This window comes from Somniosus microcephalus, chromosome 13 (assembly GCF_052327205.1).
Source record: "Somniosus microcephalus isolate GS21.2 chromosome 13, FLI_Smic_1.0, whole genome shotgun sequence".
Taxonomy (NCBI): domain Eukaryota; kingdom Metazoa; phylum Chordata; class Chondrichthyes; order Squaliformes; family Somniosidae; genus Somniosus; species Somniosus microcephalus.
In genome coordinates this window covers 42,742,994-42,815,082 of record NC_140999.1, presented here as the reverse complement: position 1 = coordinate 42,815,082, position 72,089 = coordinate 42,742,994, and the positions used below count along the sequence as shown (strand labels likewise).

The 72,089-nt window shown below is 47.7% G+C and overlaps 1 protein-coding gene across 1 annotated transcript; it reads left to right on the top strand.

Annotated features, from left to right (window-relative positions):
* The first annotated feature begins 14,711 nt into the window (after positions 1–14,711).
* cnn2 (calponin 2) lies at positions 14,712–59,596 on the top strand. The gene is made up of 7 exons (XM_086004833.1): positions 14,712–15,066; positions 47,891–48,012; positions 53,070–53,136; positions 53,557–53,694; positions 55,376–55,492; positions 56,008–56,154; positions 57,553–59,596. The coding sequence occupies exons 1-7, from the start codon at positions 15,004–15,006 to the stop codon at positions 57,814–57,816; spliced, it is 918 nt and encodes a 305-aa protein (XP_085860959.1). The 5' UTR covers positions 14,712–15,003; the 3' UTR covers positions 57,817–59,596.
* Positions 59,597–72,089: the final 12,493 nt, after the last annotated feature.

The window sequence follows — 72,089 nt, the reverse complement described above, 5'->3', positions numbered from 1 at the left end:
GCTCCCAACACGTGGGCCTCACCATCAGCTCCCGACACGTGGGCCTCACCATCAGCTCCCGGCACGTGGGCCTCACCATCAGCTCCTGGCACGTGGGACTCACCATCAGCTCCCGCCACGTGGGCCTCACCATCAGCTCCTGACACGTGGGACTTACCATCAGCTCCCGGCACGTGGGCCTCACCATCAGCTCCTGGCATGCGGGACATTAGTGAACGGCAGGACCAACAGTGTATCTCCTTAACCAATGAGATTAAAGGATTGAGAAATAAACAGCGGAATGACTGAGAAGGAGGGTATATTAGAGTCAAATCAGGTACAGAAAAAGAGGGAAAGAAAGATTGGATTAAGCGAGAGAGAGAGAAAAGAGACAGAAAGGAAAAGTGAGAAAAGAAATTTAAAGATTTAAAATCTCCAAAAACAATTCACTATTTGAAGGGATGACACTCCACAGTTTAAATTGTTCATTTTCTGGGCCAGAGAGGTTAATTGGCAGTCATTAACACTTATCATGTCTTAAAGGGTACTTATGCTATTACATACTAGACTTAACTTTGTGTGCCGAGTTTAATGGCCAATTAATGTGTAAATCCAGCAAGTTCTTAAAAATAACGGGGAGACTAAGGGCGAGAAGCTGTTTGTGCGAAGCAAACAGTGGAGCGGCATAAATCGACCAGCACGTTTTGGAGATTCACAACTCACGGGGTATCTCTTGTTCCCCTGAACTTGCTGGCTGATTTTCACATTAATAACGGGTGTGCGTCGTTCACATGCCGTTATTTTTTCAGTAAGTTCCGGCCCCGTACGTAGCTTAGCACGGACCAAGAACTGAATCTGGGACCTACTTGCCTGTTCAGCTCAGGCCATACTTGGGCCGCAAATTTACCCAGCAAGCCACGGGTGACACTTTGACCACTTCCTGCTGTGTCTCGTCAAGTGGAGCTGTGAGTTATTAAAAAAGAACTTGGGTTTTCAATGGGTTCTTATCAGCAGGAAAGCAAATAATAGACCTGAATCCAGAATCAACAGGATTTGGCAGAAGGTATGACTTGAACTCTTGAGTTTCACTTTGACTCTTTGCAGAACTGTGGTGTAACGAGGCTGCAATCAGCGAGAAATGATTCGGTGTAGTCTTACCTCAGTGCTAGTCCTAACCACAAGTGCAGAGCAACAGCCTCCACTTTATAGTCAGAGGACCTTTCTGCCCCCTGCCCAATTGCCAGTGCAATCCAAGAGAAACCACAATTCAACACGTTTTCACAGACAGCGACACAGTGCAGTGAGCAGTACTAACTTCTGTTATTTCTGTAGTTTGAGGTTGAAATTCTTATGGTGAGCACACACTGATTACAGCCAGTCTGTGCCTCATGGTGCCAACAGGTCTGTGTGCAATCGGACTGTCACCCGCAGTGCAAGACACTACCTGTTCTCCCCAGAGTTTTAACCCATTTGACAACGAGCTTGGCAGACACAGGACAATAAAGGACATCAGCAATTCTGGCAGGAGGCTCTGCCCCCACAGCCCCGACAGTGTGAACACTACAGACCGAGGAGGGACTGAGTGTTCCTCTTATATTGTCTTTAAAATCATCAGCCATCTTCAATCCCCACCACACCCTCGCCTCAGCCTGTCTCTGCATCCTCCTCCAGCCCTCCCACACTTCAGCCCTCTGACTCTGACCTCTTGTGCACGCCCACCCCTCCCTTCGCCCCACCATTGGTGCCGTAACCTTCAGTCCCACTATCTGGAACTCCCTCCCTTAACCCCTCCACTGGTGCCCTCTCACTACTTTTAACACCTTTCTTAAAACCCATCTTTCTGACCAAACTTTCGGTTACCTCTCCGAAATCCACTGCCTTGGCACAATATCCATTCCTTTTTAGTTTTTCCTCTGTAAAATGTCCTGGGATGTTTTTGTTATGGGCGCTACATAAATTCATCTTGTTCTTGTCATTGCACAAACTTTTCTGTGCTGGGCACTCCTTGCACACATGCTTTGATTTAAAAAAGTGTCCTCCCCTCTTCCTTTCTGGAGTTGCTGTAGTTCCTTTGGTGCTTCCCTCCACCGCCTCCCCCCCCCCACCCCCGTGCCTCACCCATTCGTCATGTGTCAGCCTAGTCAATGGGCTATTCAACTATGGGGAGCTTCACAGCCAAGCCTGATGCTCTCCTCCCCTGATGCCCACACACATGCACTTTGCCTACAAGGCAAGTGACTGCCTTTGAAAATTAATGTGAAGCACTTTGAGAGCTGTTTCTGGGAGATGTGATAAAGCGTGAGATAAATGCCAAGTCTGTCTTCTTTTAATTTTTCAGCAGGGGTCTGAAAATAGATAGCGACCAGGACCTGGAGTCCTGTCTAATTTTGTTGCCCTATCCCTAGCCCGGGGAATTGCGGCCAATTGTATCATCCAGCCTCCCCTCTCCTGGTATCAGATAACTCGGCACAGAATGCGGTTCGGTACCACAGCAAGCGGTGCGTTTACTCATGGGTGATACTCCATTCTTTTCTCGGGGGGGGGGGGGGAGTAGAGAGAGAAGAAAGGACCAAACAAATACAATCAAAATAAAATGACCGGAGGACAAAAATAATCTTGGGAGAACCGAGAAACAAAAAGAAACTAAAATGTGCACATTTTGTGAACTGAAGCTTGCTGGTGTTAAAAATATACAGATCAAAGATTCACCTTGAGCCAGAGTTTAGAAAGAGAGAGCTCAATACAACCAAGGTAGACTAATAAATACGATAGCAAAATACTGCAGATGTTGGAAATCCGAAATAACAACAGAGAATGCTGGAAAAACTCAGCAGGTCAGGCAACATCCGTGGAGAGAAATTTGAGTTGACGTTTCGGGTGGAACCCTTCTTCAAAACTGGAAAGAAAATAAAATAGATCGAAGGCAGGGCTGCGATTGGACAAAAGAAGTGAAAGAAACAAAAGAAGTAAAAGAGACAATAAAAGGTATTAGAAGCTAGACGAGATGGTAATAGGCTGAGATTAGGTGTAAAGTGTACTGGCAGGGCAAGAGATAGCTGTCAGGTGTGAGAGAGAAACAAAAGGAAAGGGGGGGGGGAAAGGAGTGGAAAAATTACAAGAAAAAATGTAATAGGGGCCGAGGTTATGATCTGAAATTGTTGAACTCGATATTGAGTCCGGAAGGCTGCAGAGTGCCTAATCTTCCGATTATAACCTCGATCCCTATTACATTTTTTCTTGTAATTTTTCCTCTCCTTCCCCCCCCCCCCTTTCCTTTTGTTTCTCTCTCACACCTGGCAGCTATCTCTTGCCCTGCCAGTACACTTTACACCTAATCTCAGCCTATTACCATCTCGTCTAGCTTCTAATACCTTTTATTGTCTTTTTTACTTCTTTTGTTTCTTTCACTTCTTTTGTCCGATCGCAGCCCTGCCTTCGATCTATTTTCTTTTCTTTCCAGTTTTGAAGAAGGGTTCCACCCGAAACGTCAACTCAAATTTCTCTCCACGGATGTTGCCTGACCTGCTGAGTTTTTCCAGCATTCTCTTAAATACCCTGCACAGGATTCATTTTCAGTGCAGTAACTCACTACCAAAAAATATATCCAAATTGGGTATTTTACCTGGGAATTAAGTTGTGACAAAAAAAATGATTTCTGTCAGGACACTGCCGGGAAACCAGGAAAGAGCTTCAGTCTCATCCAAACCAAACACACTATCAGGAATTGGCCATACTGCCCAGAAGCATGTTGCTTCTGGTAAGTCACTGAGTACAAGAAGGGCTGGCGTCTCCTTGGGTTATTCAGGCTACGGACAATGTATTTACAGAATAAGCAGCTTAACAGGTACATTGGGAGAGGCAGTCAGCGCTCCCGATGGCTCAATATGTAATGCACCGCCATACTCAGCCATACAGACCTGGAAGGACTGAGTCTGGATCTCAGCCAGGATTAATAGTAGGGGCAAGTGATCTCCGCTCTCCCGGCTAGGAGAGGAAAATTCCGACAGGGTTCCCACTCCTGATCACTATCCAGGGAGCCCAGCTGGAAAGCCTGCCTGTGGAAGCTAAGGGCGCGGATGATATTGAGCTCGGTTGAGATGCATCTCACAGTCGAATAGCTGGCACTTGAATAATAGCCATTCTGGTGTGGGACTGGAAGGCGACTGGCATCCATGGAAGAGCCTTCAAGTGAGGAACGCAGGAACGTGAGGGGAAGAAAAGAGGGCTGCCAGAGCTGGGACCTGACAGGACTAGAAGAGCCGCAGTCCACAATATGGCTGGTGCATAAGACGCTGGCTGCAGAAAAGTGCAGATAGGAATCTCAGTGAAATACCAAGGTCATTGTCCGTAATTGCAGCAGCCTCTCCCTCCTGCTCATGTTGCCGGATTCTATAAATGGAGCGCTGAATGGGTGCGATGGGGATATTATTTGTCACTGTGCAGAGGCTCTGATCCCCGAGGCTCGGAGCAAGCCTCTTGCAATGTCACTTTGAGGGCTAGCCGGTAGAGCCCGAAATAGCAGCTGAACAACCCGTTGAATTTACCTGAAAGTGGGTTGGACATCTGATGGGTCAAGTCCTGCTGCTTAACAATCAGCAGGCAACTGCAAACTTGACGAAGGAGCCAGTCAAAAAGAGAAAACCGACTTTTTTTTTTTAAAAAAGCTTGTTAGCTCCCGCAATCGCTTATTGAATAACTTCAATGTCTGGGGTGTTAACGACCATACACAAACACACACTCACACACAAACACACATAAACACAAACACACACACAAACACACACTCATACACAAACACACATAAACACAAACACACACACAAACACACACTCATACACAAACACACATAAACACACACACAAACACACACAAACATACAAACACACATAAACATACACAAACACACACTCATACACAAACACACATAAACACACACACAAACACACACTCATACACAAACACACATAAACACACACACAAACACAAACACACACAAACATACAAACACACATAAACATACACAAACACACACTCATACACAAACACACATAAACACAAACACACACACACACAAACACACATGAACATACACAAACACACACTCACGCACACACATAAACATACACAAACACACACTCACGCACACACATAAACGTCTTTTCTTCTTCTTAGGCAGTCCCTCGGAACCGAGGATGACTTGCTTCCACACTAAAAATGAGTTCTCAGGTGACTGATGAGTCCAATGTGGGACCTACAGTCTCTGTCACAGGTGGGGCAGACGGTTGTTGAAGGGGCGGGTGGGTGGGGTGCTTGGGTTGACGTGCGCTCCTTGCGTTTTGCTTCTGCTTGCTCCCAGCGAAGAAACTCGAGGTGTTCGGCGCCTTCCCGGTTGCTTCTCTCCTACTTTGTATGGTCTTGGGCCAGGGATTCCCAGGTGTCAGTGGGGATGTTGCACTTTTTCAAGGAGGCTTTGAGGGTGTCCTTGAAGCATTTCCTCTGCCCACCTGGGGCTCTCTTGCCGGGTCGGAGGTCCAAGTAGAGTGCTTGTTTTGGGATCTCGTATCGGGCATGCGGACGATGTGGCCCGTCCATCAGAGCATGGTCAAAGCTTTGATGCTGGGGAATGTTGGCCTGAGCGAGAACAGTGACGTTGGTGTGCCTATCCTGCCAATGGATTTGCAGGATCTTGCGGAGGCAGCGTTGGTGGTACCTCTCCAGTGTTTTGAGGTGCCTGCTGTACATGGTCCATGTCTCTGAAGCATACAGGAGGGCAGTTATCACTACTGCTCTGTAGACCATGAGCTTGGTGCTGGGTTTGAGGTCCTGGTCTTCAAACACTCTCTTCCTCAGGCGACCGAAGGCTGCACTGGCACACTGAAGGCAGTGTTGGACTTCGTCATCGATGTCTGCCCTTGTTGACAGTAGGCTCCCGAGATATGGAAAGTGGTCCACGTTGTCCAAGGCCTTGTCAAGGGTTTTGATAATCAGGGAGCAGTACTGCGTGGTGGGGGCAGGTTGGTAGAGGACCTTTGTCTTACGGATGTTTAGTGTAAGACCCATGCTCTCATATGCTTCGGTGAAGGTGTTGACGATGGTTTGGAGTTTGGCCTCAGAGTGTGCACAGACGCAAGCTTCATCTGCATACTGTAATTCGATGACAGAGGATGGGACGACCTTGGATCTGGACTGGAGGCAATGGAGGTTGAACAGTTTCCCATTTGTTCTGTAGATTAGCTCCACTCCGGTGGGGAGCTTACTGAGGGTGAGATGGAGCATTGTAGCCAGGAAGATCAAGAAGAGCGTTGGTGCAATGATACAGCCTTGCTTGACCCCGGTCCATATGTGAATTGGGTCTGTGGTGGATCCGTTGGTCAGGATCACGGCTTGCATGTCGTCGTGAAGCAGGTGAAGGATGGTGACAAACTTTTGAGGGCAGACGAATTTGAGGAGGACACTCCTTAATCCCTCATGGTTGACGGTGAGGTCAAAGAAGGCCATGTACAGCGGTTGGTGCTGTTCCCTGCATTTCACTTGTCGTTGACGCGCGGTGAAGATCATGTCCACTGTGCCCCTTAGTGGGCGGAATCTGCATTGCGACTCTGGGAGGAGCTCTTCAGCTACTGGGAGAAGGCGATTGAGGAGGATTCTTGCGATGACTTTCCCTGTGGCAGACAGCAGGGAGACTCCTCTGTAATTACCGCAATCGGACTTGAACATAAACATACACACACACACACACAAACACATATAAGCACAAACACACACACACACACACGCACAAACAGACACAAACACACACTCACACACACTCACACAAACATACACAAACACACACATATACACAAATACACACATACTCACACACAAACGTACACTCACACATAAACATACATACACACACATATACACAAACACACACGCACACCATCAACATTCCCACTAAGTTGCGCGGGAGGTCCCACGTAGGCCACTCACCAGCTGTTCTGCTGGAAAAGATACCGCGCAGCAAATTTAAAAGGACCACGCACCAAAAATAAAAATTAGCGGGAGTATTGCACACTAGGTCCCATCCCCAATCTGTGCTGAGTTAGCTGATTTCAGTATTTGGGCTACAACTGGCCTCACTGCCCCGGGTTAGGGAGGGGGGAAACTTCTCTGCTGCATGCACGAAAGCCAGGCAAGGACAGGATCAAGCATAGTCACAATGCCCCACACAGTTGAATAGCCAGCTGCCACTCACTGTCTAGGCTCACACATGAAAAATGGGCATGTAGGAGAGACACTGAGTCAGCAGCTTCAGGAGGGGAGGTGAGGAAATTACCAGCTACTCTGCATAAGATGGTGCAACCTGCCACACACCAATAGGATTTCAGTGAGAGAGATGTGTCTCGTGTTACCCAGCAGCTGATGTTTCCAGCGTGTACTGTGCATCCTTCTGTTACTCGGGATGTCAGCACTTGTTGCCACATATGCACAGCAGATGGTCACTGTTCCTCTGCCAGAGGACGTGCCATCCTCCCACTGGCATTTACAGTCAAGCAACCACAATCCCACAAGCAGGCTCCAGCAGTGTGTTGTAATGTTGTTTTCATAGTCATTCCATTAACTGTCATTCAGCCTTTAATCCCCTCATTTTTAACATTTTTGACTGGGGAGTTTTTCAGTACGGTCCCTCTTTATATTTTCTGTATTTTTTATCCTGTTTCTACATTCGCCCATCCTGACACTGGAACTGACAGAGTGGCTGCAGAAGCTGTTTCCAGGGTACGGCCTGTGCTCGATGTAATCAGTCCTTGTGCTGGGAGACACTGCACCCTCCACTTGACACCTCCTTGCTCAGCATGGCTCCTATCAGGAACTGAGCACAATAATGTAGTGTGTGTGCCTGGCTATTGTTGTGTGTGTTTGTGTGTCTCTGTCTTTCTCTATATGTTTGTTTATGTCTCAGTATGAATGAGTGTGTGTGTCTGTCCAGTGTGTACCTATCTATGTGTCTGTGTTTATGTGTGCGTGTGTGTGCTGCGTCTGCTCTGTGTTTGTGTCTGTTCTGTGTGTGTTTATGTCTGCTCTGTGTTTATGTCTGCTCTGTGTGTGTTTATGTCTGCTCTGTGTTTATGTCTGTTCTGTGTGTGTTTATGTCTGCTCTGTGTTTGTCTGCTGTGTGTGTGATTGTGTCTGCTCTGTGTTTGTGTCTGTTCTGTGTGTGTTTATGTCTGTTCTGTGTTTGTGTCTGTTCTGTGTGTGTTTATGTCTGCTCTGTGTGTGTTTATATCTGCTCTGTGTTTATGTCTGCTCTGTGTTTATGTCTGTTCTGTGTGTGTTTATGTCTGTTCTGTGTGTGTTTATGTCTGCTCTGTGTGTGTTTATGTCTGCTCTGTGTGTGTTTATGTCTGCTCTGTGTTTATGTCTGTTCTGTGTGTGTTTATGTCTGCTCTGTGTTTGTGTCTGTTCTGTGTGTGTTTATGTCTGTTCTGTGTGTGTTTATGTCTGCTCTGTGTTTGTGTCTGTTCTGTGTGTGTTTATGTCTGCTCTGTGTTTATGTCTGCTCTGTGTGTTTGAGTCTGTTATGTGTGTCTTTTAACAGACTGACTACACAGAGACATCAAGTTTCTGAAGTTGAACATTTTAAGGTTTGTCTATCGCCCATTCATAGTCGATAAACGCAACGAGACCTAATCTCTGCTTTTCTGCACTAACTGCACAACTGATTTAAATCCATTCCCCCTGGAGAAAAACATGTCAATTACCCGTATATCAGCTCAACAGGATCTAACTATCTCAGAACATTCTTAATGCAACATTGCCAATAGGTTGGGCATTACAAACGGGCCTCAAACCTGCATGTTACCGTGAGTCACTGCATTAATGCACTATCCCACCCAGGCTGAGCTCCCTCTGTCAATCTGTTGAGAAATTTCCTTGGCAGCCCCCACTGAGACACTGAGCTGAAACATACTTCATCCTCATCCTCACTAGTTCCATACACTTTGCAGGGAGTGGATGAAAATGGTAGAGAAAGGAAATAACTGGGAAGATCCAGTTTGTAGTAGTTGGGGGAGCTGACCCAGAGGCGGAGCTACCAGCTGATAATGCTGAAGGGATGCAGCTCAGTTTTTTGTTCCTGCACCTGCTGCAGGACTGGCCTCTCTAGGTCAGTCAAAAAAAAGAACCATTACCAGATTGCATCGATAATAAGTTCAACCTCTCGGGTCAAGAGAACAGGATGTGGGAACGGAGCTCCGACACGGCAAGAGAGCCCCAGGTGGGCAGAGGAAACACTTCAAGGACACCCTCAAAGCCTCCTTGAAAAAGTGCAGCATCCCCACTGACACCTGGGAATCCCTGGCCCAAGACCGCACAAAGTGGAGGAGAAGCATCCGGGAAGGCGCCGAACAACTCGAGTCTCTTCGCCGGGAGCAAGCAGAAGCCAAGCGCAAACAGCGGAAGGAGCGCACGTCAACCCAAGCACCCCACCCACCTGCCCTTTCAACCACCGTCTGCCCCATCTGTGACAGAGACTGTAGGTCCCGCATTGGACTCATCAGTCACCTGAGAACTCATTTCTAGTGTGGAAGCAAGTCATCCTCAGTTCCGAGGGACTGCCTAAGAAGAAGAAGATTGGAAGGTGTCGCTGGGTCTCACGATAGGCTGGGTACCACAGCGTCACACCCCACTGACTATGATAGAATAGAAAGAGGATCAATACAGGTGAGCAATAAGGAATCAATGTTCACCCTCTCTTAGATACTCTTTGCCTGATCCAATAATTATTTTTAAAGACAAACTCACATTGATCCAACACCTTATCACATTTCCTGGAAATGTCTCAAAGTAATTTACAACAACAATAACTTGCATTTATATAGCGTCTTTAACATAGTCAATCTTCCCAAGGCATTTCACAGGAGCAATGAATTACTCTGAAATGCAGTGAGGGTTGATAAGTAGTCAAGTACAACAGCCATATTGTGTACAGCAAGATCCCACAAAAAAGATGCTCGTGGGATCGTCAGCCCCTTTGCCACTGAAATCCTTATACAAACCTGCCACCTCTATACTAAATTCTTACCAATTCCTAATCGGGCCTTCATCCAGTCCTCTATTCACTGCTCTATTACAAGACTATTTATTCTGGGTGAAGATGGAGCGATACAGGTCTGGGAGGAGACTCTGGGTCACGTGGAGAGGAGCAGGAGGCAAGGAGGAAGAGAAACTCCTCAGGGAAGAGAGACTCCTCAGAGAAGAAAGACTCCTCAGGGAAGAGAGACTCCTCAGTGAAGAAAGACTCCTCAGGGAAAAGAGACTCCTCAGGAAAGGTAGTTCCAAGGTGGTCTGGCCCACTTTAGGCAGCGCCAGTGACTCAGAGTAATTGTGTCACAGTCATTAACCATTTAACTAACACCTACCTTCTCCACGACACCTACTGGGCAGCAAGGAAAAACACAGCCCCCCACCCTCCCCTACAGAATGATACCAACCCCTACGAGCGGATATGCACTTGGAGTGCCATAACCTACAAGGCTACGGACCAAGAACTGGAAAGTGGGATTAGGGTGGATAGCTCTTTTTTAGCTGGCACAGACACAATGAGCCGAATGGCCTCCTTCTGTGCCGTAAATGTCTATGATTCTATGAGTGATAAGTGTTCCATAATAATTGCACCACCCTTTGCGACCCTTTATTTCTCAATCATCATTGGTCCTCTTTTTATTGAACCAAATTAACTGTAAATTAACTGAAAATTAACAGAACTTTAAATAAAACTTATCAAATTAAATTATAATTACATTGCCCGGGGTGATGATGCACTCCAGTCCACCGCGGCGCCCACCGGTATCGGAAAGCCTCAAGTGTGCCGGCGGACACCGTGTGCTCCCTCTCCAGGGCCACCCAGGCGCGAACATAGCCACGGAAGATAGGCAGGCAATCGGGCCGGACGACCCCCTCAACCGCCCGCTGCCTGGACCTATTAATGGCCACTTTGGCCAGGCCCAGGAGCAGTCCTACGAGGAGGTCCTCCAACCTGCCTGCTCCCCTCCGCACTGGGTAACTGAAGATCAGGAGCGTGGGACTGAAGTGCAGCCAAAAATCAAGGAGCAGCCCCTTCAAGTAATGGAACAGGGGCTGCAATCTCTCACATTGAATATAAACATGGAACACGGACTCTTCTAGGCCGCAAAAAAGACAGGCGGCCTGGAAGTCTGTGAACCTACTTAACATTTTATTGCACGGGCTGCTCCATGCAACACCCTCCAGGCCAACTCCCCAATAGAAAAGGGGAGGACTCCCACATAGAGAGCCACTCTTTGTGATCCTGAAGCACACAGAGCAGGAAAGTCCCAACTTGTGCTGAGTTAGTTGATCGCAGCCTGGGTATCTACAATTCACAGAAATCACAGAAACCCCACAGTGCAGATAGAGGCCATTTCGGCCCATCGAGCCTGCACCGACACATATCCCACCCGATCCCCGTAACCCCTACACCAACACATATCCCACCCTATCCCCGTAACCCCACGTATTTAATCCCCCTAACACTAAGGGTCAATTTATCATAGCCAATCAACCTAACCCACACATCTTTGGACTGTGGGAGGAAACCGGAGCACCTGGAGGAAACCCACGCAAACACAGGGAGAATGTGCAAACTCCACACAGACAGTCGCCCGAGGCCGGATTCGAACCCGGGTCCCTGGCGCTGTGAGGCAACAGTGCTAACCACTATGCCACCGTGCTGCCCTACTGCCCCTGGGTTAGGGAGGGAAAAAGTGCCACTCCTGATTCCCGCTGGAAAGCGCGTGGGCTTTAGGAGAGAACAGGATTGGGTTTGCAAGTGACGCCCCCCCCCACCCCCCCACAACTGCAAATCTGGCCGACACTCACTGCCTAGACTCATGCATAAAGAATGGCCAACTGAGTGAGGTACTGGAGGACAGTCAACACCAGTGGAGCCGGTACCCCCACGGGTTAGCGCTCTCGGGAGAGCGGGGGAAAACATTGAGACAATCTTCTCACAATCTCCATATTATTTAAAATTAAATAACTACTTGGCAGTGATTCAAAGCTGTAATTTCATCCTGAGATTCAAATAGTGATTATAAACCCTCTGAGCTTTGTCATCAAACAGCCTCAGAAAGTATCTCAGGCTCCGCCTTGTAATCAGTCCCAGGTATCCATTATCCACTGCAGAATTTCTAAACCAGCGGTATCTCTGTGCTGTGACTGAACTTGTCACTGTGAATCACTTGCCATAACTCGCTCACCTGAGCTCAGTTGATTGCTGGGCAGATCCATAGCATCATAGAATGAAACAGCACAGAAGGAGGCCATTTGGCCCATCGTGCCTGTGCCGGCTCTTTGGTAGAGCTGTCCCATTAGTCAAACTCCCTGCTCTTTCCCCATAGCCCTGTAATTGTTTTTCCTTTCAAGTATTTATCAAATTCCCTTTTGAAAGTCACCATTGAATCTGCTTCCACTGCCCTTTCAGGCAGCGCATTCCAGATCACATTCCATCTGGTGACACTTGAGTGCACTCAAATGAGCACTGGAAATATCGTGTGCCTTTAATAACATCATTTACATATGAGCAATCTTTCTTTCCCAGTATTCAGTGCCTGAGCCAGCACAACATCTCCTGACAGTGCTGCTATGGGGAGTGGGTCCTCTCACAGGGAAGGCCCTTCTGATTGAGTCACCAGTTTCCTTTACACGTTATCTGTCACGTAATCTTCCCTGCCAGAGTGCTTTTACTTTTAATTGTGTCCCCCAGTTTTTCCCCCACCTCTCCTGATGGTGCTGGCTCTCCTTTGTGGGGTACAGTTCTCTGGGTGCTGGCTGCCCTGTCCAAAAGACCATTCTTCATGTTTGAGCCCAGACCATGAGTATCGGCAGGCTATTCCACTGTGAAAAGCATCACAGCTGAGCTTGATCGCATCTTCAGCTGATTTCCACATGCATATTTCTAGCGGGACCAGTCACAAGTGGGAACCCTGGCTGATATAACCTCGCTAGCCCATGGTACTGAGGCCAATTGTATCATCCCTACCACCGGCCTGCCAAGAATAGTTAACGCTGCACAGACCAGGGATTGAACCTGGGGCCTATCCTGGTCTATATCACACTGGGCACCTGAACATTGGGGTGCTGCAATTGACCTCAACACCATTGGGTTACAACAACAACAACGACGTGTATTTATATAGCACCTTTAACGTAGTAAAACATCCCAAGGCGCTTCGCAGGAGTGTTATAAGACAAAAACAAATTTGGCCCTGAGCCACATAAGGAGAAATTTGGGCAGGTGACCAAAAGCTTGGTCAAAGAGGTAGGTTTTAAGGAGCATCTTAAAGAAGGAAAGAGAGGTAAAGAGGTTTAAGCAGGGAATTCCAGAGCTTAGGGCCTAGGCAGCAGAAGGCCCGGCCACCAATGCTTGAGTGATTATAATCAGGGATGCTGAAGAGGGCAGAATTGGAGGAGCGCAGATATCTCGGGGGGTGGTGGGGTTGTGGGGCTGAAGGAGATTACAGAGATAGAAAGGGGGCGAGGCCATGGAGGGATTTGAAAACAAGGATGAGAATTTTGAATCGAGGCGCTGCTTAACCGGGAGCCAATGTAGGTCAGCGAGCACAGGGGTGATGGGTGAGCGGCACTTAGTGAAGGGAAATATCAGCCAGGGGTCTTGCTCCCAATTACTATCCCTTTTTAAAAAATGTATTCATTCACGAGATGTGGGCATTGCTGGCGAGGCCAGCATTTATTGCCCATCCCTAATTGTCCTTGATAAGGTGGTGGTGAGCCGCCGCCTTGAACTGCTGCAGTCCATTGCAGCTGTTTTTTTGATAGGACAGAGTGGCTTGCTGGTTAAGTCAACCACATTGCTGTAAGTCTGGAGGCACATATAGGCCAGACCGGGTAAGGACTGCAGGTTTCCTACCCTAAAGGACATTAGTGAACCAGATGGGTTTTTACAACAATCCAGTAGGTTCGTGGTCACTATTACTGATACCAGCTTTTTATTCCAGATTTATTTAATTAACTGAATTTAAATTCCGCAACTGCCGTGGTGGGATTTGATCTCTTCTCACTGCTGGAAAGTGTGTGTGTACTGGATTATGACATGCTCAGGATCAGATATGACAGCCCTGTGGGTGAATAGCCTCCCAATACTCTCTGTCTGGGATCTACAGATGAAGAATGGTCACATGGGCAAAGTAGCTGTGTTACAGCAATGTTATAAATACTTCTGTACTCAGACAGGTATTGTCCGCGAAAAATGCAAGTTTTTTGTCCTCGAATTATGACGATATTGAATTTCAGAATTTGCAGCACAGGAAGAGGTCATTCAGCCCCTTGCATCCGTACCGGGGCACACTCTTCAGCTACAGCTATCTAAAAAAGAAACGACTCTAATTCCATCCCCCGCCTTTTTCCTAAATCCCTTCTTCTTCAGTACAGATCCGATTCCCTTTGAGATGATGTCAGGGTCTCCGGCTCAATAGCCCAGTGTGGTACAGCATTCCTTAGTCTAATCACCCTCAGTGTTAAAAAAATTAACTTCCCCTTTAGTTTCCTGCTTGAAACGTCAACCTCTTGTTGACAGTCCTGTGTATTCTGTTTTTACTCCAGATTTTCAGGTAATAAGTTTTTTTTAAACCTCCACCTGAGCTGGACCAACTCCTTTGCTTCGCTGCATCCTTTACTTTTCTGTATAATCCCGCGCGGTATGTTTTGGGTCTTTGTGAAGGTGATGTGAGTGCTTGACGTCAGTTTCCTGCAGCTTTCTCAGTGAATGAACCGAAGATTTCGAGCTGGAGGAGGGGAGAGCAGTGCCGCCCAGCCTGGAATTTGTCAAGTTTCGGCCCATATTTGGGCATATAGGCTGAGCGGGCGGGGGAAGAGAAACTCGAAGTGAAATTCACTCGCTGTGGAAACTGATCAAAAGCGACGCAGAAACTTCACCGCTTTCTGCAGTTTTTTAGGGGAAAAGAAACTGCGCACAGCCTGCGTTAGAGAGTCTCGACCAGCATGGGCAGCAAGCAGTTTAACGTCGGACCCTCGTACGGTTTAACAGCAGAAGTGAAAAATAAAGTAAGTTCAACTTTAATTTGGCATTTTAAAGAGTCTCAGGAATAGGTTTATTGCTGTTTTTGGAACCCGACCTCAGCCAACTTTGTAACTGTGGGTTCAGCGTCGCTTCTTGTTACTACAAGATGACTGATGCCTTGTTTTTTCTGACTTTTTTTGTACTAGCTCTGGGCGTTGTCCCGGTTGCTGCAATATTTTTCTGTATCTTCTACTTCCATCTGTCTCTCTAGTTCTGTTAATTCTCTCTCTGTGCCTGGACCAATGTACCTCCCGCTCCAGCACGAAGAGTTGGGAATCTTTATCCCAGATCTGGTGGGCGGTGACTTTTTAAAAAAAAAGTAAAAGTTGATTTCCCATATGCTTTTGCTTTAAAGCGGTGCTGGTGCACCTTAATGCAAGAAGGGAGCCTTGATCTCACCTTTAACATCTTTGCTTGCTACGTGCTTTCACTGTTCTTTATGTCAGAGGTGGACGGTGACCCGGGGTGAATGTCTTTTTTTTGGTGTGGGGAGGGTTGGGGTTTCTCCTTTTTTATTCAGGCTTGTTTCTGGGATCCACGAGGTGATTGGGCAACTGATGCAAGGGACACCTCTGTCCCCCGGGGTCTGTGCTGCCCCTGAATTAAGTGTTAAACTTCTCTGTGTCGGTGTCCTTGCAATTGATGTGAAAAGAGAATTAGATTTTCCTTTTGGTATGCAACCTGTAACTCATTTCTCAAGCAGTGAGGGAAAACTCCAAATGTTTTAAAAGTTTGTATAGCCTTGTGCTGGACTAGCTCAGTAGTTGGGGGGGGGCAACATTAATCTGTGATCCTTGGGCTAGCCCCAATTTGTGCACAGCAAGCTCCCACAAACAGCCCTGAGATAAATGACCAGATAATCTGTTTTTAGTGATGTTGGTTGAGGGATAAATAATGGCCAGGAGATCGGGACAATGCCCCTGCTCTTCTTCGAAATAGTGCCACCTGAGATGGTAGACGGGGCCTCGGTTTAACGTCTCATCCGAAAGACTGCACCTTCAACAATGCAGCACCCCCTCAGCACGGCACTGGGCTGCCAGCTTAGATTATGTGCTGGAGTGGGACTTGAACCCACAACCCTCTGACGTTCTACGTGCTACTACTGAGTGATGCCTTCAGCCTGACAAAGCTCATTGTCTAGGCTCACACAGGAAGAATGGCCACTTGGGTGAGATATGGGAGAGGGAGGGGCAGATAATGGTTGATGTCTGGGGAACCTGTAGCCCAGTAAGAATCAACACCTCATTGAGAAGAGGAAGAACATTGGGGGAGAGAGATGTAAAAATGTATGCTGTCCAGGACTGTGAGCTACTCCAGGGGTAGCAGTGAAGGTTGTAAAATTCCCCCCCCTCCCCTTTTATATTTCCATTGTGTAATGAGGTGAATTAATGGTGAGCTGAACAAGCAACTGAATCTTTGCTGTTTACAGCTGAGAAACATAAGTGAAGGGCCCAGGTCCACAGCATAGGACCCCACCAAGAGTGAGGAGCAGGACAGAAAGTGAGATTAAATCAGGAAATCTCTTCTCTCTTAGGCAGTCCCTCAGAACCGAGGATGACTTGCTTCCACATTAAAAATGAGTTTGCAGGTGACTGATGAGTCCAATGCGTGACCTACAGTCTCTGTCACAGGTGGGGCAGACGGTGGTTGAAGGGGTGGGGTGCTTGGGTTGACGTGCGCTCCTTGCGCTTGGCTTCCGCTTGCTCCCGGCGAAGAGACTCGAGGTGTTCGGCGCCTTCCCGGATGCTTCTCCTCCACTTTGTGCGGTCTTGGGCCAGGGATTCCCAGGTGTCGGTGGGGATGTTACACTTTTTCAAGGAGGTTTTGAGGGTGTCCTTGAAGCGTTTCCTCTGCCCACCTGGGGCTCTCTTGCCGTGCCGGAGCTTCGAATAGAGCGCTTGTTTTGGGAGTCTCGTATCGGGCATGCGGACAATGTGATCCGTCCATCGGAGCTGACTGAGCGTGGTCAGAGCTTCGATGCTGGGGATGTTGGCCTGAGCAAGAACACTGACGGTGCGCCTATCCTGCCAATGAAATGGTGGTCAATTGATGCTAGATTTTATGTTTTAAACGTCTGTAGATTGTAGGAGGAAGGGGAGAGTGGGGGAAAAGAGTACTGTTTTGAGATCTTGGGAAAGATGGTGCAATGAGTCTTAGTTTCATCATGATGAGGGTGTAGGGAGGGAGGAATGTGTAAGATGAGGAACTTATCTTGGGGGGAAATGACAAGGGGAAGGTCAGAGGAGCACCGACCATTGTAGTTTTGATACATAATAGATGATGGTGACCGGCAAATGCTCATTCCTCATCAACCAACCAGACTATAAGCTTTCCCTGTAGCCGTACTAATCTTTTTTAATCAAGGCCAAAAAGTCACCTTAACATTGAAACCACCTTGGTGTTTTATGCATCAAACCTGTCGGAAGTGGATGCAAGTTGTGTCCTTTCCCCTCCCCCACAAGTTCCCCCACATGAACAATTTTACACATTTCACCCCTGTACATGTGTAAATTTCATGGCCAACAGCCCACTCCTCTTTTTCTTTCCACCTAAAAAAAAATCTATGCTTGTGTATCACTTGACACGCTGCAGTTGAAAAAACAGTGATTCTGAGGTGTGAGAATTCTCGCCCTCCCTTTATATTTACATAACTAATTTAAGAAGTGGTGTGCTGGGGCGGTGCTGTGCTGGTGCTGTGGTGTGTGTTGCTTTGGGATCTGCCCTCTTTATATTGCAATGGAAAAACAATTGTGTGTAGACCAACCTGCATGCACAGAGTTTCTGATTCTGGCTGCAGACCTTCCCCGGTGGATCTGTAAAGACAAGTGATTGGGGAAACTCTCACTGGATTTGAATGGTGCTGGTGGTGGACGGTGATTGGGGAGTGGTGGTGTGCAAGCACTTGGTCTGTATGAGTAGCTGGGCCTGCCAGTGACCAGACAGTGGGGGTGAAATTAAACACAATTGCGGGGACACAAAACAGGCGATATCACATTGGTCGCTCGTTATAGGCTCCGCCTGATATTCAGTTCCATTGACTTCAATAGGCTGAATATCGGGTGTGTCATACAACAGGCGACAAACGCAATCTGTTTTGTGTCCCGCCTACATCCAATTTCAACCCCAGTGGCTTCTGACAACAGTGGCAGTGTTTGCTTAGCTGCAGTTTGCCTTGCAGCACTGGTGGCAAAGTGTGGGGCGGGGCTGTCACTGGCTGTGGTGTGCGGCCAGGTAAATGTAGCCGAAATGCGTTGCAGCCTTCGCAAAGAGCATGATCCTCATCACAAGAGTGTTCAACCAGGGTTGCCAACATTTCTGACAACATTTGTACTGAAATACACCTCTTGCCTGGTATCCACAGTGACTTCAAATGTACCCAGCTTATAGAAACATAGAAGATAGGAGTAGGCCATTCGGCCCTTTGAGCCTGCTCCGCCATTCAATGAGATCATGGCTGATCATCCAAATTCAGTACCCTGTCCCTGCCTTCTCCCCATATCCCTTGATCCCTTTAGCCTCAAGAAATATATCCAACTCTTTCTTGAATATATTTAATGAACTGGCCTCCACTGCCCTCTGTGGCAGAGAATTCCACAGGTTCACCACTCTCTGGGTGAAGAAATTCCTCCTCATTTCAGTCCTAAATGGCTTACCCCTTATCCTTAGACTATGACCCCTGGTTCTGGACTCCCCGGCCATCAGAAACATCCTTCCTGCATCCAGTCTGTCCAGGCATGACAGAATTTTATAGGTTTCGATGAGATCCCCTCTCAATCTCCTAAACTCCAGTGAGTATAAGCCCAATCGACACAATCTCTCCTCATACGTCATTCCTGCCATCCCAGGTATCAGCCTGGTGAATCTTCGCTGCACTCCCTCCATGGCAAGAACGTCCTTCCTCAGGTAAGGCGACCAAAACTGCACACAATACTCAAAGTGTGGTCTCACCAAGGCCCTGTACAACTGTAGCAAGACATCCTTGTTCCTGTACTCAAACCCTCTTGCTACGAAGGCCAACATACCATTTGCCGCCTTAACCGCTTGCTGCACCTGCATGCTTACCTTCAGCGACTGGTGCACAAGAACACCCAGGTCTCTTTGCACTTCCCCTTCTCCCAATCTATTGCCATTCAAATAATAATCTGCCTTCCTGTTTTTGCCACCAAAGTGGATAACCTCACATTTATCCACATTATAGTGCATTTGCCATGTTTCTGCCCAATCACCCAACCTGTCCAAATCGTACTGGAGTTTCACGACATCCTCCTCACAGCTTACCCTCCCACCCAGCTTTGTGTCGTCTGCAAATTTGGAGATATTACATCCGATTCCCTCGTCCAGATCATTAATATATATTGTGAACAGCTGGGGTCCTAGGACCGATCCTTGCGGTACCCCACTAGTCACTGCCTGCCACTCGGAAAACGACCCGTTTATTCCAACTCTTTGCTTTCTGTCCGCTAACCAGTTCTCTATCCAAGTCAATACCTTGCCCCCAATCCCATGTGCCTTAATTTTGCACGCTAATCTCTTATGTGGGACCTTATCGAAAGCCTTCTGAAAGTCCAAATACACCACATCCACTGGTTCGCCCTTATCTATTTTACCAGTTACATCCTCAAAAAATTCCAGTAGATTAGTCAAGCATGATTTACCTTTTGTAAATCCATGTTGACTTTGTCCGATCCTGTCACTGCTTTCCAAGTGCTCTGCTATTACATCTTTTATAATAGACTCTAGCATTTTCCACACTACCAATGTCAGGCTTACCGGTCTATAATTCCCTGCTTTTTCTCTACCACCTTTTTTGAATAGTGGGGTAATATTAGCTACCCTCCAATCCATGGGTACCGTTCCAGAGTCTATTGAGTTCTGGAAGATGACCAGCAATGCATCTACTATTTCTAGGGCCACTTCCTTAAGTACCCTGGGATGTAGATTATCAGGCCCTGGGGATTTATTGGCCTTCAGTCCCATCAATTTTCCTAACACCATTTCCCTACAAATACTGATTTCTTTCAGTTCCACCCTTTCATCAGACCCTATGTTCCCCGGCATCTCTGGGAGGTTATTTGTGTCCTCCTTTGTGAAGACAGAACCAAAGTATGAATTTAGTTGATCTTCCATTTCTTTGTTCCCCATTATAAATTCCCCTGATTCTGACTGCAAGGGACCTATGCTTGACTTCACCAATCTTTTTCTCTTCACATATCTATAAAAGCTTTTACAGTCAGTTTTTATGTTCCCTGCCAGTTTACTCTCATATTCTATTTTCCCTTTCTTAATTAATCCCTTTGTCCTCCTTTGTTGAATCCTAAACTGCTCCCAATCCTCAGGATTATTGCTTTTTCTGGCCAATTTATATGTCCTCTACTTGGATCTTATGCTATCCCTAATTTCCCTTGTTAGCCACGGTTGACCTACTGCTGGAGGACCCTTCTCCAAAAGCTCCCACCCAGCATTGGGAAAGTTCCTGAGGCAGTGAGCTCCAGATTCCATGGCACTGGAGGCAGCAGACAAGCAACCAGCAGTTTGAAAGTTGCAATCTCAAAGTGTTTTTTTGGTTGCTTGACCTCCGCTGAGGATTTGCAGTGGAGAAACTAGATCTGTGGGCCTCCCAAGTAGTCTGAGCACAGCTAGAGACTAGACTGGAGGTAAGGCAGTTTGTATTTTATTAAAAAGAAGATTGTGGTCATCAAGGTGAGGAATGTTTATTCTGGAAAGGGAGTTCTTCCTATTTTAAACATCCACAGTGTCAGCATCAAGCACTCCCAGGACTGGTTTTTCCAGATTTTATTTCCCTAATTGACCTTGGCTTTGTATCTTTTTTTTGCCTCTCCCAGAAGATTCCGTGGCTGCTGGTTGGCAGGGGCTGTCTGATCATAATGACTCCGGCATCACGTGTGGAGCATGCTTAATGGACCAGATGGTCTTTTTCTGCCTGTCACTTTCGTCTGTTGGTGTAGCATAGCTGGGTGCGGAGTAAAGCTCTTTCTAGCCCAACAATGTGCCTCCGTGCCAAACTCTGAAGTGCAGACTCTTCTGCACCAGTGTGACGTGTTTCCATTTCCCACACCAGCCACCCTGTTCCATTTCTTGAGTGAGATTGCTAAGTGGTGCTGAATTAGCTGCGGCTTTGTACTGTGTGCCTTTACCCACTAGAAACTGGGTTGATATGTTTTTATTAAATATCTGTTTAATAGAGGGATCTCGCAATCTAGTATACTGTATTCGCTGCTCACGATGCGGTCTCCTCTACATTGGGGAGACCAAACGCAGATTGGGTGACCGCTTTGCGGAACACCTCCGTTCAGTCCGTAAGGGTGACCCCGAGCTTCCGGTTGCCTGTCATTTTAATTCACCGCTCCATTCCCACTCGGACCTCGCCGTCCTTGGCCTCTTGTATTGTTCCACGGAAGCTCAACGTAAACTCGAGGAACAGCACCTCATCTTCCGATTAGGCACTCTGCAGCCTTCCGGACTCAATATCGAGTTCAACAATTTCAGATCATAAGCTCGGCCCCCATTTCATTTTCTCTTGTAATTGTTCCACTCCTTTCCGCCGCCCCCCCCCTTTCCTTTTGTTTCTCTCTCACACCTGGCAGCTATCCTTTTGCCCTGCCAGTACACTTTACACCTAATCTCAGCCTATTACCATCTCGTCTAGCTTCTAATCTCTTTTACTTCTTTTGTTTCTTTTATTCTTTTGTCCGATCGCAGCCCTGCCTTCGATCCAGTTTCTTTTCTTTCCAGTTTTGAAGAAGGGTTCGACCCGAAACGTCAACTGAAATTTCTCTCCACGGATGTTGCCTGACCTGCTGAGTTTTTCCAGCATTTTCTGTTGTTATTTCAAAATCATGAATCGTTTTGATAGAGTGGATGGGGGAAAAACTTTGTTTCCATTGGCAGGAAAGTCAGTAACCATGGAACACAGATTTAAGGTAACTGCCAGCAGAACCAGTGGGGAGATGAGAGCTTTTTTTACTCAGCGAGTTGTTGTGATCAGGAATGCGCTGCCTGAAAGTGGAAGCAGATTCAATAGTAACTTTCAGAAGGGAATTAGATATAAACTTGAAAATAATTTTTTTTCGCAGCTATGGGGAAAGAGCAGGGGAGTGGGACTAATTGGATAGCTTTCAAAGAGCTGGCACAGGCACGATGGGCTGAATGGCCTCCTTTTGTGCTGTGTGGTTCGATGATACTCCCCAAACTAATTTCACACAGCCAGCAGACAGAGGATTCATCTCCTTCAGTCTGGGCTAAATTTGAACCCAGGTGCCAGCAAAAGACCAGTGTCTTAACCCACTGTCGCACCCAGTTCCACGGCAGAGTCACTTTAACTGGGGCCAGCCAACCTCGTGTATCTCTAATGGTGGTGTTAGTGCCAGAAACAGCACTGAGAGGAAAATACATAAGTGTTGTCAGACTGTAGCCTACAAGCAGCCTGCCTGACGTCCAATCTGAATTGAGTGACCCTAATCATTATCCAGATCGGCCCTGGCACTCAACTGATGCATGTTTTTGACTGTCTGGTGATCACAGGCTGTTTCTTCATATTGGGAATGATCGTATGAATGGAGTGACTGCTATTACATAAGAATTACATCGGATCTACACCACAGAAAAGAATTACATCGGATCTACACCACAGAAACAGGCAATTTCGCCCAACTGGTCAATGCCGGTGCTCATGCTCCACACCAACCTCCTCCCACTTCACAGCCTGTTCCTGTTCTCACCCAACATCCACTGGATAACAATCAGGAAAGTGAGCCCTGACTACTTATTCTCCGCCCCTAATCTAACCCAGATCTGCTTACTCAGCAAAGACCAGGTAGCTTCCTGATCTGCATGGCTCATTGTGACACCAGCATTGACCACAGTTACGGTAAGGCAGGGGCTGGGAAATTGACAAAGCTGAGCTTGTTTAGATAAACCTGTCATATCCCCATTTTCAGGTCCCCCAAGATCTCAGAAGCAAGGTGATTTATCTCAAATTTCTCCCAGCTAAAAAAAAATGAGCTTGTGCCGTTTCCTCAGTAGGTCAGTCACTGCGCTTTATTCATTTTATGACCGCCCCACCGACAGGTGCTGTGTTTCCTGTTGGTTTATTTTCTCTGGCCTCCATACAGAGGGATGTTGGTGATTATCGTTACCAACTGCGTGCTTTCCCTGAGGGTGGGCGGTATTTCCAGCCCGTTATTTGTGCGGGATCTGACAGAACATCTGGTTTCAGACACGGCTGATCTTGCCCATTAATGGAGTGAGTTCAGCAGTCTCCAGATCAACTGTACTCCCAGCCCCCTCTGCACAAACACTGGACAGAGTTAGAAAAGAGCAGCGGTCACTGCTCTCCATAATGAAACTGCATTCAGAGGAGCGCCTCGGGTTCCTGCTTGATGGCATGAAATAAAAACAGAAAATGCTGGAGGCACTCAGCAGGTCTGGCAGCATCTGTGGAGAGAGAAACCAAGTTAACGTTTCAGGTCGATTGCTCCTGTGAGATGGCTGTGTGTCCAGTGGTCAGTTTGATTGGCGGGAGTGGTTCTTGTGGTTCCCGGTAACGGCTCGGATATGGATATCGGGGATTTGCTCGATTACCAGCCTGACAGAGGTGCCAATCATACTTGTGATATAAAATTAAAAGCAACAACAACTTGTATTTATATAGCGCCTTTAACATAGTAAAACATCCCAAGGCGCTGCACGGGAGTGTTATAAGACAAAAATTTTGACACCAAGCCACATAAGGAGAAATTAGGGCAGGTGACCAAAAGCTTGGTCAAAGAGGTAGGTTTTAAGGAACGTCTTAAAGGAGGAAAGAGAGGTAGCGAGGCGGAGAGATTTAGGCAGGGAATTCCAGAGCTTGGGGCCACCAATGGTTGAGTGATTATAATCAGGGATGCTCAAGAGGGCAGAATTAGAGGAGCGCAGATATCTCGGGGTGGGGGGGGGGGAGTGGTTTGTGGGACTGAAGGAGATTACAGGGATTGGGAGGGGCGAGGCCATGGAGGGATTTGAAAACCAAGATGAGAATTTTGAAATTGAGGCGCTGCTTAACCGGGAGCTCATGTAGGTCAGCGAGCACAGGGGTGATGGGTGAACAGGACTTGGTGCAAGTTAGGACACGGGCAGCCGAGTTTTGGATGACCTCAAGTTTACGTAGGGTAGAATGTGGGAGGACAGCCAGGAGTGCATCACATAAATGTGGTTCTGCCAGGAGAGAAATTACTGTGAAGAAAGTGGCATTACAGTTAATGAGGAGGGAGCGGGCATGAAGAAAATCCTAGATTTAATGGGAGATGATTAGGCTCAAGCTTTGGACCAAAGCACCTGATATTTGAGAAGATGGTCTATAAAAACCAGGAGCTGTGCTTCAAATTCAGAGATTCCGGAGAAGTTCTTGGAGTCCGAGTTGGATTTATACAGCATTATACAGGAGACACATGCGATTGCCAACATGCCAGATCTGCATCACTTGCTGGTTGGCCGTTTCAGCCATAAATCGGTGATATATCAGTGCTGGGCTTGCAGCCAGTGGATATCGACACTCTGTATGAGAGTGAAGAAGGAGCAGGTTCTCTTGTAGGTGCTTTGTTGGAAAGTCAAGTGATGGCACTGCTGGTTCAGAACCTGCAACGATTGGAAGAGTTTGTGAAAGAAGGTGCAGGTGATTTTCACAACACATAGGCTATTGTGGAGAACTTGGCTGAATTTCACCCAGACATGCATTGGAGCAACTCGGCAGGGCTCTTCTCATGTGGCTAGCAAAGAGAATGAGGCCAAGTGTCATAGTTTGGAATTCTTTGGCCATTCTTCCATGAAAAAGACTTGGACGTAAGCGATTTTTAATATTTATTTGGGGCAGAAGCATATATTTCTACCTTGAGCAAGAACCCACCCTTATTGTACATGTGTTCTTAATTTTTACTAACGGTGGGCGAACTGATTGTCCCGACTGACTTTCATCGTATCTGATGTTCTGTCTTTTGTTTACCGTGGAATAAAGCAGTTTACAAACTGAACCAAATGACTCCTTGCCTGGTGTTAACTCGGCCCGTCCTTGGAGAGGTTAAAGTGGTACACATGCTCAAGACACGAGATGTGATCCACATCACTAAGGCGTGTTACTGTTACACTCCCAGCTCCCACTACTAATAGATATATGGCAAGGAGGACAAGATCCATGGAAAAGCAAGCCATCAGATAATGGCCCAGGGAACGACTGAACCCCACTCAATGCCTGCAGGAAACCTCAATTCGTACCAAGATATGTTTCTATTGCCGCCAAATTTGACTGATTTTAGTTGTTAGCTTTGGCAGCTGAGTTACTGGGGATTTTAATTATTCTCTCTGCCTATTTCAGTGGTTACTGGAGTAGTTCCAGACATTGGTTAGCTATTCCTTTCACGTAGCTTAATATTAATTCTGTGTCTCCTGCTGCACCTCCTACAGGTGAAGGAATTCTCACCTAACCATCTGAAAACGGAAAGCCTAGAAATAAATGAGTCTTTTTAAAGTAAAAAAAAAATTGGATTGAATTTGAGCCTATGGCTAGATGATGAGTTGATGTTGGGTCACAGAGATAGAACCAGCCAAGACCACCTGTTTATTGAGTAAGGAGCTTACACACATCCCTGGTTAACACACACACACACAAACACTATGAGAAGCTGTGCACTGAAGGTGCAAAGGGTCACCGATTCATGGGGTTTGAAGATTGAGCAGGAAGCGCAGCCAATAATATCTGGGCTGAGTGTTCAAACTGAGCGCAAATGGGTGTCTTTGATGGTGCGTGGCGGTGGGTCGAGGGGTCAGGGTGCGTGGCGGTGGGTCGAGGGGTCAGGGTGCACGGCGGTGGGTCGAGGGGTCAGGGTGCGCGGCGGTGGGTCGAGGGGTCAGGGTGCGCGGCGGTGGGTCGAGGGGTCAGGGTGGGTCGAGGCGTCGGTGCGCGGCGGTGGGTCGAGGGGGTCAGGGTGCGCGGCGGGGGGTCGGGGTGCGCGGCAGGGGGTCAGGGTGCGCGGCGGTGGGTCGGGGGGTCAGGGTGCGCGGCGCTGGGTCGGGGGGTCAGGGTGCGCGGCGGTGGGTCGAGGGGTCCGGGTGCGCGGCGGTGGGTCGAGGGGTCAGTGCGCGGCGGTGGGTCGAGGGGTCAGGGTGCGCGGCGGTGGGTCGAGGGGTCAGGGTGCGCGGCGGTGGGTCGAGGGGTCAGGGTGCGCGGCGGTGGGTCGAGGGGTCAGGGTGCGCGGCGGTGGGTCGAGGGGTCAGGGTGCGCGGCGGTGGGTCGAGGGGTCAGGGTGCGCGAGGGGTCAGGGTGCGCAGCGGGTCGAGGGGTCCGGGTGCATGAGGGGTCGGTGCGCGACCGGTCTCTGAGCTGAGCAGGACAGAGTGATTCCCAGAGAATGAATGGTGTTGTTCCATGGGACTCCACTCCCAGTTTATACCGGGAGGCGAATTCCACAGCAATTGCCAAAACTGTTACTTTAAAGCTGCAATTCGCTATTTGAGTACACTCGTGGGACAGATCCCATTAAATGAGTGCCTATTTCAAGTCTTTACGTGGCTTGTCTAGGGGGGGCCTAGTTCAGTGAATCATCACCGGCCAAGGGAGGGCTGCGGGTACTCGGATGTTAGGGAGGACTGGGTCGAGCTTGAGATCATGAATTCGTGAATACAAGCAGCCGCACAGGACTTGCCAAGCGTGGAAACCGCCACCGAGGTAGAAGCGAATCTGAGTTATTATCGTGAAGTTGAGGTTAGTCTCCCTTTAATCATTGCATGATATGCTCACAGCTTTATTACAATAGACACACAATATTATAACAAATATAACATCATAAAGATAATAAATAGACAACCAACCAAGAACAACCACAACAATTTAACATTCACACCAGTGTGTGGTATCCGACCTGGTTTCCATACCCACAAACTGGGGCTCTGGTATTGCAATATCGGACAATTTCCAGATAGCATTGTCTTTCTAGAAGTGCTTCTCCTCAATGTCCATTTTGACTTCTCCAACTTGGAAAATCTCTTTGCGGTCCCTGGTTCCTCGGAATTGGCGGTGACGTTTCCTGTCCAGGGTAACCCGAATTGATTGACCGCTGTTGAGCACTCAGTCAATCTTTCACATCTTCCTCTCGCCAGGTCCTGGCCTTGAGTGGCAGAGTCTCGTGTTGTCAGCCCTGCAGGAATTGGTCTGACGGAGGAATTTTGTCTGGCCCTCATCCCAGTTTGAATACCCACAGGGTGTCAAAACAACATTTTCTTTAGTTTGTTTTTCCCCTTCCTGCGGAAAGTATTGTCGCCGCAGATCATACTACTTTGAGTTATTCAGCCAGTTGTTTAGCCAACATTGACATGTTGTTGCCTGGCGGTACCACGTGGAGGTACGACTCACTGTGACTTAGAACTCAAAAGATGGCCACAGCTACTTTGTAACTAGGTCTCAAGATTAAGAAGGATTAACTTAAGAGTTTGAGGCCAACCCTTCTCACAAGCCCAGCGAAACTCTTTAGAGCTTAAGAGAGTGTGCGTTTCTAAGCTACTACTTTCCCCGATGGACAAGGCAAGTCCACACGGGCTGGTGAGTACAAAGCTGCATCACTGCCCCACACAGGTGGAGTAAGTCACTGAGACCAGCAGTGACCAGAGAAGATGGTTGGAGACAGGCTCTCCAATTGGGGTTTCTGATCAATTTAGAGACTGAATGCAGGCAGTGTGACTTGAATGGCTCCTTTGTATTATACAAGTACCTCTGCGTTAGGATACCCCAGGAGCCTGTCTTCCAAGTCCACCCTGTTTTGTGGTGGGAGTAGGGTTGCCAACTCTAGTTGGGTATATTCCTGGCGGTTTCATCCCATGACCTCCCACCTCCACCAGCCTTGCCCAGTCAAACAGCTTTTTCCACTGCTCTCCAATATTTTTATAATAACTAAAAGTATTAAAATAAAATGAAAAAAGCGCACAATTTTTTAATGCCCCTACGATTTTTCTCCAGGGTTGCTCGCATCAGTGTCCAGGAGATTAATCTTTAATTCCTAGACACTCCGGGACAATCCTGGAGGGTCAGAAACCCTATGTGGGGGAATTCAGAGACCAGAAGTAATGTGCAGTTGTACAATAGTCACAAACTCCAGCTGCAAAACCTTTCTCCGTGTCCATGGACAGCCCGTATAAGTCGACCATGATGGTGCAAAGCCAAGATGCCAGACATGGTGGGATTGACGCCTGCAGTGGCTCTTTACCATTGCTGCACTGGTAACCAGTGAAGCCCCCCCCCCCCCCCCCCCCCCCCCCCCCCCCAGGATCAATGTAGTGCCTGTGGTGGGGGGTCTGGGTGTTTGCTTTGCGGGCTCACCTCTGACAGTGTACTTTTGACCAAAGACCAGTGGTCCCAACAATGTCGATGGTTGGCTACTAGTTCCTGTTTGTGGTTGTAAGTGTCAGATTCCTGCTTTCTGTGCGTCCGTGTGCGGTATTCACCATTGTTAGTCATTTAGTGAAGTCCTGTTTAGCCTTTGAATGGCACTTTCAGACCAAGGACCATCTCCTGGTTTCCGTCAGTTTAATTTCCCTTCAAATGTTCTCAGGGAAGTGACCGAAGTAGTTCAGGTTCCTGGTCTGTGCTGAGTTAGCTGTTCTCAAGTAGGTTGGCAGTAAGGAAGTTACATTGGCCTTGGTAACTCTGCATTAAGGAAGGGGAAAATCAGCCTGAGTTCCTGCTTCAGATCATTATCCAGTGTCCCCGGTGGAAAATGTCTGTTGGGCAAGGGCAGGGCCAGTCTCCATTATGGTGCCCCTCACGGTTGAGTACCCTGTTGATGCTCTCAATTGTCATTTGGGTGGGGTACCAGAGGGTGGCCAATACTCATTGAATCTGTACCCCAGCGAGAGGCAGCATCTTCAGGAGAGGAAGAGAAAAAATTGGAAGAATCTGGGAAGGGTAAAAGAGATTATTTTTACTTTTGCACTACAGATTTTTAAAATTTTTTTTAAAGTCAATTCTTAGCTCCTGTTTCTTTCCACACAAATATTTGTGGGAATTTCCCGCAGAATTCTGGAAATCTCTTTTAATCTTGTACCTAGGATCGGTTAGGATTTCTGTTTAATGTCTCTAATAGCTGAAAGTAGTGAACTAAGGAGGTGGGCAGAAGAGCTATTCACTTTTCCTCATTTTTGATTTAAGAATAATTGTCCGCATCTCGCTCTGAATAAATAATTTATTTTTTAAAAGGCTTGGCATTCTAGCTCTGTCGTTTTGATCCTAAATCTCACCCCTTGACCAATTGCCAACTTGAGCTGCCTGGGCCTGGTTTCCAGAGGCTCCGGCTTTAGCTCAGTTCAAGACCCCAACAAACTGGGATGTAATAAAAAGTGTCTCAGCTGCTTTGGTTCAGTAACTTTTTTTGTAATTGCTAAGTGAATTTTTTTTCTTCAGAGTGCTGCTTTTATGTGCAGAATCTGGGCTGTAAATAAAGGATCTTTGTATATGAGCGAAAGCCTAAATGGATGCTGTAGTGTATGTGCCTTTAAGTCAGAACTACTTTTACAGCTCCTGTATACTGTAGTACCGGCAGTGACCACACCGGTATATAAGCTTTGCGCATGCCTCTGTACCCCCCAGTCTAGAGACTACCCTCCTCCAGTAAAGACCTGTTATTTGTTAATGTACAGCATCCGTGTGATTATTTAATAAGAGCATATCCACTGAACCACTGATCCAACAGTGGCGACGAGTGTCGATTCGAATTTAACTGCAAAAAAAAAATTAAAAAAATAGTCGAGGTCAGGAACACGGGCGTCGACCACGAGCAACCGCCCAGCAGTCAGGCAGAGATCCAACTTTGCAAGGGAGGCTGTGGAGAGCCGGGCTTGGTTCCCCAGCCACAACGAGCAGTAAGAGACCGACGACAGGTCCAGCGCAGACCCTTCCCGAGCAGCAGCGGCTGGAGCCGACCGACGGCGGAGAGAGAGCCGAGCAGCGTCGACGGGGTAAGACAGAGGGTGAAGAGCACAGGGCGCAGCCGGGGGTTGAACACCGAGCGGCGTCGAGGAAAATAAAACAAACCGGAGAGAGAGAGAGAGAGTAAGAAACAGCCGGGTTCTAGACTGAGCAGCGTCGAAAAATATAAAAAGAAGAACGCGCAGAGCACAGCCAGTGCTCACGGGCTGAACAGGGTCCACGGGGTGAAGAAAGGGGAGATGCCATTGAGCCGCGGAGAAGAAGGAAGAGCGCGGGAGGCGCCATTGAGCCGCGGAGAAGAAGGGAGAGCGCGGGAGACGCCATTGAGCTGCGGAGAAGAAGGAAGAGCGTGGGAGACGCCATTTTTAGAAGCCGCAGCGGAGAAGAAGGGCGAGCGCGGGAAGGAAGGAAAGCGCGGGATACGCCATTTTGTGCCAGCGGAGAAGAAGGGGAAGCGCGGGAGGCGCCATTTGTGATAGTTAACGCACACCCAAGGATGCCGAAGAGTGGCAGTAGCTCTACGTTCGACAATTAAGTCGAAGATTGGGCGACATATGTGGAACGTATTGAGGTGTACTGCAGGGCGAATGAAGTGCCAGATGCTAATAAAGCACTGGTTCTGTTAAATTCAATGGGTGCAAAAACTTATGGGTTACTGCAAAATCTAATAACCCCAGAGAAGCCGGTAAACAAGAATTTTGAAAGCATAGTAGAAATCCTACAGGACCACTTAAACCCCACACCGCTGCTGATAGCAGAACGATTTAAGTTCCATAAAAGGAACCAACACAAAGACGAAAGCAATGCCGAGTACCTAATGGAACTGCGCAAGCTATCGAAACACTGCCAGTTTGGAGCGGGACTAGCAGACACGTTAAGGGACAACTTTGTGTGTGGACTTCAAAGTGAAAGAAGCCGTTTCTGGGTTCCATCAGAAAAGGACCTTGCGCTGGACAAAGCTTTCAGTATGGCAGTATCACACGAAGCAGCCGCAAGGGGCGCTGCAGAGATACAACAGAGACCACAAGAATATGGCACCAATGAAATGTCCTATGGAACAGGGAAGTGCTATCGCTGTGGCAGAACAACACATGACCAGAAAGATTGTTGGTTCAAGGACCAAGTGTGCAGACAGTGTGGGAAAGCAGGACACATAGCAAGAGTCTGCAGGTCTGGGTAGAAAACCAACAGTAAGAAATCTCCACAGGAGAAGTACAAAAAGGTACACCAGGTGATGGACAGTAGTTCAGACGAACAGAAAAGTGACACAGACTCCGGAAGCAAGGAGCTGGGTTGTCTGAAACTACATAAGGTAACCGAAATGGAGGATCACCAGACTATCTGGGTTACACTCAAGATAGACGGAGTCCAAGTGGAAATGGAATTGGACACAGGGTCAGCTCTAACAGTCATAAATCAAAGAGACTGCAAGCGGCTATTTTCACACATACCCTTGAAAGCTACAGAGATTGTCTTGAAGACGTATACAGGGCAAAAAGTCTACCCCAAAGGAAAAATAAGGGTGAAAGTGATATATAAAGGCCAGGAAATACCTAAAATGGATATATATGTATTGCCAAATGGAGGACCACCACTGCTAGGACGTGAATGGATCCGGAAGATACAATTAGATTGGCATTCCATACAGGCACTGAAGGTTGAGGCCAAAAAGGATGATGACGTCACACCTGGACGACTGTCAAAAATGCTAACTGACGCAAAAGAAGTGTTCCAGGAGGGACTCGGAACACTAAAAGGAATAACCGCAACTATTAAAATAGAGGAAAATGCAAGCCCAAAGTTTCTTAAGGCCAGACCAGTGCTTTACACGATCAGACCAGCTGTTTAAGCAGAGCTGGAAGGGTTGGAACATTCAGGAGTACTGTCCAAAGTGGACTGGAGCGAGTGGGCTACACCCATCGTTCCTGTAATGAAGAGGTTGTTGAGTAATACGCCTGGGGAACCAAAGAAGGTCCACATCTGTGGGGATTTTAAGGTGACAGTGAACCCAGTCCTTCACATGGCAATATCCGCTTCCACGAATTGAGGCTATTTTCGCCTCGCTATCTGGAGGTAACCGCTTCACCAAAATTGATCTAGCCCAGGCGTACTTGCAAATGGAGGTAGAAGAAGCTTCGAAACATTACCTTACGATCAACACTCATTAAGATCTCTATCAATACAACCGGCTGGTGCTTGGAGTAGCCTCGGCTCCGGCTATCTGGCAAAGGGCGATGGATCAGGTCCTGCAAGGGATTCCAAGGACCCAGTGTTATTTGGACGACATCTTGGTCACGGGCAAAAATGACGGTGATCACCTTGCCAACTTGGAGAAGGTGCTCACCAGATTAAAGGAGTATGGGCTACGAGCTAATCGCCACAAGTGCGAGTTTTTCCAGAAACAGATCTCGTATTGTGGCCACGTCATCAATGAAGAGGGGTTACATAAGTCCCCTGAAAAGGATTGAGGCAGCAGTCAAGGCTCCAGCACCGGAAAATGTGTCACAACTGAGGTCGTTCCTCGGGCTGGTAAACTACTACCACAAGTTCTTACCAAATTTGTCTACGATATTACACCCGCTGAACACCCTACTGCAAACAGGGGTACCATGGAAGTGGGATGACGAACGTAGACGAGCTTTCCAGAAGTGTAAAGAATTGATCACATCAAAAGAGGTGTTGGCCCATTTCAACCCAGCACTACCAATTCGTTTGGCATGTGATGCATCACCCTACGGTATTGGAGCGGTGCTGTCGCACAAATTCCCAGACGGGTTGGAGAGGCCAGTAGCCTTTACGTCTCGGTCACTAATCTCAGCCGAGCGCAACTACGCCCAGATTGACGGGGAGGCCCTCAGCCTAGTATGGGGAGTAAAAAAATTCAACCACTATTTGCATGGGCAGAAGTTCACTTGGCTGACTGACCACCAACCACTTGTCTCCATCTTTAATCCTAAGAAGGGCGTTCCAGTGATGACTGCACAGCGGTTACAAAGATGGTCCCTGTTTCTAGGGGCGAATCAATATGAAATAGAATATAAAGGCACGAAACAGCATGGGAAAGCTGATGGGCTATCGCGCCTGCCACTGCCTACTGTGGAGGAAGCACCAGCAGTGGACCCTATCAAGATATTTTATTCGTCAATAATTGAACGATTGCCAGTAACAAACGCGGATATAGAGAAGGAGACCCGCAATGATCCGACGCTGTCACGGGTATATGAATTGACGGTGAGGGGATGGCCAACGCATGGCGACTCACTGTTGCCAGCATTCTCATTCAGAAGAGAACAGCTGTCAGTATGCCAGGGGACAGTGATGTGTGGATCCAGAGTGGTGATTCCACCCAAATTAAGGGAGAGAGTGCTAAATGAGCTACATGAAGGTCATCTGGAGGGAGTGAAAATGAAAAGCCTTGCTAGGGCTTATGTGTGGTGGCCGGGAATCGATCAACAAATCGAAGACCTAACCAAGAGCTGCTTAGGATGCCAGAAGGTCCAAAATGCACCACCACATGCCCCTCTACACCCATGGGAGTGGCCCTCCTCTCCATGGCAACGGGTACATATTGATTTCGCTGGTCCATTCATGGACTCAATGTTCTTAATAGCAGTGGATGCTCATTCAAAGTGGCCTGAGGTGATAAAGATGTCTTCAACCACTACAGAGAAAACGATTGCAGTCCTACGGACCATATTTGCCAGAAACAGTTTGCCAGAGCAGATTTGCTCTGATAATGGACCACAGTTTGTGTCCGACGAGTTCCAAAAATTCATGAAAAGGAATGCGGTAAGGCATTACACATCCGCCCCGTATCATCCAGCCACAAATGGATTGGCTGAGAGGTTCGTACAAACCTTTAAGAAGGCGATAAAGGCCATGTGCGATGATGAAATTCCACTACAGCATAAGATGGACAGTTTATTAGCCTACCGAAACACGACACATGCAGTTACCAACCAGACCCCAGCCATGATGTTCTTTAACCGAAGGTTGAGATCTCATCTGGACTTGCTCAGACCAAATGTGCGAAGAAATGTTGAGGACAAACCATTCCAGCATATCAATGAGAAGCCAACAAGGAACTTCAATGTAGGGCAACCAGTCTTGGCCCGTGACTATCGAACAGAGAAGTGGCAACCCGGAACGATATGTACAAGGCAGGGGCCATTAATGTACACAGTGGATGTCGGGGAGAACATTGAGACACGCCACGTCGATCAGATCTTAGCGTCGCAGGAATGCGTCAACCCCATGTCTCGAGTACCTGGGGATGAAACCGACATACCGGTAGCATCTACTTCAGACCCAGTAACAGTGGAACCCGATGAACTACCCGAGGAAATGGGGTCAGACTCGCCTCTGCACCAAGAACAAGAACCTCTGGAAAGGTGCTGTCCCGAAAGGGTCAGGAAGCCGCCCCAAAGACTGAATCTATAAATGGACTTTTGTTGTTTAATGTACATGTTGAAATGTTAATTGTTATTTGAATATTAGGGGTATTACTAATCTAAAAGGGGAGGAATTGTAGTGTATGTGCCTTTAAGTCAGAACTACTTTTACAGCTCCTGTATACTGTCGTACCAGCAGTGACCACACCGGTATATAAGCTTTGCGCATGCCTCTGTACCCCCAGTCTAGAGACTACCCTCCTCCAGTAAAGACCTGTTATTTGTTGATGTACAGCATCCGTGTGATTATTTAATAAGAGCATATCCACTGAACCACGGATCCAACAGATGCGACCTTAATTTTCAGAAGGAAGTGGTCCCCAGGTGGAAGGAGCTTGGTTTGCTCTCAGTGCCTTAATGTCAAGTGCTGCTGCTGTTCAGCGGAGGACATTTTCAGCAAATCAGCCAATTGATCTGTTGTACTTGTTGTAGATTTTTACACACACACAATTCGCTATGTTTGACTATCTCTTGCGAACCTCTTTTGTTTAAATCGCTTTATTGGAAGATGTGGTACTCTATGGTTTTATACTACATCAAGGCCCTTTTTGATGGTGTGGCCTTGCATGCCCCGCTGAACTTTCCCATTTGAAATACTCCCATTAGCGAGCCTGCTCATCACCAAGTGGTTTCTCTAAGCATCACATGTGCAATCTTTGCATGTGCTTGTTCTGCTGAGATTTCAGCAATTGAGCCTCATCGCAAAACCTCACTACCAGGACTTGGGGATTTTCTAAGGAGATCCCTCCTCCTCCTGCACTTTGTTTCTGTTTTCAGGCTGCATCCTCCAGTTGGAAGGGGATGTGAAACGCTGGCTTGTGGTGACTGCAAGAGAGGAATTTTTTTCCTGACCTACTTTGTATTTTTTTTAAAATTCCAGTTTCCCAGTTGTGTCTTACTGTAAAACTTCCACTTAAAAAACTTCCTGATGGTACCAGGCCCAAGTAGCCATTCTTCATGTCCGCCTAGATGGTGAATTGTGGCCAACTATTCCACCACATGGGGCGTCACACCAAGTCCAATTCTGTTCTCTGATGTCTGCACACCTGCACTTTCCAGCAGGAGCCACTGGATAGTGGTCAGGAGCAGGCACCCTGTTATAAAAGAAATAAAACAACAATTCCTCCCCCCCCCCCCCCCCCCCCCGCTTTCCTATCTCTGTGATGCTGAGGCCAATTGTAGGCCACCCCCTACTGTACATGCAGTTAACTTGGCACAGAGCAAGGATTTAACCGGTGACCAGAGTGCTTCTTGGCTAGGTGAGGTAATCTCAGCCAGGATGGCAGTAGGGGCACTATAATTGGCAGCACTCTCCGCTCCGAGTCAGAAGGTTGTGGGTTCAAGTCCCACTGCAGAGACTTGATCTAGGCTGACACTCCAGGGCAGTGCTGAGGTTGCGCTGCACTGTCGGAGGTGCCGTCTTTCAGAAGAGACGTTAAACCGAGGCCCCGTCTGCCCCCTCAGATGGACGTAAAAGATCCCGTGGCACTATTTCAAAGAGGAGCAGGGAGTTCTCCCCAGTGTCCTGGCCAATATTTATCCCTCAATTAACATCACTAAAACAGATTATCTGGTCAATATCTCATTGCTTGTGGGAGATTGTTGTGTGCATATCACGTGCCACGCTTCCTGCATTACAACCGTGACTACACTTCAAAAGTACTTCATTGGCTTTGAGACGTTCTGAGGGTGTGAAAGGCGCTATATAAATGCAAGATTTTCTTGTTAAATCTGTGTTCTGGGCGAGAGGGGAGTCAATCAGCTGGAGCTCCTGCTACCCAGCCCCCCCCACCCCAGTTAAATACCCAGCTGACACTCCACTCTGTACTCGTGTTAAGAATGGTCACTTGACTGAGGTAGTGGAGCTGCACTTTATTTCTGTTTATTCAGTATGTTGTTTAATTTGGCGGGTGTGGGACCTGTTGGTTGTGGTGTAATTTGTACAGTGGTGTACTCTGTTGCACCGTGTTCACTGAACAGCAAATCTGTTACCCTCAAGTGTCCGCTTGGCTCAGCTGGTAGTTGTCTTTCCTCGTAGTCAGAAAGTTGTGGGTCCCAGGATCTGCACATTAACTCTAGGATAAACCATCAGTGCTGTATGGGTATATCATTTGTGAAATGTATAATGTGTGTGGATGTAGGACCCTAAACCTCGTACAATAGATCTTATGGTAATATTTAATTTACATGCCTATGCTCAATCAATAAACTCAAGATGGTTGGCCCTATTTTTTCTTCTAAATGACTTCCCTCCTCCCTTGATACTGACCTGTGCTGGGGCCCGGCCCGTGCCGGGGCCTGGGTTCGCCGGGGCCCGGGGTCCGGCCTCTGCCGGGGCCCGAGTTCCCTGGGGTCCGGCCTCTGCCGGGGCCCGGGTTCCTTGGCAACTGACAACCCCCATCACTATCTCACCTGAATGACTGTGTGAGCCCAGATGGTAAATGTCAGGAGGCTATTTAACTCTGGAAATCCTACCGTTACTCAGTATGTGTAACCACACAGATACACACACAAATCCATTGTCCCAGGCCCCTGATTCTGCTGGTTGGACTTTGAGGGGCTGTATTCCCTCAAATAATTAAGAGGTTAATGATGAGCCAAAGGTTTGTCTGGGAGCCATTTCTGCCTCGAGCTTTGCTATTCCCAATGGAGGGATTGGGAAATGATTTGTAAATAATCCTTGTTTGTAGTCGTGGGAACAGTCCATGCAGCTGGTGGGAAAGACTGTTCCCCTTTCCCACACTTGGTGAGGACAGTAAACTTGTTACCATGGATAAAATTGAGATCTCCAGAAACAACCAATGTATATATGTGAGGACAGGGTCGGGCTTGGCTGTGATGCTGCTTCCCTCCCCCCAGGGTTAGCTATCCTGTTGACACTCACTATCAAGGCTCACATGAAGAATGGCTACTGGACAAGTTACCGATGGGAGTAGCAGTGGAATTGTACCACAGCACAAGTCCAAACCTTGACTGGAGAAAACTGAGGGACAGCTGATTGCCAGACACCAGCAGAAAGCCCCTGAATCATTCCCTACATTGAGTATTTATATGTAGATGGTCCTGTCATTCTCACTGTAGGATTCATTTCTCTTGAATTGATCTTGAGGAATTGGTTGAGCACTGAAGCAACCAATCACAATGCAGTTTAGGGTTATAAAATCATCGTGTCCAAACTACGTGCCCTAAACCCCGGTAATCTGGCCTTGTGACTCCCCAGCAACTGTTTCTATTGGTGCTATTGAGCTGGGCTTCTGATCCCAAATCATCTCATCACAAACACTGTCTCCTTCCACCTCTCCAACATCACCTGTCTCTGCCCAGCCAATCTATCACCTAAACTTTGTCACCTCCAGGCTCAACTATTCCAGTGTTCTCCTGGCTGGTCTCCCATCTACCATCCTCCTGTAAACTTCAGCTTATCTAAGGCTCTGCTGCCCATATTCTATGCATACCAAATCCCACTCCATCATCACCCCTGCCCTTGTTGATGTACATTGATTTCTGGTCTCCCAACACTTCAAATTTAAAATTCTCATCATTGCTTTTATTGCCTCACCCCTCCCAATCTGCAACCTCCTTAGCCCTACAACTTTCTCCAAACTCGCCCTTCCGCTGACTCTGGCCTCTTGTGCATCCCCACCGTTGGTGGCTGTGCCGTCAGCTGCCTAGGTCCCACCTTTTGGAATTCCCTCCCTAAACATTCCTGCCCCTCCATCTCCCTCTCCTCCTTTAAGACCCTCCTTAAAACCCACCTCATTGACCAAGCTTTTGATCACCTCTCCTAATATCTCGTTCTTTGGCTCGGCATCCATCTTTGACATTACACCTCTGAAGTGCCGTGCAACGTTTTTCTTTGTTAAAGTTGCTTTATCAATGCAATTTCCTCCTTGTTCTCTGGTTTATCCTGTTTGAATTGCGTAGTCCTGGAGGGTTGGAGAGCGCTGTTCTTAGCATTGTTGCCTCATTGGTGGATAAATCCTAAATCACAACAAAACATCTGATTAGTATCAGCAACTGGCGCTATTGCCAAATTAAACGGAACATGGCGTTAAACTGTTTTTGTGGCCCCCTATGGTATGAACTCACACAAAGAAAGAAAGACTTGCATTTATATAGCACCTTTCATGACCACCGGACATCTCAAAGCGCTTTACAACCAATGAAGTACTTTGTGACATGTACTCACTGTTGTAATGTAGGAAAACATGGCAGCCGATTTGCGCACAGCAAGCTCCCACAAACAGCAATGTGATAATGACCAGAGAATTTTTTTTATGTTGATTGAGGGATAAATATTGGCCAGGACACCGAGGATAACTCCTGCTTTTCTTCGAAATAGTGCCGTGGGATCTTTTACGTCCACCTGAGGGGGCAGATGGGGGCCTAGGTTTAACGCCTCCTCCGAAAGACGGTACCTCCGACAGTACCCAACTGTCGGCCGCAGAGCTGAGCCGTACAGAGCAGGAAGGTGCCTGGTCCTTGCCGAGTTAGCTGATCCCACTGAGCTAGGGAGGAGCAAATTCAGCCAGGGTTTTCACTCCTGATCACTGTTCAGTAACCCCCAGTTAGAATGAGTGTGTGCAAGTAAAATATAGAATATAAAACCAAATACAAGAGGATTCCTGTTACCTAGGAGAAGTTGAAGGATGTGCTGGGTTACCAGTTTGATGGGCACTCTGTAGTTGTAAATTAGCGTGTTGGCTTTTCCATAAGCCTCTGTAAAGCTGTCTTCCCTCCACTGAGGAAATGGGAGCATTGATTTGGCAATGGAGTGACATCACTTGAGTTTATTTAACTGGTGGAATGAGTGAACCCTAGACAGAGCTCAATGTCCAAAAAAAATAAAATGCCGCGGGTGCCCTTCCACCTGAAAGCCAGGGATCAGTGCCAGACTTGGGTCCAAAGGTCTGGACTCCCATAGGGTTCATCTTTCCAATCTGAATTCTGGTCTCTTGCACATCCCTGATTTCCTTCGCTCCATTATCAGTGGCCGTGCCTTCAGCTGCCTGGACCCTAAGCTCCGGAATTCCCTTCCTAAACCTCTCCACTTTTCTACACCTCCCTCCTCCTTTAAGATGCTCCTTAAAACCTACCTCTTAAAGTGGCCAAGCTTTCCTAATATCTCCTTATGTGGCTCGGTGTTAAATTTTGTTTGACGCTCCTGTGAAGCACCTTGGGACGTTTTACTACGTTAAGGACGCTATATAAATGCAAGTTGTTGTTGAGTAGAAGGTGAACCATATCATAGGATTTGATGAGACAACAGGAGACTGTGGGGACTGAGCAGTGCTGCCCACACTGTTGTGGTATCTCCTGGCTATTTAGGATGAGCACCTCAGTTAATAAACCATTCATTTCTAATAGAGACTAACTTCAGGCTCTCTTGACTAGTCCAGCTCGCCTACGCATTCACAACCTGGAATTCTCCCATTTACAAAAGAAAGAAAGACTTGCATTTATATAGCGCCTTTCACAACCACCGGACGTCTCAAAGTGCTTTACAGCCAATGAAGTACTTTTGGAGTGTAGTCACTGTTGTAATGTGGGAAACGCAACAGCCAATTTGCACACAGCAAGCTCCCACAAACAGTAATGTGATAATGACCAGATAATCTGTTTTTGTTATGTGAGGTGAGGGATAAATATTGGCCATGACAATAATTCCAATTATTGTCCAATTAAAGTTGCAATTATTTGTTTTTTCCCTGTAACAGAGCGAATATTTTGTTTCCAATTATTCCCCAACCGAACGGTTTTGAGGGAGGTTCAGTTTTTCCTTTTAGGTCAGTGCTGACCAGCCACAAGCATGGAATGGCCTTTGCAGCTTCCAATCTCTGCTCTCATTATCCAAACTAAAGGAAGGGAACATCTGGCAGGAGGTTTCTGTTCGGTGATGGGTCGGGGGTGCTAATACCGCTCACACACAAACACACACACGTCTTAAGCTCTAAGAGCCAAACTCTCCTCCGTCTGTCACCACTTTTCTCATCTCTCTCTCTTATGGTCACTCCTTCTCTGAACTTCATAAGCTCCAAATCTTCTTCTTCTTAGGCAGTCCCTTGAAACAGAGGATGACTTGCTTCCACATTAAAAATGAGTTCTCAGGTGACTGATGAGTCCAATGCGGGACCTACAGTCTCTGTCACAGGTGGGGCAGACGGTGGTTGAAGGGGCGGGTGGGTGGGGTGCTTGGGTTAACGTGCGCTGCTTGCGCTTGGCTTCTCCTCCACTTTGTGCGGTCTTGGGCCAGGGATTCCCAGATGTCGGTGTGGATGTTGCACTTTTTCAAGGAGGCTTTGAGGGTGTCCTTGAAGTGTTTCCTCTGCCTACCTGGGGCTCTCTTGCCGTGTCAGAGCTCCGAGTAGAGCGCTTGTTTTGGGAGTCTCGTATCGGGCATGCGGACAATGTGACCCGTCCATCGGAGCTGATTGAGCATGGTCAAAGCTTCGATGCTGGGGATATTGGCCTGAGCGAGAACACTGACGTTAGTGTGCCTATCCAGCCAATGGATTTGCAGGATCTTGCGGAGGCAGTGTTGGTGGTACTGCTCCAGTGCTTTGAGTACCCTGTTCTCCACTCACTTCATCTCCTCGCTGTGTTGAAGTCAAAACTCGTCGCACATTGTCTCCTGCTCTTAATTCATTCTTTCTTAGGATCTGGAAACTGAAGTTCCTCACCTCTCTTGAGCTTCCCTTCCTCCTACAATCCAGAGGCTTAAAACCCAAGCTTGTCTTCACCTACTCAGTATTTCCTGATCTACCCTCATCTTCTCTCCCACTCTTTAATGTTGGTGCTGTCCTGGCCTTCAGCTGAGTTTCTTGGTTTTAAAAATAAGTAATCTTAAAGTTCATTTTCTTTAACGATTGAAATTAGCAACTCCTGCAAACAAAAACATTTTGTTTAACTGTCTAGGAAAACTTGCTGTATTAAATTGAATTCTATCTCTTTTCTCAACTGACAGCAAACATTGCACTAGATGTTGGAGCAGGATAACACAGGAGCCAATTTGTGTGATCTTTGTGGGTGGGACTGAAGCTGGGTTTTTAATCAGAAATTGTTAAAATTTACTTTTTAGTAAAATGCAGGGGCAGCACTAAAGTACCTTTTTACTGGGAGAGAACATGGGCAAAGGAATTGCAACCACCTCCCTCATAACCACAGTTAAAGTAAGTGTGCTGAGTTACTGGTTGGACTACAGTGAGCTCCCCCTGCCCAGCTCCCGGAGTCAGTGATATCCTGTACCATGGTCCTTGGCTTTTCTCAATTTAAAAGAAACTGCAATGCTTTATCTGTGTGGTGCAAATTATACACACACATTCTTTTCCTTGTGAATGGAAGTTCCACAGTGACTGTGTTATGAGGAATTTAGTTGGTGGTGAAATTGTTGTTTGTTTTAGTCATGTTTGCATCTGTTCTCTTCATTCTTTCAATTCCTTATTTTTGGCTGCAATGGCTTTAAACTGCTGCCAAGTTTACTTTTGCTTAAATCTCTCCAGAATGCAGCAGATGGAATTAGCCGAGTTCCCATCCTGTTCTTTTTATTTTCCCCTTCTCTTGAAGACACTGGCTTGGGGCACGAGTCCCACCCCTTCCAATCCCCTTCACGCAAGTGGCTATTCTTCACGTGCGACACTAGGCAGTTTGCGTTTGTTTACTTGGGCCCACACTGACCGCTCCACACTGTTCGCGGACTGTGGTTTTATGACTGGCAGGGACCCAAAGACTGGGTGCCAAGTGATGAGAGTTAGGCTCTGATGAAGACCTCTAGTGCAGTAACTCAAATAGCCAGGATAAATGGGGCCAGGAAAAATACAGTGGAATTTCATGTGTATATATGAGGTGTGTTTTGTACCACTTCCCTTTCACCTCCATCTCTCTCTGTCTCAGCCATACCACCCACCCCAAAGAGTGTTTTTTAAAATTCATTCTTGGGTTACAGGCGTCGCTGGCAAGGCCAGCATTTGTTGCCCATCCCTAGTTGCCTTTGAGAAGGTGGCGGTGGGCCTTTTTCTTAGACCGTTGTAGTCCGTGTGGTGAAGGTGCCCCCACAATGCTGTTAGGTGGGGAGTTTTAGGATTTCGACTGAGCGACCATGAGCGACCAATGATATTTCCAAGTCCAACTGTATGACTTGAAGGGGAACCTGGAGCTGGTGGTGTTCCCATGCACTTACTGCTCTTGTCCTTCTAGGTGGTGGAGGTCACTGGTTTGGCAGGTGCTGTGGTTATACAAAGTGATTTGATAGTGGGAGGGATATCTTTTTGACTGATACTAGGCTAAAGGGATGGATTGCTCACACCCACACAATGCAGGCCAGGAAAGCTATTTGCTTTTAAGCTGGCCTCCATATATCTTCCCCAGCCATTGGGGAACATAATATAAGAATTAGGAGCAGGAGTAGCTCATACGGCCACTCGAGCCTGCTCCGCCATTCAATAAGATCGTGGCTGATCATCAACCTCAACTCCACTTTCCCGCCCGATTCCCCATGTCCCTTGATTCCCCTAGAGTCCAAAAATCTATCGATCTCAGCCTTGAATTTATTCAACTGCACTGCTGCGAATGAACTGTTCACTCTTTGCAACTTTAAAACTTAAGGTAACTGCTCCAAGACTCTGCTCCAGGCGTGGAGCCTCACTCGATGGGAGCACTGGCTGCAGAATCGGGTGTGGAGGTTATTTAACTTTTATGAATAAAATCAGGAACGCCGCAAATCGGGAGTGCTGATCGCTGCGTCCAGTTGTCTAATCAGAGCACTCTGATAATTTACCAGTTTGTGTCTCTAAATGGAACTGGCTGGTGTACTAACCGCAATATCTGTTGACCTGGTCAGTTGAGAGAGACAGCGATAGACAGAATTCATTTCATATAGCAAGGGCACTTCAGTTAATGCAGTATCACAGTTAATGTTTAACACTGAGAACCTTCCAGAACAATTCAATCCAAGTTATTTTCAGTAACCGTCTCTTATTGAAGGTTCAGGGATGCTCTTTTGTCAGCCATTCTGAATTTTAATAAACTTCAGTAGTGCCGTGGTGGGGGGAGGAAGAGCAGAGAATGTGACCCAGGAAAAGGACAGGTAGAAATCAAATAACAAGAAACATTCCCATCCCGTCGTTGTTATGTTCATTAATAACTAGACGTTTGCATTATGAACAGCTAGCTTTTGCTAGTCACCTTTATTGAGTACATGTTCTTTACTATACAGCATCTGTAGAGATTCAGTATGTGTACTTCTGTGTGCAGGCAGCCATCTTGACTACTGCTTTCTGGGTAGCCTAGTGCATCGTGGGTAGTGTAGTCTTAAACACATACAACTAAATATACAGCTCTACGGCTCCATCTAGTGTACCACCCTAGAATGACATGTTATTGATCATTACAGTCGTGTGTTCAGAATGAAGCTTCAGAGCAGTGGAAGTCACCAATGAAAGAACTAAAAAAATACCACCCTCCTCCCTGGGTTACAACTTCATGGGTCCCAAGCATCTTCCAATACCTCCTCCAAATGGCCATTACCCACCTGTGAGCTGAGACCCTTGATGTTGGCAGGCTGATTGACCTCGATGGGGGGAATCCCAGCTGAGCCTAATCTTGCCCTTGCCCGACCTCCACGCATGTATTTTCCAGCAGGACTCGCTGGATAACGATCAGAAGTGGCAACCTTGGCTAACCCAAGAGAACTGAGGTCAATTGTAACACCCTATCTGCGCTCTGACTGCAGTCGGGTAACTCGGCACAAACCAGGATCAAAGCTGGTACATTCCTGGTCTAGTTTAATACTGCACTGGGCATGTATTTATCCACTAGGCCAGGAATGTCCAGCTACATGCATACCATGGAGCCTTGGGGTGGGCCTCGTATCACGTTTAAATTCATGTTCCCATTACTTTGCATATATCTCAAGTTGTACATATAGGACTCAGGTGCTGGGGCTCGGGGTGAAGGGCTCCCTTTGGCCAACAGGCGACAGTTTGGACAACCCCACACTAAGCCATCAGGGAGTTTTAATGTTTTGGAGAATGGTTTGTCTGTGCGGTAATTGCTAGTAACCTTTCCAACCACTTGGCAACTCCACCATTTTCTGTGCGTAATTTAAACAGAAGTGGTTCCGTAAAAGGAACTTTGGACGAAAAATTGAGTCGTGCCCCCTTTGGGGCGCTAACTTCGCCAGTTTTTTGGCGCCCCATGACCGAAATTGTGCGGTAGCACCCCAAGGGAAGCGGGGCACTGCGGTATTGCAGGTCTTCCTCCCCTTAAAGGGGAGGGGCCTTGCGCAGCGTGACCCGGGGCCTAGCTGGGCCCCCGGGGATCGGCGTGCCAGCAAAAGAACCCGGCACTCGAAGTGCTGAGACTCGTGGAGCACAGCCGACACTCCGCAGGGGCGGGGACGGGTAAGGAGGCCGGGGACGGGAACGGAGGCAGGTGCTGGCAGGCGGCCAGCAACAAAAATGGCCGCCCGGCACCTCGCTTTTAAATAGCGCGGTCCCAGCCGCAGGTAGGCCCCCCTGACCCCATCGAACATAGCGTCCGGCGATAAGTCAGGGGGCGCTACGGAAGATCGTGGCCGGGTCGCTGTTCATGGCCAAATTTTTCCCCCATTAGTATTTTTAATATTCATGAGCGTGTTGCACCAGATTGTCCGTCAGTTCCTGGAAAGTTGGTTCCACATCCAATCTACTGAGGCCCTACAGGCCTCATGAAGCTATACACAAAAATGTACCTCTCTCTAGAACATGAAACATAGAAAAAATAGGAGCAAGAGTAGGCCATTTGGCCCTTCGAGCCTGCTCCGCCATTCAGTATGATCATGGCTGATTCTCTATCTCAAATACCATATTCCCGCTCTCTCCCCATACCCCTTGATGCCTTTTGTGTCTAGAAATCTTATCTATCTCCTTCTTAAATATATTCAGTGACTTGGCCTCCGCAGCCTTCTGTGGTAGAGAATTCCACAGGTTCACCACCCTCTGAGTGAAGAAGTTTCTCCTCATCTCAGTCCTAAATGTTCTACCCTGTATCCTGAGACTGTGACCCCGCGTTCTAGACCCACAAGCCAGGGGAAACATCCTCCCTGTATCCAGTCTGTCTAGCCCTGTCAGAATTTTATACGTTTCAATGAGATCCCTTCTCATTCTTCTAAACTCTGGTGAATACAGGCCTAGTCGACCCAATCTCTTCTCATACGACAGTCCTGCCATCCCAGGAATCAGTCTGGTGAACCTTTGCTGCACTCCCTCTATGGCAAGTATATCCTTTCTTAGGTAAGGAGACCAAAACTGCACACAGTACTCCAGGTGTGGTCTCACCAAGGCCCTGTATAACTGTAGTAAGACATCCTTGCTCCTGTACTCAAATCCTCTTGCAATGAAGGCCAACATACCATTTGCCTTCCTAACTGCTTGCTGAACCTACATACTTGCTTTCAGTGACTGGTGTACAAGGGCACCCAGGTCCCTTTGTACATCAGCATTTCCCAATCTATCACCATTTAAATAATACTCTACCTTTCTGTTTTTCCTACCGAAGTGGATAACTTCACATTTATCCACGTTAGACTGCATCTGCCATGTATTTGCCCACTCACTCAACTTGTCTAAATCGCCTTGAAGCCTCTTTGCATCCTCCTCACAACTCACAATCCCACCTAGTTTCGTGTTGTCAGCAAACTTGGAAATATTACATTTGGTTTCCTCATCCAAATTATTGATATATATTGTGAATAGCTGGGGCCCAAGCACTGATTCCTGCGGTATCCCACTAGTCACCGCCTGCCACCCCGAAAAAGACCCATTTATTCCTACACTCTAATTCCAAAGTTGTAGAAAGGAGGAAAAAAAAAAGTGATTAAATTGGTGGATTTTGCACTGTATTTATCCACTGACACTGATAAAGGAGGTCTGAAGATTGGATGCCTTTTAATTTATTGTATGCACCCACCACTTCCCCCCCCACCCCCCCCCCCCCGCCGATGTCCCACAGAAGCTGGCTCATGCTGCAATAAAGGTCCCATGGGCACCTGCTAACCTCCCATATGTCGCACAAGCTGCGTCTCCGTGAACCCTGAAGCCAATGGTAGTATCCCAGTGCTGTCCCCGCCGATAGTGGCCAACTCAGCACAGACTGGGGACTAAACCTGGGGCCCGCCTGGTCTACACAGCAGGCGGTGTACTTCTTCACTGAACTATGCGGGAGGGACGGAGAAATCATTTTTATGCTTTTCTTTTTCAGGGAAAACCTTCCTGATAAATCTTAAATGTTTAATATAACACTTTGTAACTGCATTGGCAATTTGCACGTTGTGAATGTTTCAGCCTGTCTTCATTGGTGCCACTCCCGCCTCTTGAGCTGGAAGGTTGCCAGCTGAAGCTCAGCTCCAGGACTTGAGCGCATAATCTAGACAGACACTTTGGTGCAGTACTGAGGGAGTGCTGCACTGCCCAAGGTGCCTCTTGCAGAAGAGGTATTAAGCTGATGCCTTGGCTGCCTGTTCAGGTGGATGCTAAAAGCAGGGTTACGATTCGGCAAGGACTGCCTTCACTCAAACCAACCGTGTGAATTATTTGCCGGGTCGTGATGGGTGGGAACCATTAACTATCTCAAGGTTCATTAAATCCGATGTTGAGGGGAGGGAGCTATTGGGCACTGCCTGAATCTCCTCACTTTAACACCTAAATAATCTTCTTTAAAACTGACAAGATTTGCAAACCTGCAGAATCCAAAGAATTCTGGAAGTGTGGTTAAAGAATGAAGTCAGTGTGTATTCTGATTTCGCTTTTTTTTTTCTTGACCACTTCCACAAAAAGAATTCGTAAAAATTGTTAATGCTGGCTTTTTAAAAGCAATGTGTGTTCTCTCAAGATTTTTTTAAACAGGGCACCAGACATAGATTGCTCAATAGAAGTTGTTTTCCCAGAGATGAAACAAAGAAATGATTCATTAATACAAAAGTAAAATACTGCGGATGCTGGAAATCTGAAATAAAAGCAGAAAATGCTTGAAATACTCAGCAGGTCAGGCAGCATCTGTGGGGAGAGAGAGACAGTGTTAACGTGGGTTTGGGAAAGTCTCACTCCAGGTATCATAGTGCCATAAAAATACCCACTGAATGATTGTTTAACTGGTGATTCAGGGCCCCTCCTAGGGTGCCATGATTTTTTTGTGTTCACTTTGGTCAGTGTTTTGCCCAAAAGTAGACTCTGAGGGGAGAATTTCCTTTGCGCTGTTCATAGTCAAGTTGGGTAACCATGCATACAAGAACAAATGCATGATTTCATAACAGAGAACCAATCCCCTTCCCCATCCTTTCTACCCGCTCCCCCCTGCAGGACCAACCCCCCCTCCATCCCGATCAGACAACAATCTGATCTGTGTCCTGTTTTCCTGCAGATTGCTCAGAAATATGATGATCAGAAGGAGGAAGAGCTGCGAATCTGGATCAAGGAGATCACTGGGAAGCAGATTGGGGACAACTTTCAGAAAGGCCTGAAGGACGGTGTAATCCTTTGCGAGTGAGTACTGTGTTCCTAGTCTCTGATTTGTCAATTTGGCAAAACGGAATTTCAAAACGTTAAAATTTGGCCCTATTTTCCCTGACCCTCACTTTCTAAGATGCTGAGTTATGTTTAACGGGTTGCGCCCACTCTGTTCTTCGTGTGAGTCTAAACAATCAGAATCGTCGGGCTGTTCAATCATGGGGAGATCATCACAACCACGGCTGATATTTGTCTTGGGGCACTGAGGTTAATTGTTGCATCCGAATTGGTGCCCTGGCTGAGGCCCGCCGACCTCCCATCACGAGGTGTCCCTTGTAAAGCTCCACCATTTCCTGCAACAGATCAACTTTTCCTCACTGCCTTCCCGCTGTCTGTCTCCAAGTCTTTGGGGTAGATTTTCCTGGAGCCGTCAAGCGGGGTTTCAGGCATGTGGGGGGGGGTGGGGAAATCCCGAATTCGGGGGTCCCGACACCATCCCGCCCAAAAGCTGCCTCCATGTAAGTTTCACAGGAGGCGGGTACCCGCCCCGCACTGGGACCCGCCGACCCGAGGCGGGAAGGGATTAGTGCTAATTAACTGCCTGTTAACATGTAGTTAACAGGCAGTTTTTAGCTAATCCCTATTTTGAGGGGTGTCATGTGGGATTCCCGATGGCTCCAAACCACGCCAGGTTAGAGCAGTCGGGTTGAAGGACTTGGCGGGATCGCGATGTCGGTGTTCAGGTGAGTGATGGGTGCATAAGTGCAAAGGTAAGTGTGTTTGGTGTGTCTAAAGTGTGTAAAGAAGTTTAAATTACCTGTACTTACCGTAACAGCCTTTCTTCCTCTAGGTTTCGGGAGTCCATCACTCAGCCGGCACTGAAAGCAGAATGGCTGCGATCTGTCAAAAGTGACAGCCTTCAGCTTTTAATGTCGGTGAGAGTTCTAACTGAGTCTGTGTAGAAGGGCTCGGGTTAGAAATCAGACTGTCAGTGTTTGACAGCTTCAAACAGCTGTGAAACACGTATATTTCATCTGTCAAAAACTCTTGACAGATGAAATTTCAGTCTGTGACGTCACCTGTTGCCGGGTGGCCCTTAAATGGCCTGCTGAGCCCGCTGGGCGGGCTCAACAAGGTCAATCAAGGGAAAATTGCGCGGATTGGCCGGACATCGATGTAGGCGGGACTAAAACCCGAAAGTTGTAGCCCCGCCTCCTTCCCGACAGCTTTATGAAAATCTACCCCTTTATTTCTGTCACTCCCTTGTTCGAACACAGGTCCCTGATTGCTCTGCCCATACATGGCCCTATTGTTGGGCTGGCATCACAGTTGGTGTTGGATCGTGATACAAAAGCAGATTGGGGTGAGGGTAGCAGGGAAACATCTTTGCACATATCTTGTGCTGATCAAGGGATGTGAGGACTGGAAATCGAACGCTTTCCCAATTTGGGCACCCAGTGTCAGCAGCTGGCCCTCTCAGGTCATGTACAGCAAGGGTATAAGATGCAGAGTAAAGCTCCCTCTATATTGTACCAGTAATCTGTTCCAGCCCCAACCTCAACCTCGCCATTTGCTGAGTGCCCCTGACTGCACCAAGGTGAAATTTTTCCACTTCCCACATCAGCCCTGCTGTGACCTCTGAGTGAGATTGTCAAGTTAGGAACAGCTTTGGGCTGTGCTCACTAGAAACTGGATCGAGTCTGCCCAAGCTCATTACTTTTGAGACCCTTGCAGTTAGCAGATTTCACTTCATCATTCTGGTTTTGCATGCGTCGGCCCACCCTCCAGGAGCACATCTACTGCCACGCCAATGTTCCCTCTAAATGTTCTTTGTACTGGGCGGAATACAAACCCCTCTGAGCACTACTTTTGTGAGTTTACGTTTTAAAAGTCACTGAACTGCTGGGTTGCTACACTTTTATAAATGAATTGAAAATACTTTCCAGTGTAGCACACTAAAGACGGTGACTTTACTTAAGTGAAAATGTTACACATACGCCGCTAGCTAAAGAAAAAAATACCAGAAGGGCTAATTTATCAGTTCCACATAATCAGCATTACAACAATAACCACTTAAAGTATATTATACTCCATCTGCCACCTTGAGTAAAGTTTTAACTGTATCAACATGAGGTTTTTGAACTAAGTGACACTTCAGATAGTCCAGTGTCCATTTTTTACCACTTGTAAATTCTCCATTAACTTCGGCTTCGGAACATGCCAGCCCTGGGGAGGCAGGTATGGAGGCGGGACTGCCAGGAAAATGGCAGAATTTGGGGGCGGGTGCCCAACCCGCCTCCATGCCATCTTGCCAGGAGGTGTGTAGCCGTCCCACGCCGGGTCACGTCTCCTTGGAAGCGGGAAGGGATTACATCCACTTAACTGCCTGTTAACAGGCAAAAGATAGGATTATCCCCTTTTTGCCCACACAAGTGCGGGCTTCCCGAAGGCTCCGAAACCCGCCAGGTCACCGAGGCGAGTAGGGGGTCTGCGGGGTCCAAAAGTGTGCTGTGGAGGTGCGTGATGGGTGCAACTGTGGAGAGGTGAGTATCTGAGGTAAATGCAAAGTGTTAGAAAAAGTGTACTTACTTTGTTTCTTCCTGTAGGCTTCAATCGTTGGGGATGCGGAGAGTCTCGCACCTCCGCAGTAGAGATGACAGATGGCGTTGCATTCTCCAGTGTCTAATTTTTGCAAAAGAAAGAGGTTTGATGAGGTCTTGAATTCAAGACCTCATCAAACTACAGAGAATGTCACTGTTTGACAGCTTCACAGAGCTGTCAAACGATGACAGTTTTTGACAGATGAAACATCATACGTTGACGTTCTCTGCAACCGGCTTTCCCTTAACTAGTGGGAACAGCCTTTCCCCGTTTAGCCTATCCAAACCTGTCATAAGCAGTACTGAAGAATTGCTGCACTGTCAGAGGTGCCGTCTTTCAGATGAGACATTAAACCTCTCAGGTGGGCATCCATGCGCTATTTGAAGAAGAGCAGGAGAGCTCTCCCAGTGTTCTGGCCAACATTTATCCCTCAACCAACACTAAAAACAGATGTTCTGGTTGTTTATCTCATTGCTGTTTGTGGGATCTTGCTGAACACAAATTGGCTGCCACGTTTCCTATATCACAACAGTGACTACACTTCAAAAAGTAATATTTGGCTATAAAGCGCTTTGGGACGTCCTGAGATTGTGACAGGTGCTATATAAATGCAAGTTCTTTCATTCTAGATGGAAGCCTGAATAACTGTTGCCTGCAAATAACACCTCCTCACCCTCTGCAGCTGCACAGCAGGCAACCATGTTATTTTCTGCTGATGGCAGCCCCCACTTTAGAGATGTTGCTGCTATGCGGTGGGTTTTGGCAATGCCCCCGGCAGCTAATATAAACCCAGATGGCCGCCACCATCTCTCACTACGGCATCAGGGCTTGTTTAAAGGAGGTACTAAGTCAGCAAACTCTGTAAATCTTCTTCCTCCCCCTCCACCCCCTTCCTTCCTAACCCCCCTCATGTAATACTGACTCTTCTGAGATGCACTTACCTGAGTGACCATTCTTTGTGTTAGTTGGTTTCAGCGAGATCTTCGATGATGGAGGGCATTTCAGCTGAACCTGATCCTGTTCTCAACTGGGTGGGGGAGGACATACCGTAATATATTCACTTTCCAGGACAAGTGACTAGAAAGAGGAGTGCGAACCTGGTTGACTTTTTTTCCCCCGTCCCTAATCTGGGTGCTGAGGCCAATTGTAGCCTCTGCCCCGGCTGGGATCAGCTGACTCCATACAGGTATTTAGAGCTGGGGGTGGGATGAGCGGTGAGTCACTGCCCCTGAAGACTTCCTGTCGGTGGGTGAATAGGAGCAGAGCTGCAAAAGAGTTTAAATTAGTTAAGAGGATTGCGCGCACCTCCGAGCTCAGCAGTGCGATGCTGTCATGGCATCTGATGCTTAAAGTGCCAAATGTCGAGCAAAGTTTTGCATTCTTTCAGTGACTTTTATTACTCATAAATGTATTTTTAGCTGTGGTTTTGATCTGAGTGGATACAGGCCACCTTGTGGGTGAACAACCTATGCACACAAGCCGCTTTTACATTGGCCTTAAGAGTGGATGCTTGTACCGACACTTCCTGACATGGGGCTCTCCACATGATGGGGGTCTCCAGTGTTAACCCCAGTGTAAACTTGCCAGACTCGTTGAGGCCTACAGCGATAGATGCAATGGCATCTTCGCATTTTCAAATTGCGCTTCATGTCTAAACCTCGTTGTATGTTAACACACACAGCAGCGCGCAACATGGGGTCGGTGTCAGAGAGAGGCCGCATCACGGGACACAGGATCAGTGTTGTACACAGTGCAATAAGGTGCAGGATTAATATTCTCCAGTGCTCCTGTATTTCTTGGGTGCTCTTCTATAGCTTCCAGTAACTATTTCAGATTGACAGTGAAGAATCCCAAGGGGAGAGATTCCCTGATGCCTGGTAGATAAAGGCATCACCTGGTCTGCTACTGAGCCATAAAAACCAGAAGATGGGTGGTTGATACAATGGGCCCTTGCACCCCATGGGTATGGCGGGGACCAGTCAGTCAGGACTTATGCTGGTGACTTGTCTAGCTCTTTCTCTCTTTCCCCCCACCCACTCCTCCCTTTGTAACAATCTTCATCAAATTTCAGCCTTATTCCAACTAACTTTATATCCCTGCTGGTTGAGGGATAAATGTTGGTTAGGACACCAGGAAACCTCCTCTGCTCTTCCAATAGTGCCATATGAACTTTTGCATCCACTTGAGAGCTTTAACATCTCATCTGAAAGGTGGTACCTCTGACAGTGCACCATTCCCTCAGTGCTGCATTGAACTAGCAGCCGAGATTATGTGCTCAAATCTCTAAAGTGGGGCTTGAACCCATGATCTTCTGACTCCGGCATCCCATGTAATAAAATGGAATTTGACTTGCTCAGCCATGGTAAATCAGTGGCCTGATGGTGCTTCATTCTAGGTTGCTATCTGAATATTAAAGTCCTGTGACTAGAAATTGCAACCCCACCTTCCCGGTCTAACTTTGTTCTTTTCATTTCCTTCTCTCCCACTGATAGGCTCATAAACAAAATCAAGCCCAACTCTGTGAAAAAAATCAGCACGTCAGCTTTAAACTGGCATCAGGTACACCAATATCTTTGATTTGTTAGAGTGGGAGAAGGAAGTGATTAAAGATTTTGACGACATATTTTCTGGAATTTTCCAGCTTCTTTAAACATTCATGAAGGAAACTCGGATTTTAGTCACTGTGCTACAAAAAAGGATGTACAGGCATCGGAGCAGGGAAGAGCAGCCAGAGTGTTGCCTGTGTAAAGAGGGGTGTGCTCTGAGGAAAGAGCTCAAACTCTGCGCTCTAATGAGGTGATGCTTAAGTTGGGAACCTCACTGAGGGACTTAAAACATTAAATGAAGTAAATAAGGGAAATCCAGCTTGTACTGCAAAATAATTGAGGAATGTAGGGGCTGAGGCCAAATTTAAATCCTGAAAAATGCATGAAAATTCTTTTGTGAGGTTGAGAATTAAATTGTTTTTGTTTTGAGCAGCTGGAGAATGTGTCCAATTTTATCAAAGCGATGCAGAATTATGGTATCAAACCACATGACACGTTTGAGGCAAATGACCTTTTTGAGAATGGGAATCTGACCCAGGTACAGACGGCACTGCTGGCCCTGGCAGGGATGGTGAGTACCAGGCTAGCACCAGCGAAAAAACAATTAACTGACGACCAGATTACTGTTTACACAGCTATATTGCAGCGTTCATCACTTAATGTACTCCATACTTCACAGTCTGTGCTTCAAATGATCGAGCGGAGTCACTTTATCACTGCCGTTGCCAGTCCACCTACTTTGGAGGTGGATGTTGTAGTGTATGTAACGTTCCACCTTTAAGAGAACTATTTTAAGGGTTGCACTACTTTATCTTGGCTACTGTATACTGTAATACCGGTGGTGACCACACCGGTATATAAGTGCTGTGTAAGGATTTATTGGGCAGATTCGCCCTGACCTTCGAATAGTAAAGTCCTGTTAAAGTTACTCTTGTAGTCTGTGTATTAATTCACCATATAACCCACAGACTTTACAGATGTTGACTGTTAAAAGTTTATCTTTGAGCAGCCCCTCCCTCCCTACCCCTGAATCTCAGAGCTCAGTGAGTCTGCAGTGGTACTGAGGATGGTCTCGAGGCTTGATTGTGTGGCCTTTGCTGAGCTGGCCGATCTGACGGTAGGGACTGGGCTAGGAAGGAGCAACATCAGTTGCGGGCTGCTCCAAAAAGCTATCGAGCGACCAAAGCCAGAAAGTACGTGTGTGAAGGATGAATGAGGAGGGGATTGGCCTGTGATGTGCCTTTTCTCTCTCATCCCTTTCTGCACTGAGCGAGGGAAGGTTAATTTATCCCCGGTTCCTCCTCCTGATGCACTTTCCACTGAGCCCAATCGGATAGTGCGGGTGTGCACATCAGGTGAGGTCAGCATAATGGTTGGCTGTGCTGCCTTTAGGTTTGCACATGGAGAGTGGCCACTTGGTGCCGGCCCCTAACTCCTCCCCTCTCCAAAAAGGGGCAAAACTTTGCAAAGCATGAGAACAAAACAAACCAAGATGCTGACGTGAGGCTGCAGATTGAGACCAAAGTTCACATTCAACCCATTCAGCAACTGAATTGGAATTGGTTCTAAAGGCTTGGCCTATATTCTCCAAAAAGCATGGGCCTGTGTAAACATGGACTGCAGCCGAGGGTAATTACAGGACCCTTGGAGTAGAGAAGTGATAAAGAATGTTCCGGGAGGTTATTTTGCACTTCCAATCCATCCTGCGTTTTTTTCCCCCCTTGTTTTCATTTACTTCAGTTTCCTCCACTTATCTGCTGGCTCGGTTTTTGGGGTGACGGTTCCATGAGTGCCGAGCCCACCTGTACTTCCCAAGTGTCCAGTCTTCACGCCTGAGACTAACTGAGAAGGTCACCACAGCCAGGCATCAATTCTGTCCCTTATTGTTCATTCACTCAGCACAGATCAGGGCTGGAACTTGAGGCCTTAAGGGTCCCTATGACTCCATTCCAAACTGGACTGTGCATATTTATTAAATATTAATCCTTAGAAATTTAAAGGTTCAGAGTTCAGAGGCTGTGAAGGCCACTTTCGGTTATGGAGATTTCTTCTTTCAGTCGGCACAGAGGTGTGTATAGGGGGGGTCGGGGGTTGGGCTGTATAGTAGATAATGAGGGGGACCAGCTGTATTGTATAATGGTACGGTTGTGCTATGTGTGAGTGTGCAACACAGTTAACTGGTATAGAATGGTCAAATGGCCATTCTCTGTACTTAGAGTCTTTAAACAACATTCAATCCCCTCTCATCCTAGGCTAAAACAAAGGGAATGCATGCCGGAGTTGACATTGGTGTCAAATATGCAGACAAAAAGCAGCGCTCTTTCGATCAGGAGACCTTGAATGCTGGACAATGCGTTATTGGACTTCAGGTATTAATATTTGACTTTTATGAATGTTAAGCTCGGTCTCCTGATGGCTGAGAGTTGATCCAGTGAGTTGCTGATCCATACAGAGCAGGAAGGTCCCCGGTTCTGTTGGCTGATCCCAGCCACGGCAGCAATAGGGATGATATTAGTCTTGTACCCCAGGCCAGGGAGGAAAACATTTTGGGTTGGGCTCCTGCTCCTGGTCACTGTGCAGTAACCCCTGCTAGAAAATGCATGTGTGTGGACATTGTGTGAGGATAGGATTGGTTGTGATGTGCCTGCAGTTGAATAGCTTGACAACACCTGCTGCATGTGGATACCGGCCGCCAGCCGAGAAACTGGAGGGTGCCTGGTGTCTGTGGAACCTGTAACCCAGCCAGAGCCGGTGCCTTCGGGAAAGGAGGGGAGAAAACTAAGGAAGGAGAACAAATTGAAAAAGTGCTGCAAGTTTTTTGTAAATAGCTTCTGTCTCTCCTGCATCTATTCATGATGTTAATGGTTTTGTGTCTGGTCTACAGATGGGAACCAATAAATGTGCCAGCCAGACTGGAATGGCTGCCTATGGTACCAGGCGACATCTGTATGATCCAAGGGCCAAGATCCCCACTTCAGTGGACCAGTCTACCATTAGTTTACAGATGGGGACCAACAAAGGAGCAAGTCAGGTTTGTACCACTTGCCTGTTTCTGCTGTTGGGGCCACTTGTTAATTTTGATAATTGAAAACCAAGAAGCAAAACTCCAGTCTTCAACTGTGAATGTGTGTGCGGATCGGTTCTACGGTGCCAGCCATGGCTCAGTGGGTAGCACGCCTCTGCATCAGAAGGTTGTGGGTTCGAGCCATACTTCAGAGTCTTGAGCACAAAATCTAGGCTGACACTCCAGTGCAATACCGAGGGAGTGCTGCATTGTCAGTGGTGCTGTCTTTCAGATGAGGCATTAAACCGAGGCCCCATTTTTCCTCTCCGGTGGACGTAAAAGATGTAACGGCACTACTTGAAGAGATGGGGAGTAACCCAGGTTTTTAGCCAATATTTATCCCTCAATCAGCATCACTAAAACTGATGATCTGGTCATTATCACATTGCTGTTTGTGGAACCTTGGCTGCCGCATTTCCTACAGTACAACGGTGATTACAGTTCAAAAGTACCTCATTGGCTGTAAAGTGCTTTGGGACGTCCTGAGGTTGTGAAAGGTGCTATAGAAATGCAAGTCTTTTTCTTCTTCTACATGCAGTTTTTTTTTTAAATCCTAGGCGTTCTCATCCTATCTGGATTTGAAGTGGTGTAAACTGCAGCCCTGAATATCACAGACTTGAATTTAGTCTGTTGAATAGTTTGATCATTAGCTACTGTAACTGCTTTCCTTTGTCAATGTGTGATGTTCAGTAAATTCTCTCAAGAACATAAGAAATAGGAGCAGGAGTAGGCCATATGGCCCTTCGAACCTGCTCCGCCATTCAATAAGATCATGGCTGATGATCTACCTCCACTCCACTTTCCTGCACTATCCCCATATCCCTTGATTCCCTTAATATTCAAAATTCTATCGATCTCTGTCTTGAATATACTCAATGACTGAGCCTCCACAGCCCTCTGGGCTAGAGAATTCCAAAGATTCACCACCCTCTGAGTGAAGAAATTCCTCCTCACCTCAGTCCTAAATGGGCGACCCCTTATCTTATATTGGAAAGTTGTTGAAAAACTCCCGTTGAGCGTGGTGTTCTCCCTCCTGCTATTTTCATTGATTCCTACCTCACCTGCCCACCTTCTCACCATATCCCTCAATCCATTCTCTCTCCTGAATGTCTAATTATGATTCCCAAGACACCAGGGAAAGTGCCTATGTGCTTCAGTCTCCTTCCCTGGTATCTTTTTCCAAATTTGATTACCCTTTGGGTGAAAAAGTTTTCCATGTATTCCTTTCTTACTCCCAAGTGGAGTAACTTTGTTTCTCCCTGTTTAATCCTGATGGGCTGTCCCTTGGAAAACTATTGCAACTGACTGAGGTGCAGCTTTGCCCGCCTGCAACTTGAACAATAACCTTTTTCCACTCTTGTTCAGGCTGGTATGACTGCACCTGGCACCCGAAGACCCATTTACGATAAGAAGTTGGGCACAGAACAGTGCGACAACAGTACAGCTTCTCTGCAGATGGGCAGCAACCAAGGAGCCAACCAGAGTGGCACCAACTTCGGCCTCGGCCGTCAGATCTACAATCCCAAGTATTGTCCAAAGGCTGAGCCCGGACAGAATGGAGGTCATTCCAATCACAGTGCAGAGTACGTCCCAGAACACCCTGCCGATTATCCCAAACAATACAACTGAATCCACCACTGCAACATGGACACCAAGAAAAAAGCAACTCGCTCTCCAGCTTGTACATGTGGCAAAACTCGCACATGGCTACATTCCCCATTATAACGTGTCTTCTTATTAAATGTCTCTCCATTTCTGTTTTTTTTACTTTAATGGATGTGACCAGCAGTTAATAGTCATTTACTTGTTTCTAAACCAATGGGGGGTTTTTTTTTACTTGCATTTTAATGCTCCAGTGATAGGGCAAAGGAAAATATTTGTCTTTTTTAAAAGAATGTTTAAAAAAAATTAAAGCAAAATTTTTATTAAAGTCAATTTGAAACAACTGACACTTTGGGAGGTGGGGGGAGAATTGTTGTTTCAGCATTGAGGTGACTCTGAAAACACAGCAGTAAAGGGTGATGCTACGGAAATGGTGTTTAGAGATTGTTCCTTAGACCCAGCTCAGTAATTGTGACTCATCTCCAGTATTGTCTCCATTAACTGTTTAGTACAGCATATTTTAAGGATGTTCTATTTATAAAAATAAAATAAAAAAATATATATATATTGTCTCTTTCCACAAGAAAGTGGGAATGTTCTGGAATTTCAACATCTTCAAAAGACCAATCGTTCATGAGAACAGGCTGGGTGGTAAAATGCAGCCACCTGTTTCCAATTTTTCCACGCTGCCAACTCCAATAACATTCCAAGGCCATTGCGTTTACACCGGGTTTTTATTTTGTTGCTTTAAAAACAAGCTGGATTCTTTTCAAATCTGACTAACATTCCGAAGGATTAGGAGTGTGGAGGTTGTGTACTGAGTAAACCCACGGGACGAAGTCTTGCACAATGCTCGGGCCCATGAGCTACAGAGCTTTGGTCTTTGAACACAGGGCAAGACGGATTCTTGAACAAGAATGAAAACGTGTTTTTTTTTAGCCAAAGTCTGATCTCGCGATTTGACGAATACCTTTACAAAGGTGAACTGGATTATGGTTATTGCTGAGCCTATCGAGTGTCGGTACTTTTTGCATTTGTGCTACGCTGCTTGTGCGATGCTCTTCATACATCCCCCTCAACTTGCTGCAACCCCCAGCCAGGGACTTGTAGCCACCATTAGTACAACCAAGTCTTGCGCAGCTTAAAACACCCAAATTGGAAGCACAGGACTCGGAACTGTGTTGGGTGTTTTACAGTTCAAAGCACTGTATGAAATTATCACGTGCCCATCGTTACACATTACTGAAATCCAGGTTATAAGACTGTTGGGAGTGATTGTAGAAGGGAGGGGCAGGGGGAGGGTTTATACTGCAGGCCATGTGGTACTGGTGAAGACTGTTTGTTTTACAGTGTCGCAGAGACCCTCAGATGGAGAGAATAATTGCCGCATTACCCTCTCTGGAAGTAGCCCCATTCCCACTAATATACTGTAACCTGGAAATAATATCTACATCTTGGGGCAAGGCTCTATGTCAGCATCATTTTCATTACACTCTCTGGAAAATGATCCTATTGCGCACTGGATGATCTACCCCTTCCTAACAGTCACCGTTTGGATTCATATTACAAAGTAAAGGCTTCAACTCCAGGAAAATCTGTTTGTTTTACTTCGCTCCATTCCAGTTTCCCATGTATTCTGCTGAATGGAAGATTAAACTGCTACTGCAGTAGAGACTATCGTGCCTTCAGACTTTACCATTTCTCCTGTGGAGCGCTCGTCTCTACTGAAGTGTTCCCTGTACCTGTACTTTAATTGCAGATTCTTTGTAGCTCTGACTTTTAGTTATTAAATTTTTTTTAAATTTTCCTTGTGTATTTTTTATTGTACAGTATTCATTTCACTTTGTAACTTTTAATAAACTAGTGGATCCCTGTGGCATTGCTCACGGGTAGTCCAGAGCCTGCAGCATGGTTGAGATAACTAGCTGTTAACATGGTCTGTCCCTTTAAGACCAACTGCTCCAAATAGGCAAATGTGGGTATAAATTATGCTCAGTAAGTTCGAAGTGTTACAATCAGAGGGTCCTAGTAATTACTTGTAAATGTCAGGCTTCAAGTCAAAAGTGCGATATTCTTTTGCATCTTTAACAAAGTGTGATGGATGTGGAAGACCGATTATAACTTGTATCTGGCGCATGACCATCATACTTTATTACAGATGCAAAATAATCTTTTTAGCCAGTCATTGACTTGGGCCTTGACATTTACAAGAGCGTTCCCAAGTCCAATTTACAAAGTTCCTTCACTGAAAAGGAAATTAAAACTCCTCCTGTGCTATGTTTGCTTGATGACAATTAAACTTTATGGCCTTAACAGCAGGATAATACATTGCAGAAAGCCATGCATCTGTTACATTTGGTTACAGTATTGTCCAACTTGCCTTGAGCAGCTTCTTGTCTCCCCCCTCCCCTCCTCCCTAAAGACACTGACTCCCGCACTGAGAAACAGATCAATGGGTGTTGGTTTCCCTCCACTAACCTGTCCAAGTGGCTGTTCTTCACATGTAAACTAGATAGGGAGTCTCAGTGGGCTATTTGATACTGGGGGCGTCCAGTCTGCTGTCACACATGCACTTCGAGCAGGGTCACAGAGTAGAATTCTGGCTGTGTTTTTCCCCTTTCTACCACTGGCACGGAGGTCAATTGTAAAATCCCAGCTGAACTCGACAGCCTCGGCCCAGGTGCAGGATTAAACCTGGGCTCTTCCCGGCCTGTAGTTTAAAAAATTTGTGCTAGGGCTGTGGGGGACGTTCATCTTCTATCCATTGTTATTCTGGCGGACCTTTTAATCGCTGCACTCCTTTCCATCGATACTGTTCCTATGATGGTTTTAGGTAGGAAATTCCTGGATTTCTACCCAGTGATGGAGAAGGAAGGGCGGTATCTCTCCATCAGGATGGTGTTTCTCGGAGAGGAGTTTGGAGGTGATGGTGTTCCCTGTTCTTGGGAGGATAACACATTGCAGAAAGCCATGCAACTGTTACATTTGGTTACAGTATTGTCCACCTTGCCATGAGCAGCTCCTTGCCCCCGCACCACCCCCCCCCCCCCCCCCGCGCCCATTTTCCCTGCTCTAATTGTATCCCCTCCTCCCTAAAGACACTGACTCCTTCTCAACGGTTTTGATCATGGGGCGGGGAGGCGCTGTAGTACGTTTCTGTAGATGGTACATACCGCAGTCACAGTCTGCCAGTGTCGATATTCAGTCCAGTGGCATGGGTGCTGATCAAGTGGACTGTTCTGTCCTGCTCCTTGAGTGTTGCAGCTGCGCCAGGTGAGTAGTGAATAGGGCGTACCTAGGCAATTTTCCACATTGCCGGGTTGATGCCAATACCATAGCTGCAGTGGAATATCTGTGCTAGTCGGGTGGCTAGTTCGGATACGTAGGTCTTCAGTGCAATAGCCAAGATGGTGGGACTTCTGCCGTGACCCCGCCCATGATCCCATCTTTTTTCCTGGGTCGGGAATCATTACGTATGCAGGACAGATTCCGGTACAATCTCTGGCCCCAAGAGGTAGCTCACTGCTGTGAGGGATCAAGAAGGCCTTTATTTTTAGATGTTATACAAGGCCTTCCAGGAGTCAAATAACCTCCAGCATGAAGTGAGAGGGACAGGAGCCCACTACTTGGCCCTCTTCCGCCTACATTGGTCAGAGTGGGTTTGCTGCTGCTGCCCTGGGCCCTACCTCCACCCCTATCCTGGTGGTCCCTGGGCTCAGTGACAGTAGACCTGGGGGGCAGGGTTCCCAAAGCCTGTGTACACCCATTATTTACATGTGGTGGGGTGGTGAAAGGGTAAGTCTCTAGGGGAGGGGGGTATATTTAGGGGGTGATGGTATGGGTGGGCCTCCATGCCCCATTTTCCTCTACTGCCCTCGATATTTGGGTGGTGTAGCAGAGGAAATTCTGGCTGAGAGTCAGCAAGTTATTTGGCTATGTATACCATCACAGCTGAGCTGGATTTATCCCAACAAATACCTTCCAGCAGAAGTCATTGGATAGTGAACATGTGCAGGAACCCTGGCAAGTTTCTCCCCACCACCCCCTACCCCACCTTAACTCGATGGTGCCGAGGCCAAATGCAGCACCCATACTGCTGTCCCGGGTGAAATGAGCAAACTCTGTGTACATCGGGGATCAACGGTGAGACCTTCCTGGAATGCTGTAGCTATAACTTCTGACTATTCTGTAATGTAATAGGTTCTCTGTCTTCTCAACTGTTTCACCTTCCCTCCCACCCCGAAACAAGAACAAAGGCTACAATTAGCCTTGGCACCACTGGGTTAGAGAAGGGAAAAATCGGCATAACTCTCCCGCCTGATTACTATTCAATGAGACCTGCCGGAAGGTCTGACCACTCACTGTCTGGGTTTACACAGGAAGAATGGTCATTTGGTGAGATCCCAATGGACAGTTGTGGAACTGTTCTCCAGCAAGAATCTGTGCCTTCCAGGGGGAGGGGCGGGCAAAGCAATCCCAGTCGCACTAACAGAAACCAGATGGAAAAAGCAAACTCTGTGACTATTGCACAGTAACCTTTAGCAGATGGTTATTTCCAGACTTTGTTTTTTACACCCAGTACAAACACAATAACTTGGCTGGATAGTGACTATGAAATTGGCCTGGGGATAAGCAGTTTGTGATAATCTGGAGCAAGTGACTGATCATTTTGCAAGAACCACTGTAGGGTGTTTTTGCGTGCCCCGTGTTTCTATGACTCTCCCTTGAGTCGACCCGTGCATTAAAAACTCCCCGGTTTGCATTGTTTGCCTTGGACGGCAGGAGCTTTTGCCAATAGTCCCTGCCTAGCCCATTGATTAGTGGGTAATCCCACACAGAGAGAGAGACCAAGGCCAGATAGGTCTTCTCCTATGCCCGATGTGCAGCGTCCCCAGTTACTGTGTAACCCGGATGCTACCCAGTTGGTCTTCCGAATTATACCGCAAACCACAAGCCCCACAACCCCCAAGTTCGGACCCAAGGAGTTGCTATGGATAGATTATAATTGACTCAGACGAAATAACGGTTCAGGTTGGTCAAAGATCGATTCCTTTTATTACACTCACAAAACGACAACCCCCTACTCCTCTCGCTTACGACATAACGAGTAGGTGACTGTGGACACTAGCTTATAACCTTAGGCTAAAATACCCACCCTGTTGGTTATGACGAACCAACCCCTTCCCAGAATCTAAGCCTAGATAATGGAAAAACCCTTCTAACTAAACCCCTCTCCCTGTTTGGTCAGAACCCACACTTGGAAGCCTCCTCACACACACACACGTGTTAGCCTGCGTCTTGGACACTTGCAGTTCCTCAGCAGCCAAACACGCGGGTGGTCCTTGTTAGATCCGTGATTCTGAGAGTATGATGTTTTTCAATAACCACACGGATGCTGTAACTTAACAATAAACAGGTATTTACTGGAGGAGGGTAGTCTCAAGACTGGGGGTACAGAGGCATACGCAAGGCTTATATACAGGTGTGGTCACTGCCGGTACTACAGTATACAGGAGCTGTAAAACTGGTTCTGTCTTAAAGGTACATATACCACAATTCCTCCCCTTTAGATTAGTAGTACCCCTAATATTCAAATAACAATTAACACTTTAACATGTACATTAAACAACAATAGTCCATTTATAGATTCAGTCTCTGAGGCGGCTTCCTGACCCTTTCGGGATAGCGCCTTTCCTGAGGTTCTTGTTCTTGGTGCAAAGGCGATTCTGGCCCCTTTTCATCGGGTAGTTCATCGGTTTCCACTGCTACTGGTTCTGAGGTAGATGCTACTGGTATGTCGGGTTCATCCCCAGGTACTCGAGACATGGGGTTGACTCGTTCCTGTGACGCTAAGATCTGATCGATGTGGCGTCTCACAATGTTCTCCCCGACATCCACTGTGTACATTAATGGCCCCTGCCTTGTGCATATCGTTCCGGGTTGCCATTTCTCTGTTCGGTAGTCACGGGCCAAGACTGGTTGTCCTACATTGAAGCTCCTTGTCGGCTTCTCATTGATGTGCTGGAATTGTTTGTCCTCAACATTTCTTCGCACATTTGGTCTGAGCAAGTCCAGACGAGATCTCAACCTTCGGTTAAAGAACATCATGGCCGGGGTCTGGTTGGTAACTGCATGTGTCACGTTTCCGTAGGCTAATAAGAAATTGTCCACCTTATGCTGTAGTGGAATTTCATCGTCGCACATGGCCTTTATCGCCTTCTTAAAGGTTTGTACGAACCTCTCAGCCAATCCATTTGTGGCTGGATGATACGGGGCGGATGTGTAATGCCTTACCCCATTCCTTTTCATGAAGTTTTGGAACTCGTCGGACACAAACTGTGGTCCATTATCAGAGCAAATCTGCTCTGGCAAACCGTTTCTGGCAAATATGGTCCGTAGGACTGCAATCATTTTCTCTGTAGTGGTTGAAGACATTTTTATCACCTCAGGCCACTTTGAATGAGCATCCACTGCTATTAAGAACATTGAGTCCATGAATGGACCAGCGAAATCAATATGTACCCGTTGCCATGGAGAGGAGGGCCACTCCCATGGGTGTAGAGGGGCATGTGGTGGTGCATTTTGGACCTTCTGGCATCCTAAGCAGCTCTTAGTTAGGTCTTCGATTTGTTGATCGATTCCCGGCCACCACACATAAGCCCTAGCAAGGCTTTTCATTTTCACTCCCCCCAGATGACCTTCATGTAGCTCATTTAGCACTCTCTCCCTTAATTTGGGTGGAATCACCACTCTGGATCCACACATCACTGTCCCCTGGCATACTGACAGCTGTTCTCTTCTGGATGAGAATGCTGGCAACAGTGAGTCGCCATGTGTTGGCCATCCCCTCACCGTCAATTCATATACCCGTGACAGCGTCGGATCATTGCGGGTCTCCTTCTCTATATCCGCGTTCGTTACTGGCAATCGTTCAATTATTGACGAATAAAATATCTCGATAGGGTCCACTGCTGGTGCTTCCTCCACAGTAGGCAGTGGCAGGCGCGATAGCCCATCAGCGTTTCCATGCTGTTTCGTGCCTTTATATTCTATTACATATTGATTCGCCCCTAGAAACAGGGACCATCTTTGTAACCGTTGTGCAGTCATCACTGGAACACCCTTCTTAGGACTAAAGATGGAGACAAGTGGTTGGTGGTCAGTCAGCAAGGTGAACTTCTGCCCATGCAGATAGTGGTTGAATTTTTTTACTCCCCATACTAGGCTGAGGGCCTCCCTGTCAATCTGGGCGTAGTTGCGCTCGGCTGAGGTTAGTGACCGAGACGCAAAGGCTACTGGCCTCTCCAACCCGTCTGGGAATTTGTGCGAAAGCACCGCTCCAATACCATAGGGTGATGCCTCACATGCCAAACGAATTGGTAGTGCTGGGTTGAAATGGGTCAACACCTCTTTTGATGTGATCAATTCTTTACACTTCTGGAAAGCTCGTCTACGTTCGTCATTCCACTTCCATGGTACCCCTGTTTGCAGTAGGGTGTTCAGTGGGTGTAATACCGTGGACAAATTTGGTAAGAACTTGTGGTAGTAGTTTACCAGCCCGAGGAACGACTGCAGTTGTGACACATTTTCCGGTGCTGGAGCCTTGACTACTGCCTCAATCTTTTCAGGGGACTTATGTAACCCCTCTACATCGATGACGTGGCCACAATACGAGATCTGTTTCTGGAAAAACTCGCACTTGTGGCGATTAGCTCGTAGCCCATACTCCTTTAATCTGGTGAGCACCTTCTCCAAGTTGGCGAGGTGATCACTGTCATTTTCGCCCGTGACCAGGATGTCGTCCAAATAACACTGGGTCCCTGGAATCCCTTGCAGGACTTGATCCATTGCCCTTTGCCAGATAGCCGGAGCCGATGCTACCCCGAACACCAGCTGGTTGTATTGATAGAGACCTTAATGAGTGTTAATCGTAAGGTATTGTTTCGAAGCTTCTTCTACCTCCATTTGCAAATACACCTGGGCTAGATCAATTTTGGTGAAGCGTTTACCTCCAGATAGCGAGGCGAAAATATCCTCAATTCATGGAAGCGGATATTGTACCGTGTGAAGGACTGGGTTCACTGTCACCTTAAAATCCCCACAAATGCGGACCTTCTTTGGTTCCCCAGGCGTATTACTCAACGACCTCTTCATTACGGGAATGATGAGTGTAGCCCACTCGCTCCAGTCCACTTTGGACAGTACTCCTGAACGTTCCAACCCTTCCAGCTCTGCTTCGACAGCTGGTCTGATCGCATAAGGTACCGGTCTGGCCTGAAGAAAGTTTGGGCTTACATTTTCCTCTATTTTAATCGTTGCTGTTATGCCTTTTAGTGTTCCGAGTCCCTCCTGGAACACTTCTTTTGCGTCAGTTAGCATTTTTGACAGTTGTCCAGGTGTGACGTCGTCATCCTTTTTGGCCTCAACCTTCAGTGCCTGTATGGAATGCCAATCTAATTGTATCTTCCGGATTCATTCACGTCCTAGCACTGGTGGTCCTCCATCTGGCAATTCATATATCCATTTTAGGTATTTCCTGGCCTTTATATATCACTTTCACCCTTATTTTTCCTTTGGGGTAGACTTTTTGCCCCATGTATGTCTTCAAGACAATCTCTGTAGCTTTCAAGGGTATATGTGAAAATAGCCGCTTGTAGTCCCTTTGGTTTATGACTGTTAGGGCTGATCCTGTGTCCAATTCCATTTTCACTTGGACTCCGTCTATCTTGAGTATAACCGAGATAGTCTGGTGATCCTCCATTTTGGTTACCTTATGTAGTTTCAGACAACCCAGCTCCTTGCTTCCGGGGTCTGTGTCACTTTTCTGTTCGTCTGAACTACTGTCCATCACCTGGTGTACCTTTTTGTACTTCTCCTGTGGAGATTTCTTACTGTTGGTTTTCTTCCCAGACCTGCAGACTCTTGCTATGTGTCCTGCTTTTCCACACTGTCTGCACACTTGGTCCTTGAACCAACAATCCTTCTGGTCATGTGTTGTTCTGCCGCAGCGATAGCACTTCCCTGTTCCATAGGACATTTCATTGGTGCCATATTCTTGCGGTCTCCGTTGTATCTCTGCAGCGCCCCTTGCGGCTGCTTCGTGTGATACTGCCATACTGAAAGCCTTGTCCAGCGTAAGATCCTTTTCTGATAGAAGCCGTTTCTGGGTTCCTTCACTTTGTAGCCCACACACAAACTTGTCCCTTAACGTATCTGCTAGTCCCGCTCCAAACCAGCAGTGTTTCGATAGCTTGCGCAGTTCCGTTAGGTACTCAGCATTGCTTTCGTCTTTGTGTTGGTTCCTTTTATGGAACTTAAATTATTCTGCTATCAGCAGCGGTGTGGGGTTTAAGTGGTCCTGTAGGATTTCTACTATGCTTTCGAAATTCTTGTTCACCGGCTTCTCTGGGGTTATTTGATTTCGCAGTAACCCATAAGTTTTTGCACCCATGGAATTTAACAAAACCAGTGCTTTCCTAGCATCTGGCACTTCATTCGCCCTGCAGTACACCTCAATACGTTCCACATATGTCGCCCAATCTTCGACTTCATTGTCGAACGTAGAGATACTGCCACTCTTCGGCATCCCTGGGTGTGATTTAACTGTCAAAAATGGCATCTCCCGCGCTTCCCCTTCTTCTCCGCTGGCACAAAATGGCATCTCCCGCGCTTTCCTTCCCGCGCTCGCCCTTCTTCTCCGCTGCGGCTTCTAAAAATGGCGTCTCCCGCGCTCTTCCTTCTTCTCCGCGGCTCAATGGCGTCTCCCACGCTCTCCCTTCTTCCCCCCGCAGACACTGTTCAGCCCTTGAGCCCTGGCTGTGCTCTGCGCGTTCTTTTTTTTTTCCGTTTTCGCCGCTCGGTCCTGAACCCGGCTGTTGCTTTACCCTCTCTCTCTCCGTTTTTTTTTTCTCTCGGCGGCGCTCGGTTTTCAACCCCCGGCTGCGCCCTGTGTGCTTCACCCTCTGTCTTACCCCGTCGACGCTGCTCGGCTTTCTCTCCGCCGTCGGTCGGCTCCAGCCGCTGCTGTCCGGGAAGGGTCTGCGCTGTACCTGTCGTCAGTCTGTTGCTGATCGTCGTGGCTGGGGAACCAAGCCCGGCTCTCCACAGCCTCCCCTGCGATGTTCACTCTCTGCCGGACGACTGGGCGGTTGCTCGTGGTCGACGCCCGTGTTCCTGGCCTCGACTTTCTTACACTGCCCTCCTGGAGCGAATCCTCGAAGGGAAATGCAGAGTTGCAGGTAGATTCGATTCGACACTCGTCGCCACTGTTAGATCCGTGATTCTGAGAGTATGATGTTTTTCAATAACCACACGGATGCTGTAACTTAACAATAAACAGGTATTTACTGGAGGAGGGTAGTCTCAAGACTGGGGGTACAGAGGCATGCGCAAGGCTTATATACAGGTGTGGTCACTGCCGGTTCTACAGCATACAGGAGCTGTAAAAGTAGTTCTGTCTTAAAGGTACATACACCACAGTCCTGGGGATTTCTAGAGGTGTATGCTGGATATAATTACCAGCCCTTGTTGATTCATGCAGACTCTAGAGCCAAAACCGTGCCTAACAGGGGCATGTGATGAGGCCTAGAGAGTTACATTCAGGCGGTACGGCGAGGCACTCACTTCGGGCGTTCCTGTAGAGTTGACGGACACGTAGCTACGCAGAGAACCCTGTCCCAGATGGTAGAGAAAAGCAAGCCCTGAATCCCCAAAGTTCAGCATGTTTATACCCCGTATAATACACAAAACTGGCTGGGCGATTCCTGGTTACCATGGTCACAGAGACGCTAGTTGGCCTTCCTGGTGACGTCTCTGTCCTGGATTGGTCATCTTGATGAAAACAATGGTAGGCCATTACTGTAGATGAGCAGTTCTCGAATTGCTAACTGTTTGTTAAGTTCTTGGCTGCTCCTTCATTGAAAGAGTCCAGAGGTGTTACTTTTGGCCTGCAAACCTCATTGTTCATCCAGACATCCCGGCTCCATGGACAAAAGATGTTTTTCCACAAATCACAAGTTCGAATATGACAAGGCTCCTGTCTTTCATGATGTCAGCGTTGAGACTGGTCCCATGGCAACCCAAAAGACAGACAGTTCCTGCTAGCTTCACAGAAACCGTCAGTCCTTTTTAAAGTCCAAAAGTCCAAACTCCATTTTGAAATGCGGCCCCAGTGCGTCTCCATTTTAAAAGGGTACATTGTAGGAACGGAGGTTCCTATCTGAATAAGGTATTCGGCTCGATGAATCAAATCAACAGGTTTTAATGAACAATGAAGTTAACAGGGAAACTACAGGAGAAACGGTACACAGGTCTAATCAGCTTGCTGGGCACTCGATGACTACTGGAAGATTCTGGAAGCTGACATCATGACGTCATCGCGTTCTTCGCGCCACTGGTGGTCACGTGATCGGCGTCATGACATCATCACGTGGAGTGCAGGAAAACACAATACAGTACAGTTAACAGGCAGTTTAAAGGTGCAGTCCTCGGCTGCACTACACTGTAGTTAAAGGGATTATTACTAATTGTTCTGAGACCTTTGGTGGCTCCGCCACAGGCTCCCCCCCAGAATCCACTTTAACGGACATTGTCAACCGAGTAGGAGGTTTAATAATCCTGGCCGAACGGCGACGAAACTCAGGCAGTGGAAACGGGGCGTTAGTAGACGAACCAGTGCCAGATTGCGGCAGAAGCGGCGTCTCGGGCGAGGCAGAAACGGTAGTCAGAGGTGCAGGCGTGTCTGAGGCCGAATCGGGCTGTTCGACGGTGGGCTGGTGCACGGCTGGTCTGGCGGCCAACGGCGGTCGGCCGCGGCGAGGCGGTTGGGCGGCCACGACAGGCTCACTCTGATCTAGGTGGGCTGGTTTGAGCCGGTCGATAGAGATGGTATCGGACTTTCCACCGACTTCGACTGTGAAAAACTTTTCCCCTGATGAGATGACACGAAAAGGTCCGGTATACGGCGGCTTGAGCGGGTCTCTGTGACCGTCCTGTCTAATAAAGACATAGTCCGAACTCATGAGCTCTGGCGGGACGTGAGGCCTCTGCAGGTCATGCTGCGAGGTTGGGATGGGCAGGAAATTCCTAGCCGCCTCCTGATGTAGCAGGAGCTGTTGAGCTGCAGACCATGGTTCGGTGTGTGGAGGGAGAAAGTCACCTGGCACTCTGAGTGTCTGGCCATAAACCAGCTCAGCCGATGAAGACTGAAGATCCTCCTTTGGGGCTGTCCGGAGGCTCAGCATCACCCATGGGAGCCTGTCCACCCAATTGGGTCCCCTCAAGCTGGCACGGAGGGACGCTTTGAGAGACCGATGGAACCTTTCGCACAGACCATTCGCCTGCGGATGGTACGCGGTGGTACGGTGCAGCTTGGTACCCAGGCCTTGTGCCACTGCGTTCCACAGCTCTGATGTGAATTGCGGGCCGCGGTCCGAGGAGATGTCCGATGGCACCCCGAACCGAGCCACCCACAACGAAAGAAACACTCTGGCGATGTCTGCTGTGGTGGTAGCAGCCAAGGGAATCGCCTCTGGCCACTTGGTGGTCCGGTCTACCACCATCAGGAGGTGTGTGAATCCACGTGACCCGGGAAGGGGACCTAATAAATCCACGTGAACGTGGTCGAAACGGCGCTCAGGCACCGGGAAGTTGGCCACCGGAGCCTTGACGTGACGGTGAACTTTGGATTTTTGACAATCGACGCAATCGTTTGTCCAGTCCCGGACGTCCAAATGCATGCCTTTCCAAACAAATTTGCGGGACATTAGCCATTGAGAAGCCCGCATCCCCGGGTGAGATAACCCGTGGATTGCCTGGAACACTTTCTTGCGCCATTCGACCGGCACAATGGGCCGGGGCACCCCCATGGATGTGTTGCACAAGAGCGTGTTTCCTGCCGCTTGAAACGGCACGTCTGCAACCTGCCAACTGGAAGGCGTGGTCCTAAACGCTTGTACCTCTGGGTCTGCCAGTTGATCCTCTGCCAGTCCGACGAAATCGATGCCCAGGTGGACTGCCTGGACTGGAACCCGGGAAAGGCAATCCGCCACGAGATTATCCTTGCCTGACACGTGCCGCAAATCCGTTGTGAATTGGGATATAAACGTGAGGTGGCGCTGCTGCCGAGCTGACCAAGGTTCCGCCGTTTTGGCCATGGTGAAGGTAAGCGGCTTGTGGTCCACGAATGCAGTGAACGGACGGCCTTCTAGAAGGAAACGGAAATGCTGGATGGCCAAAAACAGGGCCAGCAACTCTCTGTCAAAAGTGCTATATTTCGCTCGTTCTTGCGCAGTTGGCGGCTGAAAAAGGCTAATGGCTGCCAAACCCCGTCGACCCACTGCTCTTGAACTGCTCCGATGGCGTAGTCGGAGGCATCCGTAGTGAGGGCAACAGTCAAGCCCGGGAGTGGGTGTGCTAGTATAGTTGCATCCGCCAACGCCGCCTTGGTATCGCGGAACGCCTGGTCCATTTGCGGTGTCCAAGTGAGGACATCCTTGCCCGACTTTCCTTTTAGTGCTTCGTACAGAGGTTGCATTAACCGGGCCGCCTTGGGGACGAAACGATGATAAAAATTTACCATCCCCAAGAACTCTTGCAGGGGTTTGACTGTGTGAGGCCGCGGGAATGCGGTAACTGCCTCTACCTTGGTGGCTAGCGGGACGGCGCCTTCTGGGGTAATCCTGTGTCCCAGGAAATCAATACTGGATACTCCAAACGTGCATTTGGCCGGATTGACAATAAGGCCGTGTTGGCTGAGCCGGGCGAAAAGTGTATGTAAATGGGCCATGTGAGCTGTCATATCCTTGCTGGCTATTAGGATGTCGTCCAAATATACAAAAATGAAGGGCAGGTCCCGTAAGACAGAGTCCATCAATCGCTGGAATGCTTGAGCTGCGTTTTTCAGACCGAATGGCATGCAGAGGAACTCAAAAAGGCCGAACGGAGTGATGACTGCCGTTTTGGGGACGTCTGGAGGGTGCACCAGAACTTGGTGATATCCATGAACGAGATCCACTTTAGAAAATATAGAGTTGCCAGCCAGATGTGCCGAAAAATCTTGGATGTGGGGAATAGGGTACCTGTCCGGTGTCGTGGCGTCGTTTAAGCGTCTGTAATCCCCGCAAGGTCGCCATCCGCCACCTGGTTTGGGTACTATATGCAGTGGGGAGGACCAAGGGCTGTCCGAACGCCGGATGATCCCGAGCCGCTCCATGGTCTGGAACTCAGCCTTTGCGGCTGCCAGCTTGCCGGCTTCTAATCACCGCGCCCGAGCGTAAACGAGTGCCCCGGTCGTGGAGATA

Bases quoted from the DNA above. Each gene is read 5' to 3' on its own strand.
- cnn2 (XM_086004833.1), top strand. From the start codon at position 15,004: ATGGGCAGCAAGCAGTTTAACGTCGGACCCTCGTACGGTTTAACAGCA. The intron at 15,067-47,890 runs GTAAGTTCAACT...GTTTTCCTGCAG, and splicing joins CAGCAGAAGTGAAAAATAAA to ATTGCTCAGAAATATGATGA. The intron at 48,013-53,069 runs GTGAGTACTGTG...TCCCACTGATAG, and splicing joins GACGGTGTAATCCTTTGCGA to GCTCATAAACAAAATCAAGC.